Genomic DNA, 61,665 nt, shown 5'->3' on the forward strand with positions numbered 1-61,665 from the left:
CGCAGTTCTCCCACCGTGGGGAAGGCCTGGGTCATGAAAGGGATGCCTGAGAGGCTGGGGAGACTCGGAGTTGTTTATTGGCAGGGCGGGGTGAGCTTCCGAGGCTGGCTCTCCTCACCCCCTGTCGCTCTCTGGGCTGCTGGGTGGGGGCCCGGGCTCGGGTGCCTCCCTGCGGTGAGTCAGGCTTCTGACCTGAGAGCCATCCCCGCCGGCCTTGCCGCCGAGGAGGGTAAACATCCTTTGCACTTTGAAAACTGGTGGGACGAGAAAGCAGCGAGGGGGTGGCTGGGAGATGGAGGAGAAGGGGGGAAGTTCTGAAATCCTCCCTCTTTCCTGCCAGGAGTCCAGTGGTGACCTGAGCATAGCCTCTCCACATACTCAAGGCCAAAGGAGGAGCATCCCATGGGGTGTTATGTCTCTTCCACTGAGATAAAGAATCGTTCAGGTCCCTGGCGCCTCCACGAAACAGGACTTTGAAAATGGTCCCAGCCTTGGGGGGGTGGGGAGAGCGGAAAAGAGCTGGCAGGTGTCCTCCCTCGGAAGGGAGACTGGGCACCTGTGGAGGGTTAAGGAGACACGCAGGACAAGAGTAGAAATCCTCACTCCTGGGGGAGGGACTTGAGGACCAAACTTTAAGAACGTCCTTACTAGGCTGTCGTGTTTAATGTTTCAACCCTCAATGCAAAGCCATTCTTAGGCCGGGGGCACAGCAGGGAGAAGCTGGGCGGTCAAATGGATCCGGCATAGACCTGGATCCCTCTCCCCAGAGCTTCAGCAAAAGTGATGAAGACTCCTGAAGCCCCTGAGCAGAGCCTCCTGGCCTCTAAAAGAGGGATAGTACAGCTACAACGGGTGCCGGGATCACAGCAGTACAGTGGCAAGCGCCGAACACAGCAGAGCCCCGGACGTCGTGTCAGCAAAGGCATCTCACCAGCCTCAGCTTCCTCTCACACCTCGCTAAGGCCCCAATTACATGTGTCCCAGAAAAACCCTCAGCCCCGTTCCAGCCAAGTGACTAGAGTGACTAAGATGTGCCTGGGGGAGGAGGGAGGGAGTGGGATGGACTAGGAGTTTGGGGTTGGTAGATGCAAACTATTGGGTTTACAATGGATAAGCAATGACGTCCTACTGTACAGCACAGGGACCTGGGTCAATCTCTTGGGACTAAACCATGATGGAAGAGAATATAAGAAAGGAAATATATATATATATATATGTGTATATATATATGTAACTTGGTCGCTATGCTGTACAACAGAAATTGGCACAGTGTGCATTATACTTTGATAAAAAATATTTTTTTTGTCTTTTCTAGGGCCGCTCCCGTGGCATGTGGTGGTTCCCAGGCTAGGGGTTTCATCGGAGCTGTAGCAGCCAGCCTACGCCAGAGCCACAGCAATTCGGGATCCGAGCTGCGCGTGACCTACACCACAGATCACAGCAACGCTGGATCCTCAACCCACTGAGCGAGGCCAGGGATCGAACCTGCAACCTCATGGTTCCTAGTCGGATTCGTTAGTCACTGTGCCACGACGGGAACTCCCCAAAAATAATTTTAAAAGAAGTGAATTAAAAGGAAAAGTAGCACCCAACTTCACTCTTTCCCCAGCCTCCAGAAAGGGAAGGAGGGAGGGAGGAAGGAAGGAAGGAGATAAAGAAGGAAGGAAGGCAGGGAGGGAAGGGGAGAGATTAATTCTCTTTCCAGGGCGTCCAGGTTGTAGCCCTCCACCCCAAGCGAACCAGTGGCTGCGGGCAGAAGTAGATGCTCATCAGTTCTACCTAGTATGAGCAGAGCCACCCTAGCCACCTATGTTTTCAGTGCCCCATTTAATCCGAGGATGAAAATCAATCAGGAGGAGTTCGATCCCTGGCCTCGCTCAGTGGGTTAAGGCTCCATCGTTGCTTGTGGCTGTGGCGTAGGCCAGCAGCAACAGCTCCGAATGGACCCCTAGCCTGGGAACCTCCATATGCTGCAGGTGTGGCCCTAAAAAGACAAAAAATAAAAAAATAAAAAATAAAAAAATCAGGAGGACAGCATGGCTGAAAGCGCTTTCAGGGTTTTGGACATCAGAAAACCTTCCTCAAAATGTCTCTGCCTCGTCTATGACATGGATGTTGCCGAGTCCAGTTCTGTAAGACTGGGGTTGCTGCCACAGGCACCCTGTCTTCATGGCAGTCCTTCTGTGGGCAGTAACAGAAGGGAGGGGACCATGCTGGAAGGCACAGCTCTGTTCCCAGCCTGGTCTTCCACCCATCTGAACACTTGAAACTAATTCCAAGCATGAAGTGTAAGTTAAAGCAACTGTGGAGGGGCCTCACCTGGCTTTGGAGGCACCGGTTGCTTGATCTTGAATCGGACAACAAACTGATTTACCCCACTTCTCAGGCTCAGTTTTCGCGTCTGTAAATAGGGAATCGTGGCTCCCTTATGGAGTGCTTCGGGGGATAATAAAGTCCATTGCGCGCTTTGCCCCAGTGCCTGGAACGTAATATTCGCTAAATAAACAGCAGAGCCACCTCAGGATTCTCAAGTCCGTACGGAAAGGAAGCCAATGTCCAGCCCCGTGGGGAACCGACTTTCCCTCTGCGGCTTTGTGGGGCGAGATGGAAGCGCTTAGCAAGTGGCAGTCCCGCCCAGCCCTGCGGATTTCTGCCGGGGAGCCTGGGCGCAGGTCCCCCAACCTCTGTCTTACTTCCAGCCCCGGCCCGATCCTCCTTGGGGACCCTGCCAGGGCGAAGAAGGCCTGGCTTCTCTGCATGGAGCCCTTTGGCCCGCGGCCGCGGTGCCGGGTTCCCGGTCCTGGCTCCCGAGCCGGGTTGCGCTCGGCGGGACAGCGCTGGTGCAGCGCGGCGTGGCCGAAGCAGGCGGGGAGGAACGGTCCATTCGGGATTTTTCTCCTCTGAGGGGTGCGGGGCTCAGCGCCCGGAGTCACCCGTACTCCTCGGGTCGCTTGGAACCGAACTTCAGACCTGGGTGGTGGGGAGAGAGGTTTTTATTCCATGCGACCAAATATCCAATCGCGGGCAAATCCACCCAGATTCGCCTTTGCTGGGCCGCAGTCTTCTCCATCGGAAGCTCCAAACCAGCTCCTCACAGTCCTGGCTCTCCGCTGGGGGCCCCCACCCCACCTCTGCTTCCTTTTTTTTTTTTTTTTTTTTTTTTCCCCCTAGGCTAGGGTGCTGTAGCCACCGGCCTACGCCAGAGCCACAGCAACGTGGGATCCGAGCCGCGTTTGCAACCTACACCGCCGGATCGTTTAACCCACTGAGCAAGGGCAGGGACCGAACCAGCAACCTCATGGTTCCTAGTCGGATTCGTTAATCACTGCGCCACGATGGGAACTCCCCACCCCTGCTTTCTAAATCCTCTCTCCGACCGGGAGTGGAGGGCGTGCTCCAAACGCGCCCGCCTCCTCACTCCTTTCCCCCATCCCTTCTCACAAAGGCTTTTCTCTGCAGGGCCTCCAGCAACAGAGCAAAAGAAAATGTTAGGGGTGGGGGGAGGGGGGGTTCCATCGTGGCTCAGTGGTTAATCAACCCGATTAGGATCCATGAGGATGCAGGTTCAATCCCAGCATTGCTCAGTGGGTTCGGGATCCCTGAGCTGTGGTGTGGCTGGAGTGTAGGTGGGCAGCCACAGCGCTGATTGGACCCCTAGCCTGGGGACTTACATATGCCACAGATGTGGCCCTAAAAAGACAAAAGACAACAACAACAACAAAATGCTAGGGGGGAATGGATTGGTTATAGGGTCTGAGTCCAATGAACAATTTCTCTTTCTTCCTCCTGACCCTCCTTCCCCTCAAACAGGAATATTGGAAAATAATCAGGAAATTTCATATAATCAGGAAATCTGCTGAGGACCCAGAAGGGAATGGCCAATCCAACAGCTGGCTTTTCTTTTCTGTAGGAGCCCAGGCCCTCCATTAACTATGAATATATAGCTACTGTGCACCTTTCGGTGACATGCATTTCCTCAACCAGGTGGCAAGGGATATGAATTTCCATAGAGACCTAGAGACACCAGAAGGCTGTGAGTCAGAAGTGGGTCTATGCAGATGGTTTCCACACACAACCAAATTATAACATGAAAACCGGAGATCTTGATGCAGGTCTTTCCTATTTAAAAAAGAGGTGGGGATCAGAAACACTGGTGAAATTTCCAAATAAGCGAAAATATTTGTAAACAAAGTCATCTCCCTGGGCTTCCGTTTCTGTTGGTAGGTGTGGCAGACAGAAACAAGGTCAGCTAACTGTTTCCTGGTCTAAAAGAAAAAGTAACCCCCATCCCTCTCCTTGGACTGCCAGCTTCTCAGCTGCCCATGGAAAGATGGTTCTTTCCATGAGAGCTGTGAACAGAATGAATCAGAGCTGGAAGAAACTCAAACTCAAGACTGTGCTCTTCCCCCCCCCCACGCCAGCGAAAGAGCCTGGGGAATTGACATGGGAGAGTTTGGGGTGGAGGGAGGGAAGGGCAGAGGGAATGAGAAGTACAGCACTGAGTCAGTGGCTCTATGTCTTTGATGACCCCTTAGCCTCAGTTTTCTCATCTGCAAGATGGGAATAATACTGATCTCACAAGATTGCTGTGAAGAATAAACAAAGCAATACAGGTGACACTACTTTATCACGATCTGACCTTTCTTGGTCTGTGCCAAACTCAGAAGGGATCATGGCAAGGAGATTAAGGGTCCAGCTTGTGCCCTGGGTTCATAAGCCTTCCCAATCCCAACTCCTATGGCTACTTGATGCCCTGACACTTGGGCTTAGCTGGCTTAGTCTCACCCTCTACCAGATCCAAGGGGAAGTGAGAGTCCATCACTGCCTCAGCTCCTGTTTGCTTTGGCAACGTTGCGACGGCTCTGCTCTGTTTGCCAACAGGATTTGCGTGTTTGTTCTCCCGCCTGGTATGACTGCAGAGGCAGCTGGCATTCTGCTCCTGGTTATCGAGCTGGCCGATGTTGCTCACAGCAGGGGGGGATCTCAGCACACCTGCTTGGACTTTCTGCTGCTTCTACCCCTTTCTCAGATGGGTAGGGTCCCTTTTAGGTATCATTCCTAAAACTCCTAGGCTTGGGGAAGCGGGGTGCTAGAGGGACCCCACAGTCTTGTCTTTTAAAATGGCTGCCCAAGATGTACACATTCAAGAATTAAGAGGGACCAGCAAAAGAATTAAACCAGCAAAAGAAATCAGCCAGAGGAGTTCCTGGTGTGGCTCAGCAGGTTAAGAACCCAACTAGTATCCATGAGGATGCAGGTTCTACTCCTGGCCTTGATCTGTGGGTTAGTGGATCCCACACTGACCAAGCTGTGGTGCAGGACACAGACGCAGCTCAGATCTGGTATTGCATTGGCTGTGGTGTTGGCTGGTGGCTACAGCTCCAATTCAAACCCTATGCCACGGGTATAGCCCTAAAAAGATTAAAAAAAAAAAAAATCTGGCAGAGCTGGAGACGCCAAGCACCAATTCTAGATGTTTAAATTAAATCCTATATTTTGCTTTCCCACATTTCTTTCCTTTGGGGACAGTAGGGGTTCAGGAGTTAAAAGGAAGGAGGGGGTGCCTTGCTAAAGGCCACCGCAGGCCAGTCAGGGTCTGTGGTTGGAGAGAGTCATGGTGGATGCCTGGTTAGCAGGTGCCTCCCCTCCCACCTCAAGGCATCTCCTGGAGCCTCTCACCACCTCCCCAGCACACAGTGTGCTCTCAGGAGACGTGCCATACTCTGCACCACTCGCATCACCAGATAGGCTTTCCCAGGCTGCTGGTTAAGAACCTAGAGTCATGCCTGTAGAACGAAAAATAATTGAAAGCAATGCTTAGTAAATTGCAGTTTCGAGGTCTTCATTGCCTTCCTAACAATTTGCAAAACCCATTTTATTGCTTTTTTAGATTCCTCCAGTCGAAATGCCACTGTGTGCTGTAATTAAGCTAAGTGACACGCCAGCTGTAAAGACAAGGACTGTGAATGATTACTTTCGGCTCATGTGTTCATCCAGTAGGGGTGGGAGAGGATGCTTGGAACAGCTGCCAGTCTGCCTCCCCTACACTCCCTGCCAGGGTGGAAAGAAAACTGGAGTCTGCAATTGACAATTTAAGGTCAGGGAGAGCTACTCCGCCTGTCTCAGGTGGGCTAGGGTTACCCAATGGGGTGAGCCAGATAAGTGGGCTCCCAAACTTGGCTACGCATCAGGACCCTTTGAGGGAGCTTTCCTCCAGGCCAGAGTGACTAGTTTTGCCTGGAGGTGGTGTGGGGGCGCACATGTCTTTTAAACCGTCCAGAGAGTTCTGAGCCTAGAGAATGTGCCAGCTCCAACACGGCTGCATTTAACGATTTTATCTTCCGGACATCATTTTTGCATTTGGAAATGTTTCCTTCAGTGCTTACCCTTTTAAATTCATCTGGAGGCAGGAACTCCTCCACCTACGTTAGGAAACAGATTCCATGATCGCCACAGCATAGAGGGTCCTCAAAAAATGAAAACTAGAACTACCATATAATCCAGAAATTCCACTTCTGGGTATTTATTCAAAGAAAAGGAAAACACCAAATGTAAAAAGATACATGCACCCCTATGTTTGTTGCAGGATTATTTACAATAGATGAGGAGATAAAACTTTCAGTTGCTTCTGTGGACATTGTAGAGACTGTAGGCTCCTTAACCTGCTGAGCCACCAGGGAACTCCAGCAATTTACTTTATTAATGCACACTTGAGGGGAAGATGCATCATTTCTTCAGGTCCGTGGAAGAAACACCTGCAGGCTGGGTACTCTCATCTCACCTCTGTCTTTGCTGGCACTTTGAGTGGGGCTGGCAAAGGAGGTGGCAGGAGGATGCTTGGGCACTGCGGCGTGAGTGTGCGAGGAGGTCTGGTCTTTACCTGGTGAAGTTAGAACCCAGCTCCTTTACTCAGGGCTCAGCCTTCTCCATCAAGCCCAGCCCTTTGTCTTTTCTCTCTGGAATTGGGGACCAACTGACACAGTCCTGTTGATGCCCCGAGGGCTTTGGACTCCTGGAAAAAGTCTTTCTCTGCAATACTGCTCTCTTCTTCATATTGCTCTATTCCTGGGCGTGAGCTGGATGACAGTGCCATGTGAGGGCCCAAAGCAACGCCACTGGTGGGGCAACTGGAGTATGTCCTGGAGCCGCACCAATAACTCCCAGAAGTCATGGTCCTGCAGGACTGGAAGCTAACCGGGAGGGCACAAAAAGCTAAGGCTGTTAGCCTCTGTGGTGCTTTGGGAGGTAGTCATAAGACCAAGATGTCTAGATGAGGAGATAAAACTTTCAGTTGCTTCTCTGAACATCGTAGAGACTGTTGGAAGAGACAGATCATTTCCTGGGAGTCAGAGGAGGAAAGGAACAAAATGGCAGAGATCCAGTCTGATTCTGGAAAGAAAGACAAAAATTTTTTTCTTAGATTTTCCTTTAAAGTGGCTTCTAGAATATTCGATTCAATTAACTCATCATCACCATGGCCATCTAGCAGGACAGGAGGCTCTCAGGTGATTCACAGTCACAGTCACCAGAAATTCCTTCCCTATAGAGCAGACATCATCCTGCATCCTTGCAGCCCCAAGCACTTGCTATGGAATATTTAAGAGCTGCCAAGCTGGCCGGCCAGAGATAACAAGTGGTAAAGCTTAGAAGCAACACCTGATATTTGTGTGCCCTTGGGGGAGTTACTAAATCTCTCTAAACCTTGGTTTCCTCACTTGAAAAGGGAGAATAACAACGGATAGGTTCCCTGGAAGATGCAGACAGACCCCACTCCCACACCCCAAACATGGCTGTTCACAGGCTGTGGACACCCTCTCCCAGAATGCGGAGGCTCAAGTTGGGCAGCAAGAAATAATGGCCTGCGGAAAACAACTCCCCGCGTAGAGGAACCGCCTCTGCCCTCTGTCGTGGGACTCGACACCCTGCCCCTCCCTTGACCTTCCCTCCTCCTTCGTCGCTCCTGCCACAAGTTCCCACCATGAACTCCAGACACAGATTCCCGCCTTAGATCCTTTATAAACCTGGCACCTCCTCACAGTCAGAGCTGGTGCCGTCTTGAGCTCAGGCCATGCCCCTCTGATGCCTTCATAAATCTTTTTTTTTTTTTTTTTTTGTCTTTTTGTCTTTTTTGTTGTTGTTGCTATTTCTTGGGCCGCTCCCGCGGCATATGGAGGTTCCCAGGCTAGGCGTCTAATCGGAGCTGTAGCCACCGGCCTACGCCAGAGCCACAGCAACGCGGGATCCGAGCTGCGTCTGCAACCTACACCACAGCTCACGGCAACGCCGGATCGTTAACCCACTGAGCAAGGGCAGGGACCAAACCCGCAACCTCATGGTTCCTAGTCGGATTCGTTAACCACTGCGCCACGACGGGAACTCCCATAAATCTCTTTTGCTTTATGAACTTGGTCGGGCGTCGTCCTCCCTCTGCAAACCTAACAACAATGGCCCTTGCCACAAAGAGTTGCTTTGAGAATTGGGATTACGTATGCAAAGCCTGTAAAACACCAAAAGCAAGGGTGTCCTGGGCTCAGCACCATCAGTAAAGGACCATCAGCACATCCATCATCATCATCATTGCATCCACTGTTCATTCCGTAAGGTGCCAAGCACCCAACATGAGCAAGCTTTTTTTTTTTTTTTTTTTGTCTTTTCTAGGGCCGCCCCCACGGCATGTGGAGGTTCTCAGGCTAGGGGTCTCATCGGAGCTGTAGCCGCCAGCCTACACCAGAGCCACAGCAATGCAGGATCCAAGCCCCGTCTGTGACCTACACCACAGCTCCCAGCAATGCCAGATCCTTAACCCACTGAGCAAGGCCAGGGATCGAACCCGCAACCTCATGGTTCCTAGTCGGATTCGTTAACCACTGAGCCACGATGGGAACTCCCATTAGCACTCTTTTAATCATCCTTCAAATCCTACAAAATGGGCTCTCTATCCCCTAAAACTCAATGATTAGCAGATCTGAAACCCTGGGCTCAGTGGCCCGCCCACTGTGAAAGTGGACCCAGAGGAAGGATGATGAGATTACAGGGACTTAAGGAGAAAAATGGAGGCATTTGTCAGGGCTGGATTCCTGATCCATAGGTCTGGATGGGATCCAACCAAGTGGGTGGCCGAGTGGGAAAGGAAGAACCAGCAGGCTAGTTTATCCAGAGCCACCACTTGCATGACATGGGGCAAATCATTTAATGTCCCGAAATCTTGATTCTCTTCATCTGTAAACTGAGGATAAAGCAGCAATGGCTGCCTTGCCAACCTCACAGCAGTGACATGAGACATGATATGTAAACTTGATGTGTGGGAGGTGTTACTATGACACCTACCAAGAAAGCCCATGCTCCATAATTGGGACTTCTGCGCTGCTCTTTCCTTCTTTCATTCAACTATTTATTATGCAGAAATCCCAGTCTCACAGCACATCCAGCTCTATTTGCAAATCAGTGTGTTGACAGGCATTCGGCTGTGCAGAATTAGACTTTCACCAGTTAGCCTTTGCTGTGGATTAGGTGGGGATTTTTTTGGGGGGAGGGCCCTCACCCGCGGCATGCGGAAATTCCAGGACCAAACCCAAGCCACAGTTGTAACCAGAGCCACAGCAGTGACAACGCTGGATCCTTACCCCACTGAGCCACCAGAAAAACCCAGGTGAGGAATTTTTTTTATACATATATTTTTATTTTGAGAATTGCAACAAATTTTAATTTTTATTTATTTATGTATATTTATTTATTTTGCTTTTTAGAGCCGCACCCAAAGCATATGGAGGTTCCCAGGCCAGGGGTCGAATCAGAGCTACAGCTGCTAGCCTACACCTCAGTCACAGGAACGTGGGATCCGAGCTGCATCTGCAACCTACACCACAGCTCACGGCAATGCCAGATCCTTATCCCACTGAGCAAGGCCAGGGATCGAACCCACAACCTCATGGTTCCTAGTCAGATTCATTTCCAATGCGCTATGACGGGAACTCCAGGTGGGGATTTTTAGATGCCCTTATCTGATGGAGAAGCAGAGGAGCAGTCTGAGATCTGGTTGACTCCTCATGGTAGTCTAGGAAGCCCTGCTTAGTCTTGGCCTTCTCTGCTCCCTGCAGGAACGCCTTCATGAAAGAGGCATGTCTTATTCCCCCAGCTCTAAATGAAGACTAACATTAAAAACGCTATTTGAAAGAAAGATAGCGTGTCCTTAAGAGCTTGAAGCTTGAGGAGTTCCCGCTGTGGCCCAACGGAATCAATCAGTGGCGTCTTAGGAGCGCTGGGATGCAAGTTCCATCCCCAGCCCCCGCACAGTGGGTTAAGGATCCAGTGTTGCCACAGCTGCGGCTTAGGTGGCAACTTCGGCTGTGACCTGATCCCTGGCCCCAGAACTCCATATACTGTCGCCAAAAAGGAAAAAAAAAAAAAAAAAAAAAAAAGAACTTGAGGCTTAGGAATCAGAAACATCTGACCCAAATCTTTGCTCTGCCACTTAAGAGCTGCGGTACCTCTTGAATGTTAAGCCTTATGCTCTTTGAACCAGTTTTTTCTCTTCTAAAGTGTACAGTTGTGATTGGAATTAGATTTTAAAAATATATTCAGAGGCGTGCTGGCCTATACAGTATGCTACCAAAAAGGGGTAAATTTTACTGTCATGAATATTCATTAAAAAAAACATGTCTGGGGAGTTCCCGTCATGGCGCAGCCAAACCACAGCAGAGGTCCAGAGCCAAATTCAATGGTCAAGCCCTGAGGCGCTTTTTCTTACCATTCCCTTTTTTTTTCTTTTTACTGTGGCACTGGCGGGCATATGGAAGTCCCAGTCTAGGGATCAAATCGGAGCTGCAGCTGCTGGTCGACACCACAGCAATGCCAGATCCGAGTCACAGCTTTGTGGCAACGCTGGATCTTTAACCCACTGAGCGAGGCCAGGAATTGAACTCGCATCTTCATGGATACGAGTCAGGTTCTTAACCCCCTGAGCCACCAGGGGAACTCCTTTCACACCCTTGATTAGAATGATCTCCTCCCTTTCTCAGTGTGGCTTCTGATCATTATAACTTCCTTTTAAGAGTCACAGCGAAGAAAAGGTTTTATTGTAATCGGCCACATCACCCTCCCTCTTTCTTATAATAGGAGCATAAATAACTTAAAATTGTGGAAAACTATGAACCGAAGATAGTGGGGGTGGGTTTGAGCCCCATTGGGTTTGAGGAGTTTTATTCCTATAACAGGCCCACAGGTCAGGCGTGGCCGGCAGGGGTTCCTTTTCCAGGCCTGGGGCTAAAGGTGGGCCAGTCTTCACTACCCAAGTACTGAGATGCTTCCTCAAAAGACCACTTCCGGAGTTCCTGTCGTGGCACAGTGGTTAACAAATCCGACTAGGAACCATGAGGTTGCGGGTTCGATCCCTGGCCTTGCTCAGTGGGTTAAGGATCTGGCGTTGCTGTGAGCTGTGGTATAGGTTGCAGACGCAGCTCGGATCCCGCGTTGCTGTGGCTCTGGCATAGGCCAGCGGCTACAGCTCCAATTCGACCCTAGCCTGGGAACCTCCATATGCTGCGGGAACAGCCCCAAAAAATGGCAAAAAGAAAAAAAAAAAAAAAGACCACTTCCCAATGGGCCCATCCCAAGTCTCTTGTGTCGGGATTTCCAGGGGTGTGGCCTAGGAAACTATAGGCTTGATGAGAGCCCCCAAGTGATCCATATCATCAGGGAAGTTTGGGAAACTCCAGGCCCAGTTTTCCTCTGAGGGTAGTGAGAGGACCATTAGAATCACCAAGTGGAGCTCCTGAAAATGCAGATTCCTGGGGTTCACGCTGTTGCGCAACAGGATTGGTAGCATCTTAGGCGGGTTGGGAGTCGGGTTTGATCCCCAGCCTAGCATTGCCGAAACTGGGGCTTAGGTCGTGACTGCGGCTCTGATCTGATCCCTGGCCCAGAACTCCATGTGCTATGGAATGGCAAAAAAAGAAGAAAAAAATGCAGGCCCCCCGAAGGACCTACTCAACCAGAATTTCTGGAAGCACACCTTAGAATATGCATTTCATTTTATGTTATTTATTTTTGGTCTTTTTGTCTTTTTAGGGCCTCATCTGCGGTATGTGGAGGTTCCCAGGCTAGGGGTCCAACCAGAACTGTAGCCGCCAACCTACACCACAGCCACAGCAACCCAGGATCTGAACCATGTCTGCAGCCTACACCACAGCTCGCGGCAATGCTGGTGATCCTTAACGCACTGAGCGAGGTCAGGGATCAAACCCTTGTCCTCATGGAAGCTAGTCCGGTTCACTAACTGCCGAGCCACAACGGGAACTCGGAATACACATTTTAATGAGCCCTCAGAATGAGCTGTAGAGTTTCCATACCACCTTCCTTCAGAATCGTCAAGGTCTGACAGAGGGCTCCTCTGCAAATCTCTTTGGTCCTTTGACACAGCTTAAGGGTTTTTGTTTCCAGATCTTCTCAGGTGCCACAATCCCATTGTTCTGTCCACTCAGTACACTCCGTTACACGCTCAGCTTTGGGGGCAAGTGACCTGGACCTGGGCCAGGCTGACACCGCACAAAAGGTGTGGAAATCAACCCCTCATAGTTGACACGGTTTTACTTCTGGGACCAGAATCAGTGACTGTCTCAACTTGAGTGGGAAGTAGAAGACAAAGCAGGAATTCCCATCGTGGCTCAGCGGTAATGAACCCGACTAGGATCCATGAGGAGGTCGCTTCGATCTCTGGCCTTGCTCAGTGGGTTAAGGATCCAGCATTGCATTGAGCTGTGGTGTAGGTCGAAGATGCGCTCAGATGCTGCGTTGCTGTGGCTGTGGTGTAGGCCGGCAGCTGTAGCTCCGATTCGACCCCTAGCCTGGGAACTTCCATATGCTACAGGTGCGGCCCTAAAAAGCGAAAAACAACAACAACAACAACAAAAGACAAAGCAAAGTATACTTAAAGCAGTGGGCGCAGATCAGTCATAGTAGAAATATACATTGCAGGGGGGGGTGTTACATTTTGACTGAGGTTAGTCTTGTCTACTTACCTGTATGTCTTTCTCTTTTTTTTTTTTTTTTTTTTTTTTTTGCCATTTCTTGGGCCGCTCCCCGCAGCATATGGAGGTTCCCAGGCTAGGGGTCAAATCAGAGCTGTAGCTGCTGGCCTACACCACAGCCACAGCAACACCAGATCCAAGCCACATCTGTGACCTACACCACAGCTCACGGCAACGCCAGATCCTTAACCCACTGAGCAAGGCCAGGGATCGAACCTGCAACCTCATGGTTCCTAGTCGGATTCGTTAACCACTGAGCCACGACAGGAACTCCAACTTACCTGTATGTCTTTATCCATCTACCTACCAAGCCAACATTCCAGAAATACCTATATAGTGCCTGCCAACGTGCCAGGTGCATTAAGGGAATATGGGTAGGCCTACCTACTTCCCCCTCACATCCTCTTTGACCAGAGATCAGTTCAGTGACTGTGTGCTTCCTGATCCTGTATACACAGGTCTCTCTTGACACCTTTGTGGCTTCTGCAGGGCCTTGGATCCAGTCGGGCTGGAGTGGCAACCACCAGCAGATCTTTCAGAGAAACACCATGGCCGTGAGAATTCTGCAAGAGGAGGAGGGAGGGCACATCCAGCTGCCTCTTCTCGCCAGAGCTTCGGCTGTGGAAGAAGCACTTCCGGGGCAGGGAGGGGTTTTCTGGAAAGGCAAAGTCATTGGCATCGTCAGTCTGTTCTGCTGGACAAATTCCTGGCAAAGCCCATTCCCCACTGGGGTCTCCCACTTAAAGTTGGCTGGAGCCCCTGAATCAGAAGCGGCCATTGTGCCTTTCCTCCAAATCATTTCTCTTCCCTGCTTTCTGTTTGTTTGTTTTTTGTTTTTGGCCGCCTCTTGGCATGCAGAAGTTTCCGGGCCAGGGATCGAACCCACGCCACAGCAGCAACCCAAGCCACAGCAGTGACAATGCTGGATCCTTAACCCACTGAGCCACTGGGGAACTCCTCCCTCCCTTTTTTTTTCCAACTTAACATCCCCAACTTGTACAGGCTCAGCTGAATGGGCCTCATTTGAATAAGAGCCAGGAAAGATAGAAGAGAGTACTTAGACACAGCATTATATCTTTTATCATTTTTTTGCTTTCCCAGTAAGACTAGATACTCTTTAGGGACAAGGACTGTGTCTCCACCATCAGACTGGCGTCTCCCTGAAGGCAGGGGCTACAGCCCCCCCCCCAACTGGGCACTCCCCACGATTAGGGCTAGTTCTGCTGGTTACTCCATCCCCTAAGCTCTTGGCACATCCCTGCATAGGCTGGCACTCACGTGACTGGTCACTCAGCACCAGTTTTGGATTAAAGTGAGCTGGGGACAAGGACAGCTTCTCCCTCAACTGAACCTTGGTGAACAGCTCTGACACCGGACGTTGCTTCTTCATGCCACTCTCTAGCAAAGTCCAGCTTGGCTTCAGATTCCCCAAGAAGCTCTGGGATTTTGTAGGCAGAGACTTTTTCGATATTTTTTCCTGGATGAGGTGCCGAGGCCTCTGCTGCTGCTCGCATTTAATGGGGACCACCCTGTCCACCTCTGAGCTACTGCACTCAGAGCTGGTTGTCACAGTCACGCTCAGCGGAGATTCGGGGGAGTCTGAGACCTGGCTGGTGGATTCGGCGAAGTTTTCTACTGAGGTTGGAGGCTGGAAGAGAAAATGGTCCAAAATGAGATTTTGGCAAGCAAAGAGCTCCTTCCCAGGCCATTCTTTTTTTTTAATTTCTTTCTTTCTTTCTGTTCCTTTTAGGGCTGCACATCTGGCATGTGGAAGTTCCCAAGCTAGGGGTTGAATAAGAGCTGCAGCTTCTGGCCTACAACACAGCCACAGCAATACCAGATACGAGCCGCATCTGCCTATACTGCAGTTTGTGGCAATGCTGGATCCTTAACCCACCGAGGGAGCCCAGGGATGGAATCTGTGTCCTTATGAAAACTAAGTCGGGGTCTTAACCCACTGAGCCACAATGGGAACTCCAGGGCATTCTTTTTTTTTTTTTTTTTTTTTTTTTGTCTTTTTGCCTTTTCTAGGGCCACACCCACGGCATATGGAGGTTCCCAGGGTAGGGGTCCAATCGGAGATGTAGCCGCCGGCCTACACCACAGTTCACGGCAATGTCGGATCCTTAACCCACTGAGCAAGGCCAGGGATCGAACCCGCAACTGCATGGTTCCTAGTCGGATTCGTTAATCACTGAGCCACGACGGGAACTCCCAGGCCATTCTTAATTAAAACAAACAGCTGAAGAGCTGAATGCATGAGCAGGAAGAAAGATTTTGGTTAGAACAGTTTCCTAACCATGAATTGGTTAAACACTAGAGGATATCCACAGAGCTTCCTCTGGAGGTCTTTAAACACAAGAGAGATTCTAAACACTGGAGACTGATAATCAGAGAAATAGATATTATTTCACAGCTACTAGACTGGCAAAATCAGAAAGCTGGGTACCAGGGCTAGTGGGATGTGGGGAGGAACAGGGACTCTCCCACTGCTGATGAGGATGTAGCCTGGTCCAGCCATTCTGAAAAAAGGGATTGAATTAAACGAAAAGCTTAAAAAAAAAAAAAAAAAAAGGAGGTAATACAGGCAATACCGGAAAGCAATGAAATAGAAAATGAACAATAGAGAAAATTTTAAAAGCCTAAAGTTGTTTGTTTGCTCGTTTATTTTAATCTTTTTAGGGCTGCACCTGTGGCATACAAAAGTACACCACAGCCACAGTGACACCAGATCTGAGCCGCATCTGCCTACACTGCAGCTTGCAGCAAGGCTGGATCCTTAACCCACTGAGCAAGGCCAAGGATCAAACCCAACTCTTCAAGGAGACTAGTTGGGTTCTTAACCCACTGAGTCACAACGGGAACTCCCTAAAATTGGTTCTTTAGGAGTTCCCGTTGTGACTCAGTGGTTAACGAATCCAACTAGGAATCATGAGGTTGCGGGTTCGATCCCTGGCCTTGCTCAGTGGGTTAAGGATCTGGCGTTGCCATGAGCTGTGGTGTAGGTCACAGAGGAGCTTGGATCCGAGTTGCTATGGCTCTGGTGTAGGCCAGTGGCTACAGTTCTGATTCGACCCCTAGCCTGGGAACCTCCATATGCTGTGGGAGTGGCCCTAGAAAAGGCAAAAAGACAAGAAAAAAAAAAGTTGGTTCTTTAATTAATAAAATGGGTAAGCCCATAGTAAGATCAATATAAACAAAGAGGAAACACAAATTTGCTTCTATCATCCATGAAAAAGGGGATGTCACTACAGGTAATGCAGATATCAAAGGGAGAAGAAACTTTCGAATGACCAGAAGAGACAGTGGTTTGGTTCTGGTTCTAGCTAAGAATGATTAAGCATGTTGTATCTGTCTCTCCACTGACTGTTTCACAGCCTGTACAGAATGCATGCATAGAGCAGCTATCTGGCAATTCTGCAAAGTAAGCAATAGCAGGTGATTGAGGAAGATGAGACTGCAAAGTACCAGCAAGTCATCAGGGAGTTTACCCCTGACCTGAACTCAAGGCAACTCAAAATTCAGAAGTGGGTACTAGGGAGTAGACAGGGAAAGCTCTTAGAGAAGCCCTACAGTTGTGGTTCAAGGACCTTTTGTTCTTTTCTTCTCCCCACTCTTGGAGCCCCCATGTCCGTGATGAATCCCTGAGCAGGGAGAGCAACGGAATCAACAGCAGGACGTGGAAGGACTGAAAGCTCCGAGGGAGAGGAATCTTCCTCTCCAAGTGGAGGAGCTGTGGTCCCAAGAGGGAGCTAATACTTTTTTTTTTCTCCGTGACCCCCCTCTACTTGGCCCTGAAGGTGAGTAGTCGTAAGAAGTATGCTTTAGAGAAGGGTAACTAAAGCCCCAGCTTTCCGTGAGGTCTCAAAAAGGGAGGCCAGGGAACCAGAAAGTACCAGGGAGGTTGTAGAGAGGAAGGAACTTGGAAAAGTGACCCCATAAAGTAAATTATGAATTTCCTCTAAGCTGCCCGTATGCAACTCTGACCTCAAACAGATTAGGAAAACTTTGAGAACTGGACTAAGAGATGGATTATCAATGGAAAAAGATCTACCAAGCAAATGCTAATCAAAAGAAAGGTGGAGTAGTTCTAGGAATATCAGACAAGGTAGAGCTCAGAACAAAGAAATTTGGAGTTTCCTGGGTTAAGGAGCTAGTGTTGTCACCCTACGGCTTGGGTTCGATCCCTAGCGCGGGAACTTCTGCATGCCTTGGGTGTGGCCAAAAAAAAAAAGTTAGAGTAAGAGACATCACATAATGGTAAAAGAGGAGTTCCCATTGTGGGGCAGTGGAAACGAATCCAACTAGGAACCTTGAGGTTGAGGGTTCAATCCCTGGCCTCGCTCAGTGGGTTGAGGATCCGGCATTGCCATGAGCTGTGGTGTAGGTTGCAGATGCAACTTGGATCTGGCGTTGCTGTGGCTGTGGTGTAGGCCAGCAGCTGTAGCTCTGATTGGACCCCTAGCCTGGGAACCTCCACACGCCATGAGTGCAGCCCTAAAAAGACAAAAGACAAAAGACAAAAAAAAAAAAAAAACAAAAAAAAACACAACACACACACACACACACAACATAATGGTAAAAGAGACAATTTATCATGACATAACAATCCTAGGAGTTCCCATCATGGCTCAGCGGAAACGAATGTGACTAGTATCCATGAGGATGCAGGTTCAATCCCTGGCCTTGCTCAGTGGGTTAAGGATCTGGCATTGCTGTGAGCTGTGGTGTAGGTCACAGACTCAGCTCAGATCCTGCATTGCTGTGGCTGTGGCTGTGGCTGTGGCTGGTGGCTACAGCTCCGATTGGACCCCTAGCCTGGGAACCTCCATATGCCAAGGGTGTGGTCCTAAAAAGCAAAACAAACAAACAAAAAAACCCAAAATCCTAAATGTGTTTGTATCTAATGACAAAGTTTCAAAATACATGAAAAAGCTGCCAGAAGTTAAAGGAGAAATAGACAGGTTCACAATTAGAGTTGGAGATTTCAACATTTCTCTCTCAGTCATCAATATAACAAGTACACAGACAATTAACAAGGATATAGAAGAACTGAACAACATCAACAACCAAATAGATCTAACTGACCTACTACCAAACAGCGACAAAATACATACTCTTTTGGGGGAGTTCCCGTCGTGGCGCAGTGGTTAACGAATCCGACTGGGAACCATGAGGTTGCGGGTTTGGTCCCTGCCCTTGCTCAGTGAGTTGAGGATCCAGCGTTGCCGTGAGCTGTGGTGTAGGTTGCAGACGCGGCTCGGATCCCGCGTTGCTGTGGCTCTGGCGTAGGCCGGTGGCTACAGCTCCGATTCAACCCCTAGCCTGGGAACCTCCATATGCCGCGGGAGCGGCCCAAGAAATAGCAACAACAACAACAACAACAAAAAAAAAATACATACTCTTTTGAAGTGTACATGAAACATTCTCCAAAGGAGACCATAGCCTGGGTCATAACATAGACTATAGCAAGTGCAAAAGAACTGAAATCATACAAGGTGTGTTCTCTGACTGTATGGAATTAAAGTAGAAATCAGTAACAGAATACCAGGAAAATCTCCAAACAACTGAAAATTAAAACAACCCAGTTCTCAACTGTCAAGATACGAAAGCAACCTGAGTGTCCACTGCTTAGAAGAGATGGTGTGTGTGTGTGTGTGTGTGTGTGTGTGTAAGAGAGTACCACTCAGCCATAAAAAAAGAACAAAATTGTGTTCCTGTGTGGCTCAGCAGGTTAAGCATCTGATGTTGTCATGGCAGTGGCTCAGGTTCAATCCCTGGCCCAGGAACTTCCTCAGGCTGCAGGAAAAAAAAAAAAAAAAAAAAAAAGAACAAAATTTGGAAGCAACATGAAGAGACTTGGCATTATACTAAGTGAAACAAGGTAGGCAGAGAAAGACAAATACTATATAACTTATACATGGAATTTAAAGAATACAACAAACTAGTAAATATAGCAAAAATGAAGGAGACTTGCAGAGATAGAGAACAAACCAGTGGTTACCAGTGGGGAGAGGGAAGAGGGGAGGGGTCACGGAGGGGTAGGAGGGTAAGAAGTACAAACTATTAGCTGTAAAATGAGCTACGAGTACAGAGGATAGACATCAAGATCCTACTGTTCAGCACAGAGAACTTTACTCAATGTCCTATGATAAACTATAATGGACAAGAATATTTTAAGAGTATGTATAGGGAGTTCCTGTAGTGGCGCAGTGGTTAACAAATCCAACTAGGAACCATGAGGTTGTGGGTTCGATCTCTGGCCTTGCTCAGTGGGTTAAGGATCCGGCGTTGCCGTGAGCGGTGGCGTAGGTCGAAGACGTGGCTTGGATCCCGTGTTGCTGTGGCTGTGGTGCAGGCCGGTGGCTCCAGCTCCAATTAGACCCCTAGCCTGGGAACCTCCACATGCTGAAGGAGTGGCCCTAGAAAAGGCAAAAAGACAAAAAAATAAAAGAATATACACACTCACACATATATATGTATGTATGTGTAACTGAATATAAGTATGCATGTATGTATAAATGAGTCGCTTTGCTGTTCAGCAGAAATTAACACAGCATCGTAAATCAACTATATTTCAAAAAAAAAAAGTAAAATAAGCTACAAGGATATATTGTATAACACGGGGAATATGGCCAATATTTTATAACCAAAACCCAGTTCTTTGGAAAGAATAAACTGATAAACTCCTAGCAACACTTACCAAGAAAAAAAAATGAGTGACAGAATAAACAAATTACCAATATCAGGAATGAAAGAGAGGGCATCACTATGAACTCTGCAGTTATGAAAAGGATAATAGAGAAATAACATAAAAAACTTTTCACGTATAAATCTAACAACTCGGATTTTATCTAAGACCAATACCTCAAACACTACAAACCACCAAAACTCACTCAAAATAAAATATGTAACTATTAAAAAAATTGAATTTATAGTGTGAAATATTCCAAAAAAGAAATCTCCAGGCCAAGATAATGTCACTGGAGAACTCTAACCGAACGATAATGACAATTCTACACAACCTCTTCCAGAAAATAGAAGGAACACTTCCCAAGTTACCTTATGGCACTAACATTATCCTGATATCAAAGGCAAACAAAAAAAGTAAAAGAAGAAAAAAAAACTATAGATCAACATCTCTTATGAACACAGACATAAAAATCCTCAACAAGGAGTTCCCGCTGTAGCTCATCGGGTTAAGAATCTGGTAAGTATCCATTAGGATGCGGGTTCTATCACTGACCTCGCTCAGTGGGTTAAGGGATCTGGCATTGCCACAAGCTGTGCTGTGGGTCAAAGATGCAGCTTGGATCCTGTGTTGCTGTGGCTGTGATGTAGGCTGGGAGGTATAGCACCAGTTCAACCCCTAACCTGGGAAATTCCATATGCCACAGGTACAGCCTTAAAAAGAAAAAGAAAAAAAAAAAAAATCCTCAGCAAAATATTAGCAAATTGAAGCCAGCAATGTGTAAAAAGAACAATACACCATGGATAAGTGGGGCTTATTCCAGGAATGCAAGACTGGCTCAAGATAAAAAATTAATCAGTGTAGGGAGTTCCCATTGTGGCTCAGTGGTAATGAACCTGACTAGTAACAATGAGGATGTGGTTTCCATCCCTGGTCTTGCTCAGTGGGTTAAGGATACAGTGTTGCCACAAGTTATGGTGTAGGTCTCAGATGGGGCTCAGGTCTGGCGTTGCTGTGGCTGTGGTGCAGGCCGGCAGCTGTAGCTCCAATTCACCCCTAGCCTGGGAACTCCCATATGCCTCGACTGTGGCCCTAAAAAAGCAAAACAAACAAACAAAATTAATGGGTGTAATTCACTCTATCAGCAAAACTGTATGATTCTATCAGTTAATACCAAAAAAAAAGCACTTGACAAAATTCAATATCCATTCATGAATTAAAACAACTCTGGCAAACCAGGAATAGAATTGAACTCCTTCATCCTTCTAAAGGACAGCTAAAAAAAACCCTACAGCTATCACCATACTTAATGATACAAGACTGAATATTTCCCCTTTGGGACTGGAAACAGGGCAAGGATGTCTACTCTCTCCACTTGTAGTCAACATTGTACTAGAAATCCTAGACAGGCAATAAGGCAAGAAAAAGAAATAGAAGGCATAAAGATTGGAAAGAAAGAAGTGAAACTGTCTTCATTTGAAAATGACGTAATTGTTTGCCGAAAATCCTATAGACTCAGCAACAAAAAAATCTTACTAGAATTTTTAAGGCACCCGAGCAATTTAATGAGAAAGGAAAGTCTTTCAACAAATAATGTTGTAACTAGATGTCATAGAGAAAAAAAAAAAAAAAACATAGTACCCATCACCTAGCATACTCAAAAATTAATTTGAAATGGATCATGGACCTATACACAAAACTAAAACCATAAAATAGAAAATACCTAGGAGAATATATTTATGACCAGAAAGTGCATGAAAATTTCTTAAATGCAGAAAGTAATAACCATAAAAGAAAAATTGATAAACTTCATCAAAACTAGGCATTTTCATTCATGAAAAAACACTATTAAGAAAAAGAATAGGCAGGAGTTCCCATCATGGCTCAGCAGATTAAAAACGTGGCTAGAATCCATGAGGTTGCGGTTTGATCCCTGGCCTCCATCAGTGGGTTAAGGAGCTGGCGTTGCCAAGGGCTTCGGCATAGGTCACAGATGGCTCAGATCCTGCATTGCTGTGATTGTGGCAGTAGATCAGCAGCTGCAGCTCTGATTCAACCCCTAGACTGGGACTTCCATATGCCACAGGTGGGCTTCTCCCACTGCAAAAAAAAAAGAATAGTCGAATTTCAGAATGTATAAAGACTTCCTGGAGGTCCCATTGTGGCTCAGAGGAGGTGAATCTGACTAGCATCCATGAGAAAGAAGATTTGATCCCTGGCCTCACTCAGTGGGTTAAGGATCAGGCATTGCTGTGAGCTGTAGTGCAGGTTGTAGACACAGCTCTGATCTGGCATTGCTGTGGCTGTGGCATAGGCCAGCACCTATAGCTCCGATTTGACCCCTAGCTTGGGAACTTTCATATGCTGTGGGTGTGGCCATAAACACACACACACACACACACACACACACACACACAAAGAATTCCTACAACCCAATAGTAAAAACATAAATAATCCTACATTTTTAAAAGGAGGAAGGCAAAAACTTGAACAGACTTTCCACAAAGAAACATAAATTAATAACTTGATAAAGTGATTAATCATCAGAGAAATGCACATTTTGGGGGGGGTCCTTTTAGGGCCACACCTGAGGCATATGGAGGTTCCCGGGCTAGGGGCCAGATCGGAGCTGCAGCTGCCAGCCTACACCACAGCCACAGCAACACAGGATACAAGTCAAGTCTGGGACCTATAGCACAGCTCACAGCAACGCCGGATCTTTAACCCACTGAGCAAGGTCAAGGATCAAACCCACAACCTCATGGATACTAATCTGGTATGTTACTGCTGAGCCACAACAGGAACTCCAAGAAACGCACATTTAATCTACAATGAGAAATCACAACATTGCCGTTAAAGTGACTAAAATTTAAAAGACGGGTGACACCAAATGTTGACCAACATGGAACAATTGGCATTTTAATTCACTGTTGGCTGAAATGTCCAAGTGATATGATCGGTTTTTTTTTTTTTTTTGGTTGTCCTGTGGCATGTGGAAATCCCAGGCCAGGGATCAGATCTAGGCTGCAGCACAGTGCAGCGCTGGATCCTTTAACCTGCTGTGCCAGGTCGGGACTCAAAACTGCGTCCCTGTGCTGCTGAGACACCACGGATCCCATTGCACCACAGTGGGAATTCTGATATAATCACTTTAAATAAAGACTTCGGAGTTTCTTATAAAATTATAAATAGATCTACCCTTTGACCTAGCAATGCTTCTCCTAGGTAGTTATCCAAGAGAAATGAAAACTATGTCCACAAAACGACTTATACAGGAATGTTCATAAGAGCTTTAATCACAATAAGCAATAAAAGAATAAAAACTGGGAACAACCCAAATGTCCATCAACAGAAGATTGATAAACAAACTGCAGTATATTTGGATAATGGAAAACAATTCAACAATAAAGAACAAGCTACTGATGTACCCAAAAACATGAGTGAATCACACAGACATAACACGGAGCTAAAGAAGTCAGACTCAAGAGAATATATACTATATTAGTCCATTTGCATACAATTCTAGAATAGACAAAACTCCTCTAAGGTGAGAAAAGTCAGGTCAGGATAGTGCCTTGGGGAGGGACGCAGGGAGCAGGAGGGCGATTGCCTGCGAAATGGCAAGAGGGAACTTTTGGGAAAAGTTCTGGAGTTCCCGTAGGGGCTCAGCGGAAACAAATCCGAACTAGGAACCATGAGGTTTCAGGTTCGATCCCTGGCCTCGCAGTGGGTTAGGGATCCAGCATTGCTGTGGCTCTGGTGTAGGCCAGCAGCTGCAGCTCTGATTGGACCCCTAGCCTGGGAAATTCCATATGCCATGGGGGTGGCCCTAAAAAGCAAAAAAATAAAATAAAATAATCAGGAAGTTCTATCTCATTATAGAAATATGAATTACACAGGTTTATTTGTCAGCATTGTTCAGTTAATTTTAATGCATGTAAATTTGACCTTAAAAAAAGGAAAAGAAAAAGTGGGGCTCAATAAGAAAAAAAAAATAGGACATAGAATGAGATATATAAATTATATATAATATATAATTTAAACAAATTTTAAACACTGCATTTAAAAAAACAATCCTTTCTTGGAGTTCCCATCATGGCTCAGCAGTTAATGAACTCCACTAGTATCCATGAGGAGGCGGGTTCAATCCCTGGCCTTGCTCAGTGGGTTAAGGATCCAGCACTGCCATGAGTTGTGGTGTAGGTCAAAGATGAGGCTTGGATCTTACGTTGCTGTGGCTGTGGCGAGGGCCAGCCAGCAGCTACAGCTCTGATTCAACTCCTAGCCTGGGAATCTCCATATGCCTCAAGTGTGTCCCTAAAAAGACTACAAAAGATTAAAGATTCAGAGTTGTCACTGCAGTGGTCCAGGTTGCTGCTGTGGCGCAGGTTGGATCCCTGGCCCTGATACTTCTGTATGTAGCAGGTGTAGCCAAAAAAATTAAATTAAACTAAATTAAAAATTCCTTCTTTACAAGAATACATACTAACAAAGGATGGTGGATCAGAGACTGGGCGGTGAGCACAGGGATAAAGGGACAAGGAAATAAAACAAGCAAAGGCCTTGGATGAACCAAGTATGATACAACATCCTGAACCAATGGTTTTGATCGGGTCAGTCCTACGCACATGAAATCCAGAAAAAGAAAAAAATTAACTGTTGCTGCCTAATTTTTATATTTATTTATTTATTTATTTATTTATTTGCCATTTCTAGGGCTGCTCCCGCAGCATATGGAGGTTCCCAGGCTAGGGGTCTATCCGGAGCTATAGCTGCCGGCCTACGCCAGAGCCACAGCAATGCGGGATCCGAGCCGAGTCTGCGACCTACACCACAGCTCACGGCAACGCCGGATCCTTAACCCACTGAGTGAGGGTAACCCCAGGCTAGGGGTTGAATCGAACCTGAAACTTCATGGTTCCTAGTCAGATTCGTTAACCACTGCGCCACGATGAGAACTCTCCTAATTTTTTAAAAAATCTCTTTAGAGTTAAGTAGTAGTGCTTTAAGTCTTAGGTTAAAGTACTGCTTTAAGTCTTAGGTTAATGAGAAAAAAACGAGGGTAGTCTTAAGCAGTAGCCATAATATTAAAATAACAGCTACTGTTTACTGACTCCTGGGTTGAACACCACTCAAAGCATTTTTATAGATCCTCTCAGTAATTAATCCTCACAGTAATTTAGTGGTAGGTACTATTATAAAAACCCCATTTTTCAGATGGGGAAACTGAGGCTTAGGGAGATTAGTGTGACTAGAAGGAAGTCACATGTAATAAAAGGAGACTCCCGAATCTAAACAGAGGCAGCCAGATTCCCCAAAGCATACTCTTTACTGTAACTTTCTTTTTTTTTTTTTTTTTTTTTGTCTTTTTTGTCTTTTTTTTTGTTGTTGTTGTTGTTGTTGTTGCTGTATTTGCTATTTCTTGGGCCGCTCCCGCGGCATATGGAGGTTCCCAGGCTAGGGGTTGAATCGGAGCTGTAGCCACTGGCCTACACCACAGCCACAGCGACACCAGATCCGAGCTGAGTCTACGACCTACACCTCAGCTCATGGCAACGCTGGATCCTTAACCCAGTGAGTGAGGCCAGGGATCGAACCTGCATCCTCATGGATACAAGTCAGATTCGATTCCACTAAGCCACGACAGGAACTCTAAAATTTACCATCTTAACTGTTTTTAAGCGTACAGTACAATAGTGTTAACTAAATGCACCAGATCTCTAGAACGTTTTTAAAAGTTTTATTGAACATTTTTAACTTGCAAAATTGAAACTCTATACTCACTAAACATCCCTTTTTTGCCTCCCCACAGCCCCTGGCAACCACCATTCTACTTTTTCCTTCTAAGAGTTTGACTATTCCAGATATCTTATATAAGTGGAATCATGTGGTATGTGTCTTTCTGTGTGACTGGCTAATTTCACTTTGGAGAAATGTCTGTTTAAGCCTTTGCCCCTTTTTTTTGTTTGTCTTGCTTTTTAGGGCCCCACTTGCGGCATATGGAGGTTCCCAAGCAAGGGGTCAAATTGGAGCTGCAGCTGCCAGCCTACCCCACAGCCACAGCAACGCAGGATCCAAGCCACATCTGTGACCTACACCACCTTTCACGAGCCTTTGCCCATTTTTTAATCAAGTTTTTTGTTTGCTTGGTTGTTGTGGGTTGTAAAAGTTCTTTATATAGTCTGGATATTAACCTCTTTTAAAAAGACAGGTTGTCTTTTTATTTTGTTGATTGTTCCTATGTATCTTCTTACTTACTTTTGTGTTTGTTGCCTGTGCTTTTGGTGTCATAGCCAAGAAATCATTGCCAAATCCAATGTGACGAAGTTTCAAAATATACTCTCCTAAAGCTGTATATTAAACTATGGGTTACAAACCTACTACTAAGTCATGAAATTAATTTAGTGCATTGTAACTTTTTTTTAAATTTTTGTTTTTTGTTGTCGTTTTCGGTCGCACCTGCAACATATGGAAGTTCCCAGGCTAGGGACTGAACCGGAGCTGTAGCTGAGGCCTACTCCGCAGCCACAGAAACACTGGATCTGAGACACATCTGCAACCTATGCCACAGTTCATAGCAACGCCAGATTCTTAACCCACTGAGAAAGGCCAGGGATCAAACTGACATCCTTACAAAGATGTTGGGTCCTTAACCCACTGAGCCACAACGGGAGCTCCTTAACTGTTTTGTTTTGTTTTGTTTTGTTTTCTTTTCTTTTCTTTTCTTTTCTTTTGTTTGGCCATACTGCAGCTTGATGTCGGATCTCAGTTCCCAGACCAGGGATTGAAACTGAGCCATAAAAGCACTGAGTCCTAACCACTAGACCACCACAAGGGAACTTCTCCTAACTGGTATTTTGTTTTATTTTTGAAGTTTCTCTTATTTATTTACTTTTTCTTTTTATGGAAGTTCCTGAGCTAGGGGCTGAATTGGAGCCGCAGCTGCTGGCCTCCACCACAGCCACATCAATGCCAGATCTGAGCCTCGACTGCGACCTACACCACAGCCCACGGCAATGCCAGATCCTTAACCCACTGAGGGAGGCCAGGGATAGAATACTGCATCCTGGCCAATACTAGCTGGGTTCTTAACCTGCTGAGGCATGACGGGAACTCCTTGTTTTGTTTTTGGCCACACCTGAGGCATGTGGAAGTTCCTGGGCCAGTGACCTGAACCACAGCAGTGACAATGCCAGATCTTTAACTCCGAGCCACACAGGAACCCCTGTAACTGGTATTTTTAGAAGGACAGAATGAGTCACTATATGCAGTATGTCAAAGAAATGTTTTAGGAGCTCTGGTTGTGGTACAGTGGAAACGAATCCGACTAGTAGTATCCGTGAGGATGTGGGTTCAATCCCTAGCCTTGTTCAGTGGGTTGGGGATCCGGCGTTGCTGTGAGCCTGGGGTATAGGCTGACAGCTGTAGCTCTGATTCCACCGCCTAGCCTGGAAACATCCATAGGCCAGGGGAGTGGCCCTAAAAAGCAAAATTAATTAATTAATTAATTAAATTTTTTAAATGTTTTAGAAACTTTCCTCCAGGGTGTGTGTGTGTGTGTGTGATGGACTGTGAAGTAAAAATGAATTTCTACTATGGGCTATGGTTAGAAATTTGAAAAACATTTCACTACTCTACTGTATTTGGACCAAAAGAAGGCCCAACCATGCTGAAGATTTTCCAGCAGTTACCGCTCTTGGTGGACCTGTGTGTGATGAACCAAAAAACCTGTCATAAAACTGTCGGTATGACATTCGCATGGCAACCCAGTTCCTGCAAAAACAGAAAATCGGCTGTCATATAAATTAATTTTTTCATACTATTTGTTTGGGTTCTGGGCTGTAGTTGCAATAAGAGCTATAAAGACCTTATATCTGGTTTTAGGCTTGTATGTATTTACAAAAATAGTTTAAGGAGTTTCCTGGTGGCCTAGCAGTCAAGGATCTGGCACTGTCACTGCTGTGGCTCAGGTCACTGCTGTGGCATGGGTTCGAGCCCTGGCTGGGGCACTTCCACATGTAGTGGACAAGGCCAAAAAAAATACTAAGATAAAACCAATAAAATAAAAATAATGTGAGTCTACAGTTGGAATCTGAAAGAGCGTTCTTCCCTTCAGAAGGTGTCCATATATCAATGGAGTTTGAGAAACACTGTTTAGGTGGTAAACTGGGTTCAACAATGTCCCCCCAAAAATTCATGTACACCCACAATCTCGGAATGTGACCGTATTTGGAAAGAGGATCTTTGCAGATCTCAAGTTAAAAGAAGTTCATATGGGATTGGAGTAAGCCCTAAATCTAATGACTGGTGTCCTTATCAAGCCATGCGAAGAGACACAGAGAAGCACAAGGAAGAAGTCCATGTGGGAGTTCCCATCATGGCACAGTGGTTAACGAATTCGACTAGGAACCATGAGGTTGCGGGTTTGATCCCTGGCCTTGCTCAGTGGGTTAACGATCCGGCGTTGCCGTGAGCTGTGGTGTAGGTTGCAGACGCGGCTCGGATCCCGCGTTGCTGTGGCTCTGGTGTAGGCCGGCGGCTACAGCTCCGATTCGACCCCTAGCCTGGGAACCTCCATATGCCACTGGAGCGGCCCAAGAAATGGCAAAAAGACAAAAAAAAAAAGGAAGTCCATGTGATGACAGAGGTGGAGGCTCAAGTTATCCTGCCACAAGCCAAGGAATGCCAAGGGTTTCCAGCAACCACCAGAATCTAGCAAGAGACAAGGAGAGATTCCCCTCTTGAGAGCCTTCAGAAGGAGCATGGTCCTGCCAGCACCTCATTTTCAGATTTCCAGCCTCCAGAACTGGGACAGAAGAATACATTGGTGTGTCAAGCCACCAAGTTTATGGGAATTTGTTACGGCAGTCCTACAGAAACTAAGACAACAGGTGGTATAACAAAAGAGGGGATAGGAGTTCCTATTGTGTCTCAGCAGATGAAGAGCCCAACTAGTATCCATGAGGATGAGGGTTCGATCCCTGGCCTCTCTCAGTGGGTTAAGGATCTGGCATTGCTGCAAGGTGCAGCATAGATAGGTCACAGATGTGACTCGGATCTGGCATTGCTATAGCTGTGGTGTAGACTGACAGCTACAGCTCCAATTCAACCCCTAGCCTGGGAAGTTCCATACGCTGCAGGTGCAGCCCTAAAAATGAAAGAAAGAAAGAGAGAGAGAGGGAGGGAGGGAGGGAGGGAGAGAGAGAGAGAGAGAGAGAGAGAGGGAAAGAAAGAGAAAATTTTAAAAAAGAAAGGAAAAAAATAAAAAAGAGGGGATGCATAGGACAGCCTTGCCAGAAGCCCTAAAAGTATAGGTCTATCCTCTAAGAGCTATGCGGTTCCATACGTTGGCCTTCACAAGTGGGGAAATCCAGGCCCCAGGAAAGTTAAGTGGCTTACTCAAAGGGCCACAGTATGTCAGTGGCAGAGAAGGGACCAGAAAGCAAAAGTCCTACTGCTGCCTCCCCAGCTCGGCCCTTTGGTGGGGGGTGGGGGGTAGGGGGGCAGACTGCCCTACTTACCACAGTGCTGGTGACTGCGTTCACTGCAGAGGCGGGATTGGCTTCCTTGATTCTGGAGATGGCTTTCCTGAGCTCTGGCCTGGAGCAGCAGAGAAGGCTGGAACTCATCAAGTCGGGTACTGAGCTGTAAGGCCTTTCAGAGGGAGGCGTACAGGGAGCAGGGCCAGGTTCCTTCTCGGGGGTCCCCTGGTCGAGGCTGCTGTCTGTCTCAGCTTTCTTTGGGTCTCTGACACTTGAGAGCAAGTCAGGTGGGCAGGACACTAATGTCAAGGGCTGGAGGTGCTGGGAGGGAGGAAACCAAACACACAGCCCGTGGGAACCCAGTACCGTCCACTTCCAGATTCATCTGCACCCAAGGGTGGGTGCAAAGGAGAGGAGGAAAAGAGGAATCAAGGTCTCTCTAAGCAGAGGCTTTAGCCTGGGGTTCAATAGACGTTCATGGGTGGTTCCACAGAGAATCTGAGCCGCTTAAAACTGCAGGTGTTTGGTCTTTTTTGTTTTGTTTTGTTTGTTTGTTTTGTCTTTTTTAGGACCACTCCCTTGGCATATGGAGGTTCCCAGGCTAGGGGCTGAATTGGAGCCACAACTGCCGGCTACACCACAACCACGGCCACAACGAAGGATCCGAGCCACATCTGCGACCTACATCTAGCTCATGGCCATGCCGGAGGATTCTTAATCCACCGAATGAGGTCAGGGATCGAACCCACATCCTCATGGATGATAGTTGGGTTCGTTAACCACTGAGCCACAACGGGAACTCCAAACCTGTAGTTTTAAAATTGTATCTTTGTATCTTTATGGCAAGAAATTCTAGAGCTTTTATCGGATTCTCAAAGGGCCTATAACCCTAACAAAGATTATTATTATTATTATTATTATTATTATTATTATTACTGTCTTTTGTCTTTTTCTAGGGCTGCACCTGCAGCTTATGGAGATTCCCAGGCCAGGGGTCCAATTGGCCAGATCCTCAACCCACTGAGCAAGGCCAGGGATGGAACCTGCAACCTCATGGTTTCTAGTCAGATTTGTTTCGGCTGTGCCACAACAGGAACTCCTAAAGTTATGGTTAAAAAAAAAAACAAAAAAAACTTGTTCTATCTCTTCAGGTAAGTCTTGGAGAAAAAGGAGACCGGCTGAAAAGGCAACAATCTCTCTGAGGAGCCAGAAGAGAGAGCTAAGTAAAGAAGGGCTGAGCCAGAGATTCAGGTCATAGAACAATCAGACAGCTGGCCCCCAGCCTGGAGGCCGGTCCATGCTTTAAGCAGAGAGCAGGCTGGAAGGACCAGCCATGTCCAGTCACTCCATGCCGGGTTCGGAGGTCCTGCCTCCCAGAAGCTCTTCCCTGTGGTCTGCTCTCTCAGCGGTGCCTCTGCCCTGCTGGAGGGGAGCATCCTGACCCAAACTGGAGTGGGGGACCATGAGCACAGGCAGTCCCCGAGCCCGCCCCCTACACGGGGACGTGCTTAGCCACCAGGAGGACGAAGGACAGGCTGGTGAGAAAGCTCTCCGCCTGGACGGAGGGATCCTCTGAAGGATGCAGGGCTCCTTGTGGCTTCCGGGCTTCCCTCCCTGGGCCCAGCCCTCTGTGCAGCCCCCGTTCCTTCATTGTGTCTGGGCTCTGAGTAGTGGTCTCCTCAGCATCCCCGCCGGCACTGGCCCCAGGCGGGGAAGGGTGCTGGGCATGCGTGCTTCCCTCCCCTCCAGGTTTACTTGTTTGGAGGTCGGGTTGGTGGCGGTCTTGCATTTCTGCCGTGGTTTCTGTGGCCAGCTCCTCACGCCTTTGCCTCGCGCCTGCTCTCCTGCCGATTCCCCCTGCGCTTCCACCCTCTTCTCTTTCATTTGGAAGGGTTTCTTCTCCTGTTTAAGTCTCAGCTCCTGGATCAGCTGCCTGCCCAGTGAGGAACAGAGGGGGTCACGTAGGTTAGGGGTGGGCTGGAAATGCAGCCATTCTCCTTCGGGGGGGGGGTGTTGTACCTGTCCTCCCCCAGGGTGTCCAGTGTACAAGGGATAGAAGGTCTCAGATCAGAGTTCCCGTCGTGGCGCAGAGGAAATGAATCTGACTAGGAACCATGAGGTTGCAGGTTCTATCCCTGGCCTTGCTCAGCGGGTTAAGGATCTGGCATTGCTGTGAGCTGTGGTGTAGGTCGCAGACACAGCTTGGATCCTGTGTTGCTGTGGCTGTGGCGTAGGCCAGCGGCTACAGCTCTGATTAGACCCCTAGCCTGGGAATCTCCATATGCCTCGGGTGCAGCCCTAAAAAGACAAAAGACAAAAAAAAAAAAAAAAAGAAGATCTCAGATCAGGAGGTGAAGGACAGAATCACCCTCCAGCCATACCGTTCCCAGGCCGACAATAGCATGAGAAATGCACTGTGGGGTACTCCACCGCACCCCATCTCTCTCCTCACTTCCCAGTTGGCCAGATCCCAACAACTGGCAGATGCTGGAAAGACAGTCTGGATAGGAGGCTTCCATGGTGGAACCCTGCATGTGCTGGGCCTCTTTGGCCAATAATGTGATGGAAGTAACTCAGTCACATGAGTCTGGAGACAAGGAACCCTTTTCTTTCTTTCTTTCTTTTTTTTTTTTCCTTGTTTTAGGGCCACTCCCACGCCATATGGCAGTTCCCGGGCTAGGGATCCAATCAGACCTACAGCCATTGGCCTACAGCACAACCATAGCAACACAGGATCCGAGCTGCATCTGCGACCTACACCACAGCTCATGGCAACACCAGGCCCTTAACCCACTAAGCGAGGCCAGGGATCCAACCCCTGTCCTCATGGGTACTAGTCGGGTTCCTTACCAGTGAGCCACGACGGGAACTCCCAAGGATCCCTTTTCTGCTCTGACCTTTCGTTCCAATGACATGGGCTAGTGGGTGGGGATTGAACTGGATTGCATGAGTCCCTTGCAGCCCTTAGATTTGATTCCTGTGTGAATCCAGGAGGCAGCTCTGAAGGGCTGGACATTCTGGAGTGGAGTCGAGGGTGCCTGTCTCAGGGGTGAGTTTCTAGAAACAACCACGTAACTACTTAACAACCCCCCACATCCTACGATTCCTGGTCCTTGTGAGACTAAAGCAACTGCAAGGCTGCCCCAAGGTCACCCAGTAGGTCACGCACAATCCCGTCTTCCCACGACCCCCTGCCTCCCGCACCCCCAGGAGCCTTCCTACCGGGCGTGCACCTCCCGAGCCCTGGAGGCCACGGTGTTCTGGAACAGGGAGTTGTTGTCCTGGAAAAACTTGTCATACTTCCCCGAGTTTGCACTGGGGTAGATCAGGCGGAAGCCTCCGCAGTTTTCCTTTTCATACTTCTCCGTTTTCTCCACACGCACGGCCTGAAAACCCTTGACTTCCTCCATCCTGTTAGGGAGCAGAACCCAGGGCTGCCGTGAGGTTTTCCTGGAACCAAGGTGGGAAGGGCCGTGGCCAGGCTGGAGGTCCTCTAGGCCCAGACGGAGGCCTTGCACCTTGCACGCAACAGTGGTCAGTCAGCATTTCCTAAGCAAAGGCGCGAATGTTCTTGCCCTCCCGGGACAGCCAGCGCCATAAAGCACCAGGAGCTGGTGAGAACGGCCTTTCTGACAGCTCACCAAGTTCTCTCCCGTTGCAAGGAAAGCCCATGTCCCTCTTGGCTTCGTCCTGACAAGGCAGCCTGTCGTCACCTTGCTAGACATGGCCTTCTCTGGAAAATGGCAGCTGAGGTTTGGCTACATTGGGGGGCCTCCTGGATGAGCGGGCTGTGCTTTTCTGAGCTCTGATGATCTCATTCTTCCTCACGGCCCCCCTGTGAGGTGGGAGGTCAAGGAGGGAGGACCGATAAGCCCCTTTGATGACAGGGAAACCAAGAGCCCCTGAGCCGTCCAGGGCCAAGCCCTGACGAGGAGACGGATTCAGACGAGAGCCCCAGCCCCTCCTCAGCTGACGCTGCCTCCTTGTCCAGGAGCTTAATGGAAGCCAACCATTGGCCTTAATGGAAGCCAATGCCTGGCTCACATCACCTTAATGTGAGCCAGGCGGCACACCCACTTGTGGGGTGACCCATTCCAAGCAATTCCCCTTCCAGAGTCTTGGTCTCCTTAGCTCTCCAAACAGGACCATATCATACCCCGCACTACCCGGTAGCACCCCCCTTACAGGGAAGACAGTGCACACGAAAAGAGCTCTGAGAGGAGTTCCCTGGTAGCTCAGTGAGTTAATGACCCAGCCTTGTCACTACTGGGGTTCTGGTTATTGCTGTGGTGTGGGTTCGACCCCTGGCCTGGGAACTTGCACATGCTGTGGGTGTGGCCAAAAGAAAAAAAGAAAAGAAAGAGAGAGAGAGAAAGCTCTGAGAAACACAGTGCCCCCCAAACAGAGATGCTACTGCCCCCGTTCCAGCAGCTCAATCCTGAAGGTTCAGGCAGGGGCCATGGTGGCATCTGAAAAGCGGAAAGGCAGCCCCTTGACCAGGCTCCAAGTCTTCCTTCTCACTCTGCAGAGGAAGGCCTCTGTTAAAAGGCAAACGGTCCCCAGCAGGGAACAGGCTCCCACGAACACACTGACAAGGGGAGGAGGATGGACAAACCTTCCTTCTTGCTTGGTCCTTTTTTAAAAACAGATTTTATTTTATTTTTTTTTTCCAGTCACACTCATGGCATGCAGAAGTTCCCGGGCCAGGGATCGAACCTGTGCCACAGCTGTGACCTCAGCCACAATGCCAGATCCTTAACCAGCGAGGCCGCCCAGAAGCTCCTATTTTTTGTATTGCTAATCTCTGAATCTTCCTAGGATATGAATAGATTTATAGCCATCACTTGTACAAATGTCTATAATGTAATCTCCTATTTTTAGGAAGAAAGGAATATTCACGGTAAAACTATTCAAAACCGCCACATCCTGCAGATACAAGCTAACTTTCCAAACAGGATTATCGCTTTGTTCGAACGGACCCACTGCTATACCTGGTCTCCCGAGAACGACACAGCTGCAGGGACCGCCCCCGTTGTCTCTCCTCCTCCAAGACTTTCTTTTTGTCACAGCTTCTCAGGTTGATCAGGCCCAAAGTGTCATACAGCAAGGTGTCCTTGACCTCCTTATCCAACCAGGAGTCGGTGGAGAAGCTCGGAGAGTGGTTGACCTGTGAGGGCAAGACGGCAGCTGGGGAGGCTGGCAAGCAGGGCGTGGGGCAAGGCGCCCCCTCCAGGGAGCGACCCCCACCTCGCCCCGAGCCCACCTCGGGGGGGCCCGGCTACTGAGATGAGTGGAAGGGAGCGGGAGAGACGGTCTGGACTGGAGCCACGGTGAGGAAAGGAGGAAGCAGAACCCCCCTCTGATCTGACTATCTTTTATTTCAGTCCTGTCTCCCTGAGAAGCACAGGGGAGGGGGTCACCTTGGTTTCCCCTCCTTCCGGTGTCCTTGTGCCCCCTTCCAAGCACTGTGCATCCTGGAGAGCAGATGGACGGGACACTCCCAAGGCGGGGACGTCAGGAGGGGAAACGAGTGCTGCACGAACTGGGTTGAGGGAAAGGTGGGTGGGAGGAGGGAGTGGACTCATTCCTGCTCACAGAAGAGTCTATATTGTTCAGAGGCACTAATGGGATATTTGAAGATTTCTAGCAGCTTCTGAAGGCACGCTCCCGGTGGCTAATTCTGCTTTTGGGGTAAGGGCTCCAAGCGGCCGTATTCTCCTTCTCACCCACCTTTGGGAACAAAGGCTGGGAGTGGAGGAAAGGCAAGGCCTCAGGAATCTGGTCTATAATCCTGGGTCCTCCGCTGAGGGCTGAATGGCAGCTGTCACCATCACCTCTGACTTGTACCTCAGCCCCACCCCCACCCCCCGCCCCTTGTGTGCCCACTGAATGGCCACAGGAGAGGGCTGCTGGCACAAGTCCGATGGGGAAGAGAGGGGGCTACCCAGAAGCTTCTCTTCCTCCTCTTTCCACCACCCCATAGGTCTGGGGGAGACAGGAAACTCACTGAGTGGCTCCCTACCCATTCCCGTGCCCACAGACACCAGACTGTTCTCTGTTAGTGCTTGGAACTGAGTGGTCCAGGCCCCCTGAGACCCAGCCCTGGCCTTGCTCAGTGGGTTAAGGATCCGGCGTTGCTGTGAGCCACGATGTAGGTTGCAGACACCGTTCGGATCCTGCATTGCTGTGGCTGTGGTGTAGGCTGGCAATTGCAGCTCTGATTTGACCCCTGGCCTGGGAACCTCTGTATGCCATGGGTGCAGCCCTAAAGGAAAAAAACGCAATGCAAAGCAATGCAATGCAATGCAATAAAATGTAGAGCTGTCTTTAGAATCACTCTGTGCCTGAGATCAGAGCTTCTAAGTCTGCATGGACCTCAAGAAGTCACCAGGAATTCTCTAATTCCCGGCCGTCTACCTCCCTCTGGTGGCCACTTTTCAGCTGAAGCCCCCGGCGGCAAACACTGCGAGAAGCGATGGCTGGAGAAGTGCATTATGAGAGTCTGACATCCTCGCTGAGCCAGGAGGGGGGAGGGGTGGGCCCGACTGGCTGACCCCTGGAACAAGGGGCCAGTTTCACCCCCTCACCCCAACCTCCCTACCTCCAGCAGCCAGGGCTTGAGTTTGTGATCCAGCAAAATGTCAAAGCCCAGGATTTCAAAGCAGGCGCTGTTGAGTGTGTGGTGGGGGAAGCAGGTGTGGTAGTTGTGCTTGATGATGGGGTACGCCGAGATGATGGTCTTGATGATGACGTCATCAATATCCCCCCAGATCCGCTCCACGTTGTAGCCACGGCTCTTCATGTACACGTTGAAGGTGGAGAGCTTCCTGGAAGGAAACCGCAGGCCTTGATGCAGGGCAGCCCACCTCTGGTCATCTGAGGCCACAGCATGCTGGAAACCAGAAATTTCTGGAGAAGAAGGCCCCACATCCAGTGGAGAGGGACACCCAGGAGCCAGGGTGGTGCCAGGGGTGGGTCAGCTCCAAGGACTCTGCCACAAGGCCACAGGGCCACACTCCTCAAGCCTCCATCGTCCTGGAGTGGATGTGGATATAGTGGCATGTAAGTCCTGGCCTGGGCACTTTCACTGTGACCCAGAAAATACCGGTGGGCTGGCTCCGGGATTGGGTCTCCTGGGTGGAAGTCTTCATGGGTGAATAAAAAAATAAGGGTATGGAGTTCCCGTCGTGGCACAGTGGTTAACAAATCCGACTAGGAACCATGAGGTTGCGGGTTCGGTCCCTGGCCTCCCTCAGTGGGTTAAGGATCCAGCATTGCTGTGAGCTGTGGTGTAGGTTGCAGATGCAGCTTGAATCCCTACAGCTCCAATTCGGCCCCTAGCCTGAGAACCTCCATATGCCTTGGGTGCAGCCCTAAAAAGACAAGGAAAGAAAGAAAGAAAGAGAGAGAGAGAGGGAAAGAAAGAAAGAGAGAAAGAGAGAAGGGAAAGGAAGAAAACCCACCCCACATCCTGGTTTTGCTTTGGTGGCAATGGTTTCCCAGCCTTCGGTGTTCCTTAGAAGCATTTACAGAGCCCCCTTTTTGGGGGAGGGCATGCCTGTGGCATGGCGAAGTTCCAGGCCAAGGATCCAACCCACGCCATAGCAGTAACCAGCCAGAACCGCAGCAGCGACAACGCCAGATCCTTAACCCACTGAGCCATGAGAGAACTCCTTAAGGAGCCTTTTAAGACTGCCGATGCCTGGGTTGTCCTCAGCTTTCCGACGGAATTCTGGGGACAGTAATGACACAGAAATTTTGTTTTAGGGCTGCTCGTAGGGAAAAGATAACCCTAGGGTTGCCCAAATAGGGTTACCAACTGTCCCAGGCAAACCAGACAGCCTGATTTTTTTTTTTTTTTCTTTTTGCCTTTTTGTCCTTTTGCCTTTTCTGGGGCCACTCCCACAGCATATGGAGATTCCCAGGCTAGGGGTTGAATCGGAGCTGTAGCCACTGGCCTATGCCACAGCCACAGCAACGCGGGATCCAAGCCATGCCTTGCGACCTACACCACAGCTCACGGCAATGCCGAATCCTCAACCCACTGAGCAAGGGCAGGGATCGAACCCGCAACCTCATGGTTCCTAGTCGGATTCGTTAACCACTGAGCCACGACGGGAACTCCCAGACAGTCTGATTTTAGAACTGGAAGTCCCACATCCCAGGAAACCCCTCAGTCAAACCGAGAGGGCTGGTCAGCCTGTCATCTACTCCACGCAGACAGGACATCTACTCCACGCAGACAGGGCACGAGGAAGCATCTGAGGAAACGCTCCAGTCAGCTCTGAGTCGACCAGTACAGAGACAGGGCTGACGGGTCCAAGAGGCAATGGTGGGGACAGACACCCCCCCCCGGCACACATCTGGGCCCAGAAAGCCAAAGTGCGAAGTGGGAAATATTGGAGGAGGAAATATGAGCGATGCCGGAGGATGAAGAGCAAAGAGAACGAGAAGACGGGAAACATGGCTCACGCAGCCAAGTTCAAAGAGCTCGCCGGACCCAAGTCAACCGATCCCGTGCACAGTGGCTAAAGGGACTGCTGTGCAGGCAAAACTTATGCAATGAGGGGATCCCAGGAAACCACCACCTCTCTCACGGGGCCCTTTGGGGAGTCAGCACACATATGAAACAATCAAAGATGCATTTATCTAAAAACCAATAAATGAGGCCCCTCAGGACAGAGGCCCACCTCTTCCACCTATCTCTGTCGGGGATGGCGTGTTGCACATAAATGAATTTTCCAGCTTCCTTGAAACCAATCCTTTCAAGTGCAGGAAAAAAAAATGTGTTTCATCTGCCTAACTGGGAAATAAATCTTCCCAAAATAGATTATATACTCCTCTACCTTCTTATGAATCATAACGTAACCTCTTCTGGATGACTCAGGCACACCACAGTGAGTACACACTCTTATGCGATTTCATAATGCCCAGTGGTGAGTCCATGCAACCTAACACACCAGCTATGTGCCAGGCACCCTGCAAGATGACAAGGACCCAGTCTCTGCCCCAGAGGCCTGTTGGGTTTCCAGGTTTTTTTTAATCTTCTTCACTCTTCCTACTGAGTTTGCAGCCTGGTGGGGGTTTATTGGGGGTATAGTTGGCCTCAAGGGGAGGGGGGAGTGTGGGGCAGGTGAGGTAGATGGTATGAGAAGCAGAATGGGGAGTTTTTTTGTTTTTTTGGGGTTTTTTTGGCTGTGCCTGTGGCATGGGAAAGGTGGTATTAAAAAAGAGGGGATAGGAGTTCCTGTTGCGACTCAGTGGTAACAAACTTGACTAGTATCTATGGGGACGTGGGTTTGATTCCTGGCCTTGCTCAGTGGATTAAGGATCCAGCATTGCCGTGAGCTGTGGTGTAGGTCACAGATGAAGTTTGGAGCTGGCATTGCTGCGGCTGTTGCGCAGGCCAGCAGCTGAAGTTTGATTGGACCCCTGGCTGGGAATGTCCATATGCCTCAGGTGTGGCCCTAAAAAAAAAAGAAGCAGATTGTCTCAAAAGATAGGGAAGATGGAGTTCCCCAGGGGACTAGCAGGTGAATGATCTGGTGTTGTCACTGCCAAGGCTTGGCGTTGATCCCTGGCCTGGGGATTTCTGTATGTCGTGGATGTGGCCGTCCCCCTAAAAAAAAAAGATGGGGAAGAGGAAGATGAGGAAGACAAAAGCAAATGGGAGGGAGAGATGGTAAGGACCCTGCCCCGCAACATGGGAAGTACCCAGAGGCCAGGGCACCATTTTTTTTTTTTTGTCTTTTTCTTTTTAGGGCCACACCCGCGGCATATAGAGGTTCCCAGGCTAGGAGTCCAATCAGAGCTGTTGCCACCAGCCTATGCCAGAGCCACAGCAATGTGGGATTCAAGCTGCATCTGCAACCTACACCACAGCTCATGGCAATGCCGGATCCTTAACCCACTGAGCAAGGCCAGGGATCAAACCCGAAACCTCAGGGTTCCTGGTCGGATTTGTTTCCACCGTGCCACGACCAGAACTCTTGGGGCACCATTCTAACCCTCAAGGAATTTAAGTATGACTGGGGACACAAGCCAAACATGTGCCCCAAGCAAAGAGCAGTCACAGGCTATGGCTGATATTGACCAAAAGGGTGGGGTAGTCCGGAGATGGAGAAGTTACTGGCGGGATTAGACTCAGATTCCACAGGCTTGTCCTTAGAGATGGAAGCCAATCCTCTGATTGGTGGGGAAACAGAGGCCCACAGAGAAGATGGGTTTCGCCCACACTGCAGTGGTTACATGGCTGGACTGGCACCTAGAACCAGATTAAAGAAGGCGACGTGGAGGAGCTCCCGTCGTGGCTCAGTGGTTAACGAATCCGACTAGGAACCATGAGGTTGCAGGTTTGATCCCTGGCCTCACTCAGTGGGTTAAGGATCCGGTGTTGCCATGAGCTGTGGGGTAGGTCGCAGACATGGCTCGGATCCCGCGCTTCTGTGGCTCTGGCGTAGGCCGGTGGCTACAGCTCTGATTAGACCCCTAGCCTGGGAACCTCCATATGCCGCGGGAGCGGCCCAAGAAACAGCAAAAAAAAAAAAAAAAGGTGACGTGGAGGCTGAGTGGAACAGAAGGTTCTTCAAGGCTATTCTCTCATGTTTTCAGTTGGAGCTGAGCAAAGACAGAGCGGTAGGACTAGGCAAGGCCTGTGTCAGGGATGTGAGCGAGAGTGTCCTGGGAGAATGCCACGGAAGGGATAGCACCGGGGGTGTTGCCTAGTGGTTAAAAGCACAGACTCCGGGGTTCATTCCAGCTTGGTCGCTTCCTAGCTGTGTGGCTTTGAGCAGGCTACTTGACTTCTTTCCCAATACACAGAATCAGGATGATAATAATCATGCTTACTTGGGATTTTTTTGTTAGTTGAGTTTTGTGTTGTGCATTTTAGGGCCATACCTGTGGCACATGGAAGTTCCCAGCTTAGGGGTCAAATCAGAGCTGCAGTGCTGGCCTACACCACAGCCCCAGCGACACCAGATCCCAGCCGCATCCGAGATCTACACCGCAGCTTGCAGCAACACCAGATCCTTAACCCACTGCACATGGTCAGGGATAGAACTCCCATCCTCATGGCTACTAGTCAGGTTCTTAACCCACTGAGCCACAACGGGAACTCCCCCACATTTTTGTTTTTGAAGCACACTCATACATACACGTCACCTCAATAGGTCCTTTGTGCTATATCTGAGGCAGGCCGTGAGAATATGGAGGTACTGAAAGGCTAAGCAGAGGTGCCTGGAGCTGGGGAGAAGAGTGAGAAGCCCACACAGCTGTCAAGGATGGGCTGGAGGAAGGTCTGAGTCTGGGGGAAAGGAGGGGATGGAGGGGTATTTGAAGGAAGAAACTTCCAGACTTAATAACTTGCTGGAAAAGGGAACATCAAAAGTGACACCAAACTCTCCAGAGTTCCCATTGTGGCGCAGTGGTTAACGAAGCCGACTGGGAACCATGAGGACGCAGGTTCGATCCCTGGCCTCACTCAGTGGGTTGAGGATCCGGCGTTGCCGTGAGCGGTGGTGTAGGTCGCAGACGTGGCTCAGATCCCGCGTAGATGTGGCTGTGGTGTAGGCTGGTGACTACAGCTCCGATGAGACCCCTAGCCTGGGAACCTGTATATGCCGCAGGAGCAGCCCTAGAAAAGACAAAAAAAAAAAAAAAAAAAAACCCTCTCCGATCTACGGGTCAGAAGTAGAGGGGGAAGCTTGGACTGCTGGTACGAAGTGAGGAGAAAGAACGCATGATGACATTGGGAGATGTGGGGCTGGAAGCAACAGGAGACCCCGGGTGCAGCTGAGGAGAGCTGGGCCCGAGTGCAGCAGGGAGGGGAGACTGAGAGGGGCAGAGGGTTGAGGCCAGGCTGGTGAGAGAAGTAAGGAGAAGGAAAAGGAAGGAGAGAGGGGGAATTAGGGCAGCAGAACAAGGCTCCAGTCCCTCACCTGAGTCCTGGCACCACACAGCTCCCCCCCAGGACGGCCTGAGCGCCCGCAGCCTGAGGGTGGGGTGTCTGTCCTCAAAAGAGAAGGGAGCTGAGGGCCCTTTGGTTACAGAGCCCATAGACTGACAGTAACCACGAGCACAGTCACAGGTCACCTGCGTTCCGGAATGACCCTATGAGCTCGGCAGGGCAAGGGGTCTCCCTGCCCTCATCCTACAGACCAAGAAATGGAGGCTCAGAGAGGGGAAGGGACTTGCTCAAGCTAACTCAGCCGGCCAGAGTCGGCGCAGGGACTGGAAACCTGGCCTCCCCGAGCACCGCAGTTCAACATGCAATGGGCCCAGCCTGTGCCCGCAGTCCCGGTGGGAGAAGAGGAGGTGGGAGAGCCACGGACAAGAAGGGTGGCCGAGGTCCTCCGCCCAGTCCAACATCTCCGCTTCCAGCAGGCCTACCGTAGCCATCTTCTACTTGCTTTCTGTCTGTCTGTTTTGTTGTTGTTGTTGTTGTTTTGTCTTTTTAGGGCTGCTCCCATGACATATGGAGGTTCCCCGGCCTAATCGGAGCTGTAGCCACCAGCCACAGCCACAGCCACAGCAACACGGGATCCGAGCCACGTCTGCGACCTCCACCACAGCTCATGGCAATGCCGGATCCTTAACGCACTGATCGAGGCCAGGGATCGAACCCGCAACCTCATCGTTCCTAGTCGGATTCGTTTCTGCTGCGCCACGACAGAAACTCCACACTTGCTTTTTGGAACTCTGCTCCAGAGGGGGTCATGAAACATCCTGTGCTTCTCTGATGCTCGAAAGCACAACAGATTGCCTGTTTATCAGCCCTTCAAGTCTGATAAAGGACGAAGAGCACACTCCTTGAAATCTGATAGACTGACCTTCTTGTCTAGCTCTATTGTTTCTAGCCTGTGGCCTTGGGCAGCTTATGTGACCTCACAGAGGCCTGGTGTCATCGTCCATAAAATGTAGATGGCACCTAATTCATAGCTGTCCACCTACAAAGGGGAGATTCTAACACCTCTGCCACAGTGTTGCGAAAATTCAGCTAAGAACATGGAGTTCCCCTCATGGCGCAGTGGAAACACACCCGACAAGGAACCGTGAGGTTTCAGGTTCGATCCCTGGCTTCGCTCAGTGGGTTAAGGATCCGGCGTTGCTGTGAGCTATAGTGTAGTTACAGACGTGGCTTGGATCTGGCGTGGCTGTGGTTGTGGCGTAGGCTGGCAGCTGTAGCTCGAATTGGAACCCTAGCCTGGGAACGTATGCCTTGGGTGCAGCCTTAAAAAGCAAAAAAAAAAAAAAACAGAAAAAAAAACAAACAAAAAAAACAAAAACAAAAAAAATCTGCAGTGAAGAATATGAACACAAAGCATCCACATGGGCCCCAACACACAGCATACAAGCACCAGGTCCTAACCACTAGACCACCAGGGAACTCCTGGGTCCCACCCCTTTTCTTAAAGGTCAAAGAGACAGGATTAGAGGACAACAGGGGTAGAAAAGTCACTTGGGAAGAGACTGCAGTCCTCTCGTTTTCCCCCTTCTTCTGGGGAAACTTCGAGCCAGCCAGCCACACATCATGTCACACCAGTCATGACACATCACTTGAGAATTTCTGTTGGAGCCACACCCCAGGGAAACACAGGCCTGGCCAGTCCCTCCCCAATGGCAGACCGGCGATCAATAAATAATCTGTTGGTTTGGGGAATCAGAAGGGCCAGCTCTAACAAGACTATGTTGTGGTGCGTGTCTGTGTACCCTGCCAGGGAAACAGCTCGTGTTTATCTCTCCTCCTCCCAACCTCCTAGGGTTTATGATGTGGCCTCCTTTTAATGATTAACAGCCAGAGGGCTGAGACTAAGGTGTCTGTTCTGGGTTTCGAGGCAGAGAAATATTTTCTGAGGCCACGGGACCCCAAGATGGCAGCACTGATGGGGACGGACAGGGTCTGGGGAGAATCTGGGAGAGCAGCTCTGAGCCTGGCAGGGGAAGAAAAGAGAAGGGAAGCCGCTCCTTACCTCTTGCTGCCGCAGTGAGCATCTTGAAGGAAATTGGAGCTGTGCTTATTGATGGAATAATTTGTCAGGTGCATGCAGATATCATCCTGGGGAAAGAGACACAAGTTTGTGGGGACAGGAAGGAAAGGTGGCCTCCCACTTAATCTCTGCACCCTTCTGTGGCCCCTGGGGCTTAGAGAGACAGAAAAGAAAGGGGGGCATCGCAGAGCTTACTTTACTGGCAAAACAGAGGAAGTAAGAAGGTGTATCCTACAGCCAATGGGAGCGTAAGAAACTCCCACCTCCTCCTGACAATGGGTGGCATTCTGCCGAGGGGACTTCAGGTGTCCTGGGGGCTGGGGGATGCAGGGGAAGGACCGAGAGCTGGCCCATGTCCTTCCTTGAGCACCTCGGGACGGTAGCTGTGCAGGCAGGCCAACCTGGCCTCTTCCTGGTTCTGTGATCTTGGACCAGTCCCTCATAACTGGACTTTAGTTCCCTCATCTGTAAAATGGAGATGGCAATCCCTGTTTTTTTCTTTTTTTTTTTTAAGGGCCGCACCCACGGCATACGGGGGTTCCCAGGCTAAGGGTCAGATTGGCGCTACAGCTGCCGGCCACAGCCACGCCAGATCCGAGCCATGTCTGCAACCTACACCACAGCTCACAGCAATGCTTGATCCTTAACCTGCTGATTGAGGCCAGGGATCGAACCCGCAACCTCATGGTTTCTAGTTGGATTCATTTCTGCTGCACCACAAAGGGAACTCCAATAATCCCTATTTCTGAGGGCTCCTAGGAGGGCCAAATGAAAGAAGGGATACAACCCTTATAGGTAGATGTTCAGCAAACGACAGCCATGTCCAACTGCGCCTGACAATGTCCATTTAACTAGGATTTGTTATCTGCTGAGGGCGGAGGGCAGAGGCGGCGTGCCCCTGAGCTCACCAGGTTGTCAGTGCAGGGGTGGGAGTAAGAGGTGGTGGCGAAGCGTGCCAGGCCTTCATTGTACACAAAAACCCTGAGAGGGTCACAGGATGTCATGAGCACGTAAATCCGTAGGTCAAACTTGAACCCGTCGATGATAAAGGGCTGAGAGGAGAGAGCAGAAGCCACACAGCGTTAGAGGAGAAGCCCAGACTTGAAGTTCATTAGTCCCCTGTCTTGCTTTTGTGGAATTGGTGCCAATGCTGCCCACGTTACAGAGTGCAGGCTGGGCTGGGGCCAGGGAGGGGGAAAGGGGAGTTGGGCTCGGTGACCTGCCATGGGACCTTGGAGAAGTCACTAAAGGACACTGGGCCTCAGATTCCTCATCTGAGGAATGGCAGGAGCAACCCCCTCTAAGAATTCCCCTGGCAGGAGTTCCCGTCGTGGCGCAGTGGTTAACGAATCCGACTAGGAACCATGAGGTTGCAGGTTTGGTCCGTGCCCTTGCTCAGTGGGTTAACAATCCGGCGTTGCCTTGAGCTGTGGTGTAGGTTGCAGACGCGGCTCGGATCCCGCGTTGCTGTGGCTCTGGCGTAGGCTGGTGGCTACAGCTCCGATTCGACCCCTAGCCTGGGAACCTCCATATGCCGCGGGAGCGGCCCAAGAAATAGCAACAACAACAAAAAGACAAAAGACAAAAAAAAAAAAAAAAAAAAAGAATTTCCCTGGCAATGAGACAAAATAACATTAATTTATTTTTGGCCGTGCCCATTGCATGTAGAAATTCCTGGGCCAGGGATTGAACCTGAGCTGTAGTAGCGACAAAGCTGGATCCTTAACTGACTGAGCCAGCAGAAAACTCCACAAAATAACATCAAAAAGGTCCTTTGAGGAGTTCCCGTCGTGGCTCAGTGGTTAACGAATCCAACTAGGAACCATGAGGTTGTGGGTTTGATCCCTGGCCTTGCTCAGTGGGTTAAGGATCCGGTGTTGCCATGAGCTTTGGTGTAGGTTGCAGACGAGGCTCGGATTCCGCGCTGCTGTGGCTCTGGTGTAGACCGGCGGCAACAGCTCTGATTAGACCCCTAGCCTGGGAACCTCCATATGCCACAGGAGTGGCACTAGAAAAGGCAAAAGGACAAAAAAAAAAAGTCCTTTGATGGGAGTTCCTGTTGTGGTGCAGCAGAAACAAATCCAACTAGTATCTATGAGGATGCCGGTTCAATTCCTGGCCTTGCTCAGTGGGTCGGGAATCTGGTGTTGCTGGGAGCTGTGGTATAGGTCACAGATGTGGCTCAGATCCCGAGTTGTTGGCTGTGGCCATGGCATAGGCTGGCAGCTGTAGCTCGGATTTGACCCCTAGCCTGGGAACCTCCATATGCCTCAGGGTGTGCCCCTAAAAGAAGAAAAAAAAAAAAAAAGTCCTGTGATGAAGGCCATGTCACCATCCAGGGCTATGTTACAGTCACGTTTCTGCCAGAGTTCTCCCTGCAATGCTGGCCAGGCCTCCCTTCCATCGAGGGAACCTTCTAGAGGGTTCCCTCCAGCCCTGGAGTAAAGTAAAGCTGGCTGCCATCAACTCTCCAGGGCTACTCCCCTCTCCCAAATGAGGTGGGGCCTCCACAGGCCAAAGGTGCTCTCCCAAATGCCATCTGTCAGAGACCAGGGGCCAGCCTGGCAGGGCCAGCCCAGCTGACAAGGGGGCAAGGCCAAGGGCCCATACATGTGTCCCATTTCTGCTCAAAAGGCTTGGCCCAGCAAAGTCCAAGGCAGAAGACAGGACCAGGCTTTCCCGGCACCCAGCCCGCCTCCCCTCATTTCACAATCGGTCCAGGGGAGCTACAGCCTGAGGCTGCTGTGGATGATAAATAAATCATCACGATGAGGAAGTACCTTTGAAATATAGAGTTGACAGATCATATCCTCCCCTGGTTTGATTTCTTTCACTGTCTTGGTGATGAATATACCTCTCCCTTGGCAGCCCGAATCCGGCTTACAGATGTATGTCTTATTTTTTCTTGACCTGCCGTAGTTCTGCAAATCTCCCCAGCTACAAGAGCAGGGAGGGAATGAGATAACACCTTTAGCTGGGGAATCAGGGAAAACAAAGGCCTAGTTCTTTTTTTAAAAAGAAAATAGGGAGTTCCCGTCGTGGCGCAGTGGAAATGAATCTGACTAGGAACCATGAGGTTGCGGGTTCGATCTCTGGCCTCGCTCAGCAGGTTAAGGATCCTGTGTTGCCATGAGCTGTGGTGTAGGTCGCAGACACAGCTCAGATCTGGCATTGCTGTGGCTCTGGTGTAGGCCGGCAGCTGTAGTTCCTATTTGACCCCTAGGCTGGGAACCTCTATATGCCGTGGGTGTGGACCTAAAAAGCCAAAAAAAAAAAAAAAAAAGAAGAAGTTCCCATTGTGGCTCAGCAGGTTAAGAACCTGATATAGGATTCCTGTGGGTTTGATCTCTAGCCTTGGGTTAAGGATTCAGCAGTGCCGCAAGCTGCGGTATAGGTTACAGATGTGGCTCAGATCCAGCACTGCTGTGGCTGTGGTGTAGGCTGACAGTTGCAGCTCCAATTCAGCCCCTACCCTGGAAACTTCCATATGCCATGGGTGCGGCCCTGAACTGGAAAAAAAAAAAGTGACAAAAGCCCTGGGGTTGACAGACAGATGCCCAGAGGTCTGCTAAGAGGAGAGACAATTGAGCACACACAGCAGAGAGGGGGTGGGCTCTGGAGGGAATTCAGGCCTGGATTTAATCCAGGCAACAGCACTCACAGCTGTGCAGCCCTTGGCAAGGACCTGACCTCTCTAAGCCGCAATTCCATCATCTACACGGTGAGGACAGTGACATGCATCTCATCCACAACATGACACAGGCAAGGCAGGGGCCCTCGCCACACGCCCCATAAGGTGGCCGTGATCCAAGGGGTTCAGCTTTCTGAGTTTGCAGATAGGAGATGTGGTGTCTGAACCTGACCCAAGCTCTGACCAATGATGTGACCTTGAATCAATCCGTCTCTCCCCACCCCCTCCCCCAATACCCACCCCAACTCTGGCCTCCAGCTTTTTCTCTGTAACACCTCCGCTCCAGCTAGAACATGAGAGGGCAGATACTACCTTTGAACATACTCCAAAGAAAGTATTTTCAGGAGAAAGAAACCAACCTCATGGATTATAAATCTCAGTCTCACTATACTACTTGGTTTGCAGTTTAACTCAAAAGGAAACTTCTGATCACAGCAAAATTCCCATAACTGCAATGTTCCTTGGTGGCCATGAAATCTGGACCGCTTGTCACCTTGATGTCACCTTCTAAGCTGCTGCTAAGCCCTGAAAATTGTTCCAGACAAGCCAGGAAAGGCTGGGGACCCTGAGGCTCTTGGTTTGGGAAGCACTGGGTGGAGAAGGGAGAGTAGGGTTCCTGGGGGGCCCTTGCCATGTGAGGATAATTCTGATGGCAATGCTTCTCCACCCCCCAACCTCATCTCAAACGCCATTCTATTCCCAGGTCACACGCATGTCATCTCCCATTCTCCTCTTTCTTGGTGGTGTGGTCCAGAGTAGTTAATGTACCAGGAATGGATGTCCAGTTTCCAGACGGACAGAGGGAGACCAGAGATGGGAAAAGGCAGACAGCCATCCACCGTACTGCCATGGGTCAGAGGTCAGGTGTCCCTCCCTGCTCCTCACCTGGGAGCCAACCTTAACCTCATTCCTTCCACAAGGGCTCAAGGGCCTTTCAAATTTAGAAACTGCACTGTGAAAAGGCTGGAACGAGTTCAAAATCAACAGCTTTCAAGGTCAGAACGAATTCTCATCCCACCTGCAGGCACCGGCTCCAAGGCACCCAGCCCCTAAATGTCATCAAATTTTATAGGCAGAGCCTTGTGTTTTCTCAACCTTGGACACACCCTTGATCCCTTTGCTTCCTGCAGAGATCCTTTGGGAAGGGAAAAGTGGCGGGGCGGTCAGGGTGGTGGGGGAGAGAAAGCAGGGGCAGGACGGAAATGTAAACTGGGGGGGGGGGAAGGGGCACAAGTGGGCACTCACTCAGCAGGCAGACACCAGGTCCTTGGGAAAAAGTGGAAATCTTTAGGGAACATCTTGAACATGCGGCTCATATTCCTGGCCAGCAAGTCCTTGCGGCAAATTTCGGCCATCCCTGGGAAGTGATTGATTTTCTGCGGGGGAAGCGGGAATGCATGAACAACGGCCCCCCTGGGGGTCCCCAGGAGCTCCCCTGGGGAAAGAGTCCTAAGGGTGGGGCCCCACAGGGGAGAGGCCACACTTCCACTGAGGACCAGCCCTGACCCAGATACCTGGTAACTTTTCATTTCCATCACCCGCTCCAGCGACACTGAGTAGTCAGTCCAGTAGAGGGTCCAGTCGTCGCCTTCCCCTCCCTCTCGGAGGCCATACTGTTGGGCGGCCCTACGCACTGCCATGGAGTTGGAGAAAAGAAGGCCCATCAGCAGGGAAGTGGGAAAGGCTATGTCTCTAGGGGCTCCCAGCCCGCGCATGGAAGACAGACAGCTGGGCTCCTTGGGGCTGGAAGCCATCTGGCCCCATCTGGAGCCACCATGGCCGAGAAAGGAGCACAGAGAGTTGCAGGCTGTTGGAGAACATAGCCTGTGCCCAGTAATTGCCACAGAAAGGTCAACGTCTCACCCTTGACAGGAAATAAGCCTCTGGCTTTCCTCCAAACACTCATACTGAATGTTCAGGGAATATAAACTAATCCCTTTTTTTAGGGCCACACCCGCGACATATGGAAGTTCCCAGGCTAGGGGTCGAATTGGCCTACACCACAGCCACAGCAATGTGGGATCTGGGCCGCATCTGGGACCTACACCACAGCTCATGGCAACGCCAGATCCTTAACCCACTGAGTGAGGCCAGGGCTCGAACCTGAATCCTCATGGATACTAGTTGGGTTTGTTTCCACTGTGCCACAACGGGAACTCCCTAAACTAAGCCTTTCCATCAGTCAGACCCAAGCTTAATGAGTCAGATAAACTGACAGAGGAAAAGTATACAATGTCTTTCAAAGCCACATATATGCTGTCACATACTTCTTTCCCGGTTCCTGTCGATATTAATCACTGGCTGCTGACTCCAACACAAACTCAAATGCCTTCAAAGGTATGGAAAGGAAGAGGAGTCTGCATTGACCAGCAGAGTCAAGACCAGCCGAAAGAACCCAGATTTGGAATGAAAACAACAACGCTCTGATCTGCAGTCAAAGTAGGTCTATAGGTCACCTGCAGCCCATGGACTGCCAGTTTGTAACTGGTGCTCTAAAAAAGAGCCACTGAGGTGTTCCCGACGTGGCTCAGTGGAAACGACTCTGCCTAGCATCCATGAGGTTGTGGGTTCGATCCCTGGCCTCGCTCCGTGGGTTAAGGATCCAGCGTTGCCGTGAGCTGTGGGATAGGTTGCAGGTGTGGCTCGGATCCCAAGTTGCTGTGGCTGTGGCGCAGGCCAGCGGCTACAGCTCCAATTCAACCCCTTGCCTGGGAAACTCCATATGCTGGCCCTAACCGGCAAAAAAGAGCTACTGATTACAGCCATAGCTCCCTCCTCTGCAATCAGATCCCCACATAACCATAGACAGGAACTGCAGGTGGTTGAAGCACACACCATTGGGGTCAAAACCCGTATTTCCTTGAAATGAGATTCCAACTTCCTCAAATGGTTCATTAAGTTGGGAGACGCCAAGTGCAGGATCTGAAGACACCCCTTTCCATCCTCAGGAATATATGAATGATGCTTCCCAACTCTTTGGGGGAATCCAGTGGGTCCCCCAGTGGATCCCTTAAATGCAGATGCTTACCACTCTCATATCGGCAGCTGGACAGATTGATCACCAATCATCTGGAAAAGAGAAAGGGGAAAGCACCAAGACAGAGACAGACACGCTTGCCAGAACAAGCGACTGCACGCAGAGGCATCCTGTCCCAGATGGGACTGCATGAAACCCAAGTGGCCGCATTAAGCCCGGTTCAAACATCCCTGCTACTGAGGACACACAGCCCAACAGTGGCTGAGTGACGGAAAACAAGGGTTCAGGGTCCTGTTACTCTGTGTACAAGCTAGAAATTCTGTATGGAGAGTTTAGCTGATTTTGCTTGAAGCATCACATTAATATCATCGCCTCAATCTTTTGACTCCAGGGGCCCATCAGGAAGAGAAAGCGAACATCTTTTTGGCCAAAATACTTAACAGTCACCCTCCTCTTACCGCCTCCCCACCCCCGTTAAGGGAAGCTGTGACTTAGAAAGCTGACATCAATCAGTCTGAGTGGTGATTCATCCCGCCTCCCCTGAATGGACCAAGGTATGGCAAAATATTCACCAGGGACTGGAATGCAGACGCTGCAGTCAGATCCTAAGAAGTCAGCGTGGTTCTGTTACATTTAAAATGTACTAACTTCCCAGGACAATAAGTACTTTCTTAAAACAAGGAAATCATCCCCCCCCCCACATTTTTTTTTAAGGCATTCTAAATGCAAATAGAATAAAGATGAGGACAGGTGTGGTTTTAGATGACACACGCCATTATTTGATTCTGATTTGATTACCAAAAGTGGGTTCCTGGGATTTCCCGTTGTGGTGCAGTGGAAATGAACCCGACTAGGATCCGTGAGAATGCGAGTTCAATCCCTGGCTCCTGGGTTGAGGATCTGGCATTGCCGTGAGCTGTGGTGTGGGTCGCAGACGTGGCTTGAATCTTGTGTTGCTGTGGCTGTGGTGTAGGCTGGCAGCTGTAGCTCCGATCACACCCCTAGCCTGGGAACTTCCATATGCTGGGGGTCCAGCCCCCCCAGAAGCAAAAAAAAAAAGTGGGCTCTTTTTATATGACCCACAAGTGTTGTGATTTTTACTCCACACACGGTTTCTCATTTACCCACTCCTTAGCAGCCCAGGCCCCCTTCCCTTCAGGTCCCTCCTGCTCTTACCAACACAGCTCCCCATTCCCCATCTTTCAATCCTAACCTCTTTTTCTTCCTCTTCTTCTTGCCTTGCTGTGAGGCATTCTGAAGTCCCTTTTGCTCCCCAGTGTTCTCTCTCACAAAAGCCAGGGTGACGATTTCTTTCGAATCTTCTATGGAACTGTCCCTCCTCTCTTCTGAGTCTGTCTCTTCCTCTCCTTCTGAAGGCAGGCACTGGAGCATCTCCCCTGCCTGGGCTGAAGCTCTGGGGAAATACTGGCTCCCCTCTGGAGAGAGGGCAAACAGAGTGGCAGTTACTCGGATCCACCTGCAGGGGGACCCCCTCCCTTGCTCTTGTGGGTGATGGACCAGAGCTCTGAGACCAGACAGCAGGTTGTGGTTTATAAAATGCCACCCCACCTCCAGCTTCTGTGCAAGTTCCAGTGGGGAGCTGATTCCACCTTTTGCCATGACTATGACCTTGGGGACTCGCTCAGCCAACCCTGGCCTCGATGTTTCCCTCCTGGGGTTTTCAGGAGCAAGCTGAGACGCTAGGCATGGCACCGTTTGGTAAACAATCTTATGATTAAAGGGAGTGAGTGTCTGGAGACAGCCTCAGAATCGAGCCCTAGTGAGGCCTCCCTAGCTGAGGGACTCAGTCCCCAAGGGTGCAGATGCAGTGCTCTGAGGAAGTCTGTTAACTATTTGGGCGCTGCACCAAACCTCCCACCTGCAACCTGCCAGCCTGTGAGTGAATGCAACTGATGCTCATGAGTGCAGGACTGACTTGCAGCTGACTGAACAAGATTCAAGCCCCGGGTCAGATGCAGCCCTTCAGAGACCTCAGCCACAGAAAAGGCTACCGTGTCTCCCCAGCCACCCAATTCAAAATGAAAGCAAGACCAAATTGTAAAAGGAAATCCAGCAAAATCCTCATTCCCTTCACCCTCATGATGACATCTTTGATGTCGGCTTGAATTTTCAAATGTCAAATTTTTTACATGGTTTTTACCGCCCCTGCTACACTCATCCTTAGGAGTGTGCTTAATCTGCCTTTGGGTACCCAGAACTGCCCAGGTCCAATTAATGGATTCGTATCCCCATTCAAATCTAAAGCTTCTATAACTATAAAGCTAATTTCTGGTGCTTTTCCCTCCTCGCCTCCCTTCCCAAAACGCTGCCTACCCTCTTTTTTTTTTCTTTTTAAGACCACACTGTGGCATATGGAAGTTCTCTGGCTAGGGGTTGAATCAGAGCTGCAGCTGCTGCCTACACCGAAGCCTGCAGCAATGCCGGATCCTTAACCCACTGAGCGAGGCCAGGGATCGAACTTACATCCACATGGACACTGCATCGTGTTCTTAACCCACTGAGCCACAACTGGAACTCAGTTCCTCTTTTTTGATGTCCATAGGCCTCTTGTTATTTACCCTGTTCTTTCTTCACAAACCCTTAGGCTTTTAAAAAAAGATACTAACAATATCTTTATTATAATTTATTATTACTATTGAAATACTATAACATTAAAGGAAGCTCAGAAAAGGGCAGGGTGGGAAAACAGCCATAGCTTTTCTACCCTAACACCACAAATTTGGCCTTCTTGTATATTTCTTCATTCTAAATTTCCAAGCATAATTATTCTTATATAATTGTAACCACAACAGAGAAACAATTTTATATCTGCTTTTTGCCCACTGACTAGCATATCATAACCATCCTTTTGGCTGTGGCAAAGTTTACGTATTTCTAGTTTTTAATGGTTGTGCAATAATAACTCATTGAAGGAACGTGTCTGGATTTAACCAACCATTGCCTTATTACTGGCAATGTAAGTTGCTTCCAATTTTTCTATTATATAAATAGCTCTAAATTGCACATTTTCATGTACAGAAGAGTTTGTGTGTCTTTTATGGCCACACCCATGGCATATGGAAGTTCCTGGTTCAGGGATTGAATCTGAGCCACATCTGCAACCTATGACACAGCTGCAGCCATGTCAGATCCTTTAACCGGGTGCTCCTGACCAGGGACCAAACCCGAGCCTCTGAAGCAACCCAAGCCACTGCAGTCAGGTTCTTAACCCATGTGCCACAGCGGGAACTCCTAGAAGAGCTTTTATTTCTTTAGGAGTATATTCTTAAGATATTTATCCAGAACCAGAATTACTAATGGATATGAAAATTATGAAGCCTCTGATATATTTTTATTATATATTGCCATGTTATTTCCCAGAGGGATTCTAACAATTTTAACCACCACCAGCAACATGCAATTATGGCAAGCTCACCAGAGTCACACAATCTCTTGAGAATCAGCTCCCCCTCTGCACCCAACCTCTAAGACAACTTTTATACTTTATGGCTACTTTTTTTTTTTTTTTTTTTTTTTTTTTTTTTTGTCTTTTGAGGGCCACACCCGCGGCATATGGAGATTCCTAGGCTAGGGGTCCAATCGGAGCTATAGCTGCCAACCTACACCACAGCTCGCAGCCATGCCGGATCCTTAACCTCCTGAGCAAGGCCCAAGATCGAACCTGTATCCTCATGGATACTAGTCAGTCAGGTTCGTTAACCACTGAGCCACAACGGGAACTCCTACAGCCACATTTTTAACATCACTACACCCCTCTTCCACCTGTCACTGCTTTTTTCCTAAACCAAAATTGGGGGGCAAGGAGGTCCTCTCACTTGGAGGCTCCCTACAAATAATTTAATAATAAGCCTTACGTGGGCACCATTCTCTAGGCTTTCCAAAGCATTGTCACATACGCCATCTCGCTGAATCCTCATCACCACCCCCAAGAGGGAGAGCAGAGTTATTAAGTGGCCAAGGCTTGCCACTTGTCTCTCTCGCGCTGAAGGGGGCTGTCCCTTACACCCAAGCCCTCTGTGGTGACACCCGAGCAGGAGAAGAGAGTTGTGCTGGGCGCAATTCTCGGATGAAACCCAGGCCTTGCAGGTCAGTTTTTCTCAGTGAACAGGCACGTTCTTGGCAAAGTTCAAGAGGACGAAGCTACGTGAAATCTTGACCTTGGGCTGCTCCCTTCCTGCCAGGTAAACGGCCAGCTCCCCTCCCCTGGCCTCCGCAACGGCTCCTGTTTACCAGGCCCTCGAGGAGGAGTGGCTCGTTTACCTAAAGGTTAATGTTAACTCGAGGAGAGAAAACCGACCCTGCATCGGGCCTCTGGAGTTGCGGGTTGTCTTGGCCCTTTCTTGAATCCTTGCCCAAGTGTGTAAAAACGAGTCATAGCTGCTTATGTTTGTCTGCCTCAAAGAGAAGAACAAAAACCAGTCAAACTCTGTTCCCTCTCACATGAGCGGGTTTTGGGCACATGAAGCAAGAAAGGGACGGAGCTCACGTACCTCTGTGGGAACTGGTTCCGCACAGTATCTTGCCCACCTTCCCCTGTAATCTAGGCTACCTAGGCCTCAAGAGCCACTTGGAAGGCTTTGGAGACAGGTGCAAGGTGGCAGACAAAGGTCATTGCCACATATGACAATTTTTGCTTTGTCTTTGTCTCCCCCTGGCCCCCCTCCCCGTGCTTTCTCTTCTCCCAGTCTTCTTGGTGTTTCATCCCCAAGGCTAAATCCTGCTACCTTTTTTCCAACCCTGAAAGAGAACAGCTCACTCCAAAGTTGCCTACCAAGGAAGAGCTCCCATTGTGGCTCAGCGGTAACGAACCCAACGAGTATCCATGAGGAGGAGGGTTCGATCCCTGGCCTTGTTCAGTGGGTTAAGGAGCTGGCATTGCCGTGAGCTGTGGTGTAGGTCACAGACGCAGCTTGGATCCTGCATTGTTGTGGTTGTGGTGCAGGGCGGCAGCTATAGCTCGGATTGGACCCCTAGCCTGGGAACCTCCATATGCCAAGGGTGTGGCCCTAAAAAGCAAAAAAGAAAAAAAAAAAAAAGTTACCTGTGAGGGCTTGCATCCTGAATCTATCCTATGGAAATGTGTCTTTGGCCTACAGTGGTGTGTTGTCATAATAATAAAACAGAAGTAGCTGCCAACAACTAGGAAATGTAGATTTCTCATAAAAATCTAGATTTCATTCCTTTTAGAAAAGTAGGTCTCCAGTGCTTCCTGCCAGCGATCAGGCAGAGCTGAGCAGTGGCTCCCTCTTTAGACATTTCCCAGTCTCTCCCCAGTCCCTATCATTCCCTACTGTCTCCGTGATTCTGGAGCCAAGTAATAGCTGCCCTCGTGCTATGATTTTCCTTACAGTGGCCTTAAGAGACAAGGAGGAGTTTCCTGGTGGCTCAGTGGGTTAAGGATCTGGTGTTGTCACTGCTGTGGCTCAGGTCGATCCCTGGCCCCAGAACTTCTGCATGCCATGGGTGTGGCCAAAAAAAAAGAGAGAGAGAGTGAGGGGGAACATTTTCGTATGCCCCAAATCCCTTCTCTCAATGAGGTTCCCCCACAGACATCCTAATTTACTCATTTTCTGCTAACACATCTCTACTTCTCTCCCCAGTCTCAGCAACTGCTCCCTGCTAATCTGGGGGTTCCTACCGAGAGTAGGAACTCTCCTGCCTTAAAAATTTGGTCAAAGCAGTCTTGTAGGCTTAAGGAATCAAAAGAGGTGAGACCACAAATTCGAAGGACTCGAGGCAAAAGAGAGTACAAAAGAGGGAAAGGAGCTGCTGCTGGCATCCTGAGACAACATACATGGTTTAAGGGCCTCTGCAGTCAGATGTGGATCGAATCTGTACCACAGCTGTAACCAGAGCCACAGTGGTGACAATGCTGGGTCCTTAACCTGCTGAGCCACGAGGGAACTCCCTCAGTCAGAGATGTGGCTTTAAATCACTTGCTAAAAGGGAGCTGTAATGTAGTGGCTAAGAACTCAAGAGTCTGGAGTCTGTGTGCCTGGAATTTTTTCTTTTTTTTTTGCTTTTTTTTTTTTTGCTTTTTAGGGCTGCAGCCTCGGCATATGGAGGTTCCCAGGCTAAGGGTCAAATTGGAGCTACAGCTGCTGACTTATGCCACAGCCACAGCAACACAGGATCCCTCTGCAACCTACACCACAGCTCATGGCAACACCGGATCCCTGACCCACTGAGCGGAGCCAGCGATTGAACCCGCATCTTCTTTGATACTAGTCGGATTCATTTCCCATGGTCATGACTGAAACTCTCATGTCTGCCCGGATTTAAATCCCAGCTCTGCCACTCCCTCAGGTAATTTATTTAACATATACCATCCCTCTGCCTTAGTTTCCTCATCTGTAGAATGGTTTGCTCCAGCCATGGGAATTACATGAGTTAATCCCTTTGAGTTAATACAACGTGCTTAGAATAGTGCCTGGCACATAATAAGTGCTCACTAAACTGCTATCTATCATTCTCGGCTATGTGGCCCTGGACTGAACTCTCTGATGGAAGGGGCTATGTCTGAATTCTCAGCTCCTTAGCCACAGTGCCTGGCACATAGCAGAGGTGCCAATGCTTCTGGAATGAAAGGACTGGAAAAATGAACAAATGCATGGACGAGTTTCTCCTTTCTAAGGTTCATTTTCCTCATCTATATAATAGAAATGTTGCTGTGAGCACTAAACAAATAACATTTTTAAAAGCACTACCCTGGTGTCCTTTCAAATAGCAGGCACTTGGAACACTTAATTTCACTCACTTATAACAGTAACTACTATTTACAACCTACTTACCAAGTAACAGGTATTAATGATACTAAAGCACTTTATATACACGTTGTCTCATCCTCACAATATTGTATCCTAGGTACTGTCTTCCCTCGATTGCCGAGAAGAAGGCTGAAATGTGGAGAGGTTAAGAGGCAGAGCTGGGACTGGAAGCCACGTCTGACCCCACAGCTTGTCTCCTCCACACTCCACCCAGTGCTCCTTCCTGTTGATCACCCATAAGGAATTCAGACTGTAAAAGGAAGCAACTGATTTCCTAGCTCCCAGAAGCAGTCTTGGTGACTTTAGTCCCATAAGTCAGCTGGCCTGGAGCTCCCACTGTGGCGCAATGGGATCGGCAGTGTCTTGGGAGCACTGGGACATGGATTCGATCCCTGGCCTGGCACAGTGGGCTAAAGATGTGGCATTGCTACAGCTGCAGCTTAGGTCGCAGCTGTGGCTTGGATCTGATCCCTGGCCCGGCAGCTCCAATATGCTGAGGGGCAGCCAAAAATGAAAAAAAGAAAAAAGAATCAGCTGATCCCATGTCATTGTTCCTAAATTCTCCGAGGGGCCCGGATCTCCCCAGATTTTACAGAATTTGGGACCAGCTTCATTGTTTCTATTTTGTGTTTATTTTCACGGTTTCCTTCCCTTCTTTTCACACTGTATCAGGGCTCTTATTTGGAGTGTAATGAGAACACTTTTCTAATGGCATTCCTGAATATTACAGTTGGGAGGGCCCTTGGAGAGTGTCTAGTTCAATCTGTTTGCTTTTTAGAGGTTTTGAAATCCCCCATCTCAGTTAGCAACTCAAAGCCAGGGAGCAAATCAGCAGAGCCAAAACCAAAGCCCTGGCTTCCTGCCCTTCCACATAGCTTTCCAATATGCCAGGTTAGCGGGCAGGCCATGTGGACCAAGGGCTTTGCGGAGTTCAAAAAAGAGTGCTATGCTGTGCAAACATAGCAAATACCATCTTCAGTTTTTCTTTTCTTTTTTTTTTTTTTTGTCTTTTTGCTATTTCTTGGGCGGCTGCCGTGGCATATGAAGGTTCCCAGGCTAGGGGTCGAATCGGAGCTGTAGCCACCAGCCTACACCAGAGCCACAGCAACGTGGGATCCGAGCCTCATCTGCAACCTACACCACAGCTCACAGCAACACCAGATCCCTAACCCACTGAGCAAGGGCAGGGACCGAATCCGCAACCTCATGGTTCCTAGTCGGATTCGTTAACCACTGCGCCTCGACGGGAACTCCTCCCATCTTCAGTTTTTCTTAATGACACAAGATACATTCAGTTCACCTTCCCAAGGAGGAAGTGAAAACACCCTGAGATTTCCTTCCATTTTGGTACAGGATTTGATCTTGGGATCTTCCAAGTCAGAGAGAGGCTGCCCACCAAATCCTGGTTGGACGGCACGAAAATGACCTTTATTGGCCACCAGGGGGAGGGAACGAGCACTGGGATGGCTCCATGCAAAGGAACACACTGCAGGTTATCTGAAGGGACTCATTTCCACTTCTGAAGGACTATACATGTTGACCACTCTTCTTGGCCCTAGAAGTGTTGCCGAAGGGTGGGAAATAATTAGTGCTTTCCTTTACAAGGCTGTAAGCAGGAGGAAAGAGTCATTTGGTTAAGCGTTTCACGTTTTAGCCAAGTTTTTTCACCCTGACCTCCTCAGCCTAGACTTCTTTTTCAGCCTGTAGGAATTCATAGGGCCCTGAAGAGTTCTCCTACCTGTGACGTCCTTCTTTCCCCCCAAATAATAGGTTCTCCTGCACTCCTTTTCCCTTTTCATCTTTTGACCCTCATTCCCCTGCATCCTGTGAAGGCTTCCCACACTGATTAGCTCTTGGAAAAGGTCAAAGTGGATGGGGGGGGGCAAGAAAGATGTGGAGGTAAGACCTCTGGATCTTGCTTTCAGCTTTGCATCTTTGAAGATAATAATATTCATCTCATGGAGCAGTTTGAAAGATTAAATGAGTTACTATTTCCAATGCTCCTATAGCAGTGTTTGGTTCAAAAGACTGTAAAATGAAAATACGACGGTGGCATTGATGCACACAGTAAATAACTTATCTAAGGGCCTGGCACATACCAGTGCTTAATAAATACCAGCTCCCTTCCCACCTCATCCCCACGTGTAAGTTACATTTTGCCTAGAGTTCAAACCCCAAAGAACTTTCCTCAGGCCTAGAAGAGCTTTCCTTTAGGAAGGTGAGAAATAACACCTGGAAGTGAAAGAAAAAGAGGCTGGGGGTAGGTTATTTGCAGAGGGCTGTGCTGCCAAGAAAAGCAGAAGTGTCTTTCTGTAAGGCGTCTCCAGACCGGGAAGAAAGGTGATCAAGAGAAGGATCCCACGATAGGGGAGGAGGAGGCCGAGAGAGTCGTGTGATTCCCAGGGATCTCTGGTACCTAAGGGACAGCTCCCTGGAGACACCGGGTACGGGAAACTGAGGAAGGCCAGGAAGTGAGGGTGCACTCTACGGGCGACCCAGGTTCGGGAGAAAAGCCAGGACAGAACGGTGTAAGGAGTTGGGAAAAGAAGGGACTGTGTGTGAGAAAGGTCCTGGCGTTGGGGTCTTGAGGATGAGAATAGGGAGCGAGGGTATTTCAGCAGTAAATTGAGTACGAGGCGGGTAAGAAGGTGAGAGACACCAAGACCTGCTGAGAAAAGATGGGCTACAGAGCCGAGGGGGAACAAGGGCAGTGCGGGTGGCTTTTGTCCTAGAACACCAGGGAAGGCAGAGGGGGTAAACCTGGGGAACTGGTCACCGTGGGGGACACGGGGGGCATGTAGAACCTGGTTTTCAATGGGGAGGCACTAGGGGGCCGCAGTCTGGGACTGGCACCGGGCTCTGGGGCGCTCTTACCAGCGATTCCTCTCGCCCCTGCTCTGCCGCCCGTACCGCTGGCAACCACACTTGCGGGTCCCCTCCTCGAAGGATTAAGGAGACACCCTCCCATTGGCTGCCAAACAACCTCTAACCCCAACCCGCGCCCCTCCTAACTTGGGGTCCGCCCGGCCCTCTTATTTGCATATAGGGCTTTCCAGACCTTCGATTGGCCCCTGCGGTAGACTGACACTCCCCCCTCCCGAATCCAATTAACCGCTGGGAGAGGGAAGCGCCCGAGGTCGTCCCGGGAGACGCGGTGGACGCCGCACCGCCTGGCGCACGAGATCCGACTGCTGCTCGCTTTCAGCAGGTCCCCGCCCTCCTCGGCCCGCCTCGCCCCGCCCCGCCCCGGGTCCGCGTCCATCCCGGCCCGCACCGTCGGGCGGCCGTGCGCAGGCGCGGCGGGACATCTGGGCCGTCGCGGATCCGAAGGTCTGGCTCCGGAGCTCCTGCGGCTTATGCCACGCTGAGCTCAAAAAGCTCCCTGCTCTTCCTCTCTCTGCGGAGGGTAAATATCCAAAACCCGTAGCAGGAGGCGCCAAGCGGAGAGATCTCAGGTTGTCTGCATAAACCTCGGACAGCTAGCTTCTTTAGCAGTAGAGTGGGTATCACAAACCTATGATAAACTGCTCAGGTGACATCTTCACAGAGTGTGGGGGATCCTGGCCCCTCCACTGCACTGGCCAATAAGAGAGCGCCACCTAGGGCTCCGGGGTCTTGACTTCTCACACCTTGTCTGTCCTCAAACAGGTGGAGAATAGGAGTCTGACTGGCTTCAGACAATTACGGTTTCATTCTGTTTCCACCTGTCTAAGCCCAGAGCCCTGCCTGCAAAGGCCTGAAAGCCAGTAGAGCTGTTTCTGCCTGGGTTAATTCAGGATTGGTGAAAGATCGAACACAGGGTCGATTTGAAGTGATTTTGAGACACTCCCTTATGGATTGAGCCAAGGATTCTGGTTGCCTATGTCCATCCCTCTTCATTCTCGAAAGCTTTCCAGGTGCTTAACTTGATGACACTAAAATGTGGGTGAAAAAAAGATTGTTAGTTCCAAGATTTATGTAAGACTTGTACCATTACTCTCAACAGAGGATAGATAGCTCTTTTCCAGCTGAGGGGAGACATATAAGGAGCAGAAACAGGGCCTTCTCAGAAAGAGAAGGACTGTAGTTGGAAGGACTAAGCAAAGAGGCAAAATCCACATCTCCGATGTGAAGCTTGTTGGCGTTAGTCCAGGAATGTTTCTTAGAGCATGTAAGCTTTTAGAAAATTCATTGGCAATATTGTGTCCAGTGAATATGCTTAGGACCTCATGCCATGCTCTGTTTGGATATTAAGAAAATGACAGGGGAAGGGACCCCCCCCCCCAAAAAAAACCATTTAGGGTAGTTTTTAACTTTTTTTTTCTATTTTGTTTATTTTTTATTTCTATTTTTTCTACTTTTTTAATTTTTCCATTATAGTTGGTTTACAGTGTTCTGTGAGGTTTTTTACTTTTTTTTTTTTTTTTCTGTTTTGCCATTTCTTGAGCCGCTCCCGCGGCATATGGAGGTTCCCAGGCTAGGGGTCTAATCGGAGCTGTAGCTGCCGGCCTACGCCAGAGCCACAGCAACACGGGATCCGAGCCGCGTCTGCAACCTACACCACAGCTCACAGCAACGCCGGATCCTTAACCCACTGAGCAAGGCCAGGGATCGAACCTGCAACCTCATGGTTCCTAGTCGGATTCGTTAACCACTGCGCCACGACGGGAACTCCGTTTTTTACTTTAAAGTGAAAACATTTGAGCTACGGCAGATGCAGAAAGAAATCTTATCAGAACGTCCCTTATCCAAATAAAGCAGAGGTAACAAGAATCAGCAGTCACAGTCCTGCAAGCCTCCACCCTCCCCACCACCCCCGACTTTACAGGGAGATCTCCAGTCAGGGAGGCACCATCCTTGGATGCATGGACATTCCAAAAAAAAAATTGTGTGAACAAGTCTCATCAGAGCCTTCCATCCTTTGCAGCCCTCACCACCCCCCTTATTAAACTGATGTACAAACCTTAATCCCTAGCTATGGGGGGAGTTACTACTGAGTGCTCCCAAAGGCATAGAAACTTTGTTACCTTTCAGATACGAACTG

At 49.4% G+C, this 61,665-nt stretch overlaps 1 protein-coding gene across 3 annotated transcripts; it reads right to left on the reverse strand.

The window, feature by feature from the left end:
• On the reverse strand, positions 6,522-59,610 carry TTLL6 (tubulin tyrosine ligase like 6). 3 transcript variants are annotated; one of them, XM_013980112.2, is made up of 16 exons: positions 59,517-59,610; positions 51,068-51,290; positions 49,906-49,943; positions 48,392-48,510; positions 48,123-48,253; positions 45,967-46,123; positions 44,095-44,238; positions 43,169-43,254; positions 35,800-36,025; positions 34,190-34,365; positions 32,421-32,609; positions 30,954-31,131; positions 29,238-29,519; positions 14,304-14,673; positions 13,410-13,680; positions 6,522-7,389 (listed from the first exon to the last, which is right to left on the reverse strand). In XM_013980112.2, exons 1-15 carry the CDS (start codon positions 59,608-59,610, stop codon positions 13,448-13,450), a joined length of 2,646 nt encoding a protein of 881 aa, XP_013835566.1. In that variant the 3' UTR covers positions 6,522-7,389; positions 13,410-13,447. The 3 variants fall into 3 exon arrangements, with proteins under 3 accessions (XP_013835566.1, XP_013835570.1, XP_020922771.1); XM_013980116.2 differs by lacking the exon at positions 32,421-32,609; XM_021067112.1 differs by lacking the exons at positions 45,967-46,123; positions 48,392-48,510; positions 49,906-49,943; positions 51,068-51,290; positions 59,517-59,610 and having other exon boundaries at positions 48,123-48,207.

The sequence above is a fragment of the Sus scrofa genome, chromosome 12, assembly GCF_000003025.6.
Source record: "Sus scrofa isolate TJ Tabasco breed Duroc chromosome 12, Sscrofa11.1, whole genome shotgun sequence".
NCBI lineage: Eukaryota > Metazoa > Chordata > Mammalia > Artiodactyla > Suidae > Sus > Sus scrofa.

Coding starts and splice junctions, on each gene's coding strand:
- TTLL6 (XM_013980112.2), bottom strand. CDS start 59,610: ATGGGAGGGTGTCTCCTTAATCCTTCGAGGAGGGGACCCGCAAGTGTG. Junction 49,944..51,067: donor AAGAAGAGGAAGAAAAAGAG/GTTAGGATTGAA, acceptor CTTTTCCAGATG/ATTGGTGATCAATCTGTCCA. Junction 29,520..30,953: donor CCAACCCGACCTCCAAACAA/GTAAACCTGGAG, acceptor CCTCCCTCCCAG/CACCTCCAGCCCTTGACATT.